Source organism: Aquarana catesbeiana, linkage group LG09 (assembly GCF_042186555.1).
Source record: "Aquarana catesbeiana isolate 2022-GZ linkage group LG09, ASM4218655v1, whole genome shotgun sequence".
NCBI lineage: Eukaryota > Metazoa > Chordata > Amphibia > Anura > Ranidae > Aquarana > Aquarana catesbeiana.
The window spans coordinates 102,623,497-102,695,585 of NC_133332.1; the positions used below are offsets into that span (position 1 = coordinate 102,623,497).

A 72,089-nucleotide genomic window follows, 5' to 3' on the forward strand; every position below is an offset into this window, starting at 1 on the left:
CATGTACATAATGTAACTGGGCACTGACATTTATAAGTAAAGTTGATCCATGAAATATCTCATTGCCTCTCGCGGGATCAGAATTTAATTTTTTTTTCCCCCTGCTGTAGCAAATTGGTTCATTCTTTGCTGTTTTTTGTTTTGCCTTCCGCTGGATCAACTGTGGGTATAGGATTGTGTATATAGGATTGTACCGTATTTATCGGCGTATAACACGCACTTTTTTCCCCTTAAAATCAGGGGAAAATCACGGGTGCGTGTTATACGCCGATCCCCCGCTGACTGTAAGCGGAGCGATCGCCGGCCGCCGATATACATAGATAGCCGAGTGTACTCGGCTAGGTTTGGCTAGCTCCGCTCACAGTCACGCCCAGTCCCGCCCTATGATGGACTGGGCGTGACTGTGAGCGGAGCCAGCCGAACCTAGCCGAGTACACGCGGCTATCTGTATATGGGCGGTGCTCGGCTCCGCTCAGTCACGCCCATCCAGGGCGGGACTACGAGAGGAGCCGAAAGTTGCCGAGAGCCGCAGAGAAGAGCCGAGGACCGGCTCTGTGTGTCTCAGCGGCGCCATTTTCAAACTGCAGTGACACTGGCAAGTCACTGCAGTTTAACTGCAGCCTGGGCAAGGCTGCAAATGGACAACAACAAAACAGGAGATGGGCACTGACAAGGCTGCAAATGGACACTGATAAGGCTGCAAGGCTGCAAATGACTGCAGGTCTGCAAATGACACCGGACAAGCATGCAGATGGATGCTGTGCAAGGCTGCAGATGGACACTGACAAGGCTGCAGATGGACACTGACAAGGCTGCAGATGGACACTGACAAGGCTGCAGATGGACACTGACAAGGCTGCAGATGGACACTGACAAGGCTGCAGATGGACACTGACAAGGCTGCAGATGGACACTGACAAGGCTGCAGATGGACACTGACAAGGCTGCAGATGGACACTGACAAGGCTGCAGATGGACACTGACAAGGCTGCATTGATGGGCATTTAAATGTAAGTTTTTTTCCTTAAAACTTTTTTCCCTTAAAATTCCCTCCTAAACTTGGGGTGCGTGTTATACGCCGATAAATACGGTAATTTTTTTTTCCCCCTTTTGTTGGTTGAACTAGATGGACTTGGGTTTTTTTTCAAACCATTTTAACTATGTAATGATATGACATCTGCAAACAAAAATAAAAATCCCTCTCTACTAAAAATGTCAGTACATTAATATGGAGTCCTCCATTTTATTAAAGAATGCTTGCTTTTCTTTTCAAACTACATATTTCATTTCCATCCCCTCTCCATCATTCAGGGCAGGACGTACCAAGCTTAGGCTGTGTGGGTCCAGTGACTATTAAATGAGCACTCAGATTTGGTATTTTCCCACTTGTGCAGTATGCTCTCTCTCTCACAGCTCAGCGAGACTGGGAGAAAAAAAAAAAAAAAATGGACTGCACATGCATGGATAGGGAAAGAATTGCTTGTGCTTGTTTGATTGTTGCCAAGGCCACGCATTCAATACTCAGTGCATCCTGTAATCTGTGGGATAAAGAGAATGCAATAGATAAAAGCAGCTTAAATAGTAAGCATTCTTTTACAAAACACTTCATATTAATGTACTGAAAAACTTGTAATGCATAGGGATTTTTTATTGGGCAAATTTCATTAAGTTTGGGTTCTCACTGTAGAGATGCAGGAACCAGTGTGATTCCAGTGCCGGTTCCCGCAGCTCTCCCACAGGCAGTTCACACTGCCTTCTGTGAACAGCTGCGGGTGTCAATAGAGTGTTAATGACACCCCCAGATCAGTTCACAGATCGCAGTGCAAACCATGGATTTGGATCGCATGGGTGAGAACACCCATGTGATCAGATGGTGGTGGGGGTCCCTGCACTTTTTTTTTTTCTGTAAATCTAAAAGGTGCAGGAACTCTCTCCCCCCCCCCCCCCCCCCCCCCGCACCAGAATCTGATCACATGGGTGTTCTCACCCATGCAATCCAAATCCATGGTTTGCACTGCATTGCACAGACATCGCATGTGATCGGCGCCTGTGGTGCGGATGCGAATCACATGCTATGTCTGAGATCACTATAGTGTGAACCTGGCTAAAGGTGAACTAACCCTTTAAAGGATATTTATAGTCAGTGTCATATTCGCTGTAGTCATTTGTAAAGTTGGACAAACGGTTAAGGCCGGAAAAAAGTTTGACCCCAACATCGCCTGCTTGGTGAACACCGAGTTTGCAGGGCATTCCTTATGGAAGCATTCTGTATGGCCAGCTTTAGGCTTCATGCACACTCACTGCTGTTCCTAAACTCACATTTAGGAGATTTTGGTGATAGCCCCCTGTATGCAACTCAATAAAAGCTTGTGTGTCCATGTACACACAGGCTTTTACTTGAGTTTAGGGGCGCCAGAGTTTAGGAAGCAGTCAAAGCTCCTCTCCCGAATGCAGAAGAATTACGTTCAGGAGAGGAGCTTTTGGGCATAAACTCAACGCGCCTAAGTGCAAGGTACGTTTAGCACTTCAGCATTTATTTATTTCAATGGCCAGAAAAATAAAAATTCCGGTCAATGAAATAAACTCCCAAAACGCTGCTAAACTGGTTTTCTCCTGTCAGGATAAACAGTGGTTTACAAAAAAACAGTGTGTATAAAGCCTTAGGTTCCATTCACATGGATTATTAGCGCATCTTAAAAATTCACACAATTTCGAGTACAAATTTGATCTGACTTGACATTAAATGGATCTAAGTCACACCAAAGTAGTGCTGGCACCTTTTGAAAGTCACTGCGACTTTAAGTAGCACCAATTTGAACAGGTTCCATTGAAAAGAATGGAGCCTATGTGCTGCACAATTCAATGTTACTCAAGAAAGTTCAGCAAGCGCCAGGACCATCTCCTATAGTTGATTCAACTGTGGGATCGGGGCACCACCAGTGTAGAGCTTCCTCAGGAATGGCAGCAAGCAGGTGTGAGTGCATCTGCATGCACAGTGAGGCAAAGACTTTTGGAGGATGGCCTGCTGTCAAGAAGGGCAGCAAAGAAGCCACTTTTCTCCAGGAAAAACATCAGGGACACACTGATATTCTTCAAAAGGTACAGAGATGGGACTGCTGAGGACTGGGATAGTCATTTTCTCTGATAAATCCCTTTTCCGATTGTTTGGGGCATCCGGAGAAAACCTTGTCCAGAAAAGGTGAGCGCTACCATCAGTCCTGTGTCATGCCAACAGTAAAGCATCTTGAGACCATTCATGTGTGGGGTTGCTTCTCAGCCAAGGGAGTGGTCTCACTCACAATTTTGCCTAAGAACACAGCCCTGAATAAAGAATGGTACAAAAACCATTCTCCAAGTGCAACTTCTCCCAACTATCCAAGAACAGTTTTGTGGGGAACAATGCCTTTCCAGCATGATGGAGCACCTTGCCATAAGGTAAAAAAGTGATAACCACGTGGCTTGGAGAACAAAACAGCAAAATTAGGGGTCCATGGCCACGAAACTCCTCACAATTTCTGACAAACTTCAAGCATTATGCAAGAATGGGCTACCATCAGTCAGGATGTGGCCCAGAAGTTGACTGACGGCATGCCAAGGCGAATTGTAGAGGTCTTGCAAAAGAGGGGTCAACACTGCAAATATTGACTGTGCATAAACTTAATGTAATTGTCAATAAAAGCCTTTGACACTTATGATACGCTTGTAATTATACTTCAATATACCATAGTAACATCGGAAAAAAAAAAAACACCAAACTGAAGCAGCAGACTTTGTGAAAAGTAACATTTGCGTCATTCTCAAAACTTTTGGACATGGCTATACTAGTGGTCCCAACTTCAGATAGCATACAATTTGTTCTATATATGATCCTCTACCTGAGGCATGAGACCCAAAATCATGTCCGTAGTTCCTTGGTTGAAAAGAAGCAGAAACTTACATCTCTCTCATGTGACCAGAACTCCTCAGAGTTCACCACTGGAAAGTGGATGCCCACAGATACATGTTTGAACGCTATTAAAAAAAAAAAAAAAAAACAGACATGGGTTAGTTGTTCAGAAAAAGTCCTTCCATTAAAGAGCTGAGGGCCACCATAACTTACATGCTCATGTGCCATGTGTGCAATCACAATAAAACTACTATGAAAGCTTAGCTGTGCACTAGGGCTAATTTATATGTAAACCAGAAATGTTCCACAAAGTATATCAATAATTTCTCCAATGATGATACCCAAAGGTGAGCGGTTAAGATTTTGATCACTCCTTATTGCTTGATTTTCAAAAAATGTATATTCGCAGGCCTTTACTTATAAAGAATAAAAGTCTATCTTCTGCATTGAAAAACCTGCCATGAGAACACAATGCCATAGATTTGCTAAAACAAAAACATTTACTTGCCCGCACGTTCCAATTTAGAGTATCATATAAATAAATCAAAATACCCAGAACGTAGTATATGACCATTTTTTTCACATTCAAAATGCCATAAACACTATAACAATGTCAAGGGAACACATACATCTACAATACTTTTCGTTGAATATTTACATACACAAAAAAAAAAATTAAAACATCTTTTTGTGAACAAACCACACTTGAAGCTTTTTACAGTATACAGGGTATTTTCTAATTAAATTAAAACTCTATATTTATACACATTTATACCATCTATAATACTGACCATGAAGCTCAAAAGCTGTCTTTATAAATTAAAGTTCCAGTCACTAGAGACTTTTGTTGAATGTTATACTAGAGCACAGATTTCTAGTCCTTAAAGTTAGATTCTGGAATGAGCTCTCCTCCATTGTTAATGTTCATCTGTTCAGTTAGTTCCTCTTGCATTGCTGGAAAAGCGATCTTTGCCGAAGAATCTATCTTAAACAGGGTATCCATTTTTATGAGAGGGTTGATGTTAAATGATTTTTGAAAGGATTTGGAAGTGAAGTAGTAGACGAAGGGGTCAAAACAACAGTTTGTGGTTGCAATGCAAAGGGTTATAGGGTACATTGTCCTGGCAAATCTCTCAACTGAACAGTTTGCTATTGCCTGTGAACGAACCAAAGCATAAAGAAAAAGGATGGAATTATATGGGACAAAACACACAACAAAAATGGCAATATGGACAACAATCATCTTCAGAACTTTTTCTTTGTTGGTTCCAATCTGGCACAAAGTCGCAGGCTTTCTTAACGTCCTCAGAACTAGCGAGGAGCAAGTCAGGTTCAGCAGTAAGGGAATAAGAAACCCAACCACCTCTATAAAAATGGTAATCTTCGACAAATAGGTCTTCCATATGTTTTTGGAGAAGCCTTCAAAACATGTGGTGCTTGTTGTAGACTTATGGGTGGTGGAGAAAAGTGAAGCAGAAATGCCTCCACTGAGGACTAGGATCCAAACTCCTGCACATACTATAGCAGAATTCCTTCGTGTTCTAATGGTTCGAGACCGGAATGGGTAGACAATGGCTAAGAACCGATCTACGCTGATAAAAGTCAGGAAAAGCATGCTTCCGTAAATGTTGGTCAAAAATGCTGTGCCTGATATCTTGCATAAGGTGTCCCCAAAGGGCCAGTGGCGGTTAAAGTTATAAAATATTTTAAAAGGAAGGGTGAATACGAACAGTAGGTCAGACACAGCAAGATTGGTCATGTAAATAGCGGTTTCATTTTGCATCTTCATTTTGAAGCAGAAGACGCAAAGGGAAGCGCAGTTTGTAATTAACCCCAAGATAAATACCACACTGTAAACAGATCCATAGAGGTTATATTTAAAGGAGTCATCAATGGAGCAGTTACTATTGTAATCGCTGTAATTTTCCATCCCAGGTCTGGAAGGTTCCACTAAATCCTGTATGGGTTTTAACAGCATCCATAGAAAACTTTAGGAGCAATAATGCCATTTCATTTTTTTGTGCCGAAGCCTGAAGTCACTTGTTAGTATCTTCATTTCCATTGTGCTGGTCATTATCCTAAACAGAAACAAACCAAAACTGACAATTAGGTATTTTCTGACAGTCTACAATTCAATACTAATGAGAACACATTGTTACCAAACTAAAAGTATTAAGGAAATGGCTTAACCTTAATTGTGCAAAATGTGATTTTGGAAAGCAGGATGCTAAATTTAATGGCCAATAAAGACACGCAGGCAGAGATTTCAAATATATAAAAACATCTAGTACACTACTAAACAATTGTATGCTTTATGCAAGCTTTCCCGAAGGCCTAATGATATTTTCCATGGTCAGAGAGAAAAAAAAAAACACATTGGTAATCAAGTGCAGGTTGTCCTAAAATCTGGCTTCTTTGAAAAGTGGTGTGTTTATAACTGCAGACAAAGAAAGCCGTTTACCCCAGAGACGCATTAGCCTCAGAGCTGCTAATGGCAATATGAAAATGTTCACTTTTCTTATTAAATAAGGTGACACAAAGTGAAAATTCACTCTGATTAGTTTTGATGATTAGTTCAAAAATACTCAGGGAGATTTACTAAAACCGAAGCACTCAGAATCTGGTGCAGCTGTGTATGGTAGCCAATCAGCTTCTAACTTCAGCTTGTTCAATTAGCTTTGGCAATAAAATCTGGAAGTGCATTTATTTATTTATTTATTTATTTATTTTTTACACTATAGCAGGTGCAATGCCAGGATCCTGCAGGTTCTCTTCTCAGTCAGCTGTCTGCCCATATGGGCAGACAGTTACTGAACAGCAGGTAGAATCAATGAACTACGAGAATGCTCATTGACACCCTCACAGTTCATTGAGAACTACAAGACAGCTGCTGCAGCAGCTGACAGTACTTGTAGTTCATTCACTCACAGAAAACTGACTGAACGATGCAACTGTGTGGCTGGCTGCAGTATGTTGGTGTATAGAAGCATGTTTCATGTTACACCCATGTTTACTAAAAGTGAACTTATCCTTTAAAGGGCGCCATTTCATTTAAATAGGCTGCCGCCAGAACCCTCCAACAAAGCCACATACAGCATTTCTAACAAGGCAGCATAACACATTAGTGCATCAACACTCTTTGCGCAGTGTTGCTCTCACAAACACAGGTTTGGTGCATTGCAGCAATGCAATACTGTGAATGAGTTCTTAAAAAGAAGCTGGTAAAAATGGATAGTTCTATAAGACGGTAAGCATTGCAAAAACTAAAAAAAATGCATTCAATGAAAATACAATATACATTTGCTTTACATTTTTCATCATACAGCTCAGTTGCCAATGACTAGGTATACACGTGTACAACTATAACCCAGTATGACCAGATGGGCGATATAAATAAAATGACAGAAACCCACAGCAAAATATAATAACAGGGGAACTACGTTTTTGTGGTAACGTGTGATATAAGTAGGGCGTTTAACATGAAAACCTGAAGGCATTTCAGGATAGAAGAACATGAGCTTTGGCACAGCTTTAAAAGATCTTAGCAATTAAAAAGACGTAAGAGGCTCTATTCACTGGCATTACCATATGGGCTGGCTCAGTGTCCTTATATAATTGAAAGTTTTCCCATCAACATACAAGCAAACAATATAATTTATGGCCAGAAGGGTTCATTTCCAAGACATGCACTTAAGTTGAAATTTTGTGACAAGTATGGTATGGTAAGCCAACATTAACTTTTGAGCTTTTGTCTAGGGCTACTTAAATTGAACTGGTGTACTCATCTCACCTTCTAAAGTGGCCCTAAAGTTTACAGATCAGATAGCTCCCCCAGGTTCCTGCTCACATTATTAGATGATCTTAAGAACATCTCAGAAACCCCAAATTCCCAGCACTCTAATATGCAAATATAGACAATTTCCATGATTTACTTCTAGTCCATCACTCCCCTTCTCAGCATCTCAGCAGCGACCAAATGTGAATCAATAGGAAGGAGAAGTGGGTGGAAGGAATCTAGGCAAAGTGAAGTTATGAATTATGGGACCAATATTTGCATATTAGAGCACTCGAGGTGGTCTGAAGATGTTTCAAACATGTCAAAGGGTACACAGATAAATTCTCTATAAACCTGAAGACAAAATAGGGGAGACAAAAAGGTTTTTTTTTTGTCAAAAAGGACCAATACAGGGGCAAAATAAACGTAAACTGACATCAGGGTATTTTCTACTCCCATTGGCCATAGTTAGGGGTTCTGTAAAATCTGAAAGACCATAAAACTGATCCTTTGTTTAAACCTGCACTAAACAATCATTTATTTTGTCCATATCAGAGTAAACCATCATTACACTAATCTTAAAAAGGTACAGTTTATATGGAAAAAAGGAAATCAAACTTTTCTAAACCACCAATAAAATGAGGTCTTTCAGCTTGGTGCAGAAAAATACAGCTAGTATGACTGGGTGAAAATGATCTTATGCCTGTTAGTACCTTGAGAGACCATTATCAATAACCTGTCCACTTTAACGATGCTATGGTAAACTTGTTTTCTCCACAAGTGGACAGTCAGCACAAAATCAGTTTGCACCACATCCAGTCTTCTGTATGGGCAATGAAGGAGCAGCACCATTCTGATGTTATGCAATTTCAATCTAGTAACAATGCTGTAGAGCCGAATGGCTCACAATGACGCACCTACCTCCCCCAGTTTGACCCCTACTGGAGTGGATTACAGAAAGCCAATAGAAACATGGATCTGGGTACTCACATTTTCAGTATCTAAAAATAAATGTAATGTTTTTTTAAGGAATTGCTATCTGGATTAAATAGTGCCTTTGCACATTTGTCAGAGGTTCAGTGGTAATTTTGTGTTCAATATGAAGCAATTCTGTGTCTAAAAAGTAAAGGAGTCCTGACACCAGACAGTGTTTATTAACACGTTACCTTAAAATAAACCACATGCACAGTGGTAATGGTCAGTAACAACTTGGACTACTAGCCTTTGTAACCATGATTTCTAAAGCATTATCAAACTTACGTTATACTTTGTAATTCAATGTAAACTGCATATTAAATAAGCAGCGGCTCTAGAGTTATACATTTACAGATTAAAATTGCTTATAAAACTGGATTAAGCCGTTAACTACCAACATTTCCGATACTCTATCTATAAGAGGGCCTTCAGACAATCATGTAGCTGTTCACATTAGAGCCTTGGAGTCATAATGTAGATGGACATTTGCTATACTAGCAACAAATGCTAAACATAAGAAAACATAGGCTCTATCCATAAAAATTGCATCTATCTACTGTATATGATGGATTATAGGAAGCCAGCTGTTTACGGGTATCATTTTTACATTTAAACCAGAAGTTCAAACATGAAGGTTGATTAAAAATCCCATGAGACAAGATATTTCACTTAACATTCCAATAGGATTAAAATGTCACAGAGTTGCCTATAGCCTTTATTGGATTACACTCCTGCTAAAAATCAGATTGGTCAACAAGGCAGGGCAAAAGGACAAAGTTAAACAGAACATAGTATTGAGCTCCATTATCTGTTGATTGCTTATAAACTCCATGGAATTATGGAAAAAAATGCAACTCCATCAAACACAGATTTCTGCATTTTTTTATGACTGTTGGAGCTTGGCTTTTCAGATGAATTACATTTATCACTGGGCTAAATTATACATTTATAGAGACTTTTCAATAGGGAAGGCAACACACGCCAGTCACGAAAAAAAAGAAAAAAAAAGAAAAAAAAGAAAGAAAAAAGACTTGTCATATATGCCAGCTGGAAAAACTGTCTTTAGTCAGATCCACCAGCTCATATTGTTTGGCTGTCTTTCCAACGACGAAAGGATTTAGCATTTCTTAGGCAGGAAAATATGGACCACAATGGGCCTAGATAAAAGGAAAAGAGTGAGATATGGGCACCACAGTGATTAAGAGGCTAGCACTTCCGCTTAGAAGCACTAGGTTTGTCGGTTCGAATGCCAACCAGGCCACTACCTGCACGGATTTTGCATGTTCTCCCTATACCTGCGTGGGCTCCCTCCCACACTTGAAAAACATGCTGGAAGGTTAATTGGCTCCTGTCTAAACTGGCCATAGTATGTGTATGAATGTGAGTTAGGGACCTAAGATTGTAGGCTCCTTGAGGGCAGGGTTTTATGCGAATGTACATTTAATATGTAAAACGCTGCATATATTGATGGCGCTGTGAAAGTACCTCAAATAAATATAGATGCAGGTTTTGCATGCAATTAATACTTTTTTATAATGAGTATTTGGGGAGGTAGTATTACATATTTGATTTGAATCATATAATAACACTAACAATGAGCTAGTTAATACCTTGTATACCATAATACCATGTTTTGATATACCTGTTCCGCAAGTGTAAAAAATATCTGCTGATCCTGCCAGGAATCTAAAGAGCTGATGATTTCCTGTGCCCGCTGCCTGTGCTGACAGTAATCAATTAGCAATGTTTCTAGTCCTCTCTTTGGACTCTAGAACACTGCCCTCCTATGTTATGGAGAAGAGGTGAGAGGCTATTTTGAAATCTTAAAGTTGAACTCCAAGTAAAGTGAAACATTTTTCCATCTTTACCTTCCCCCACTGCAAGGGTTTTTTTTTCCTTTCACCGGAGATGGGCTATAAACACTTCCCGTCTTAGAGTGACAATTCTGCTTCTCCGAAGATACATGTACAGTAAGTGAATGTTGTCACCTTAGGACAGGAAGTACTGTATGCAACTGGCAGGATCACTAGATGAAAATAAAGGAATAAGGTCTATAAAAAAAGAACACCAACGCAGTCCGTACATCTAAAGCCGGGTATACACTACAGTTTTTTGTTTTTTTTGTGCAACCCAGTGGGTCAGAGCCGCTGTACTAAGCATGCGAGGTTAGTCCAGCGATCTCCCCCGTTGCCATTGGCTGAGAGCGTTGATCAGGTGTCAGTCGGCTGCTAGTTTTCCAGACAGACATACACACAGGCAGAATGTCGGACTTTTTTTTTTTTCCAACCAGCAAACATCGCCCCAACATTCTGCCTGTGCGTATGGGGCTTAAGGATTGGTAAACTGCAATGAATTACATGCTTGTTGTTGGATTTAGATAAACTTTAACTTATCCATTCTATATTCGAATGCACAGGGGATTTTGAAAGAACTCTTTGGTGCCATCTGTACAATACTATATAGTGCTTTGATAAAACTTTGAACGCTATTAATAATTAAGATTGGTAAGTATTTGTATAGGTTTTTTTTGTCATGTCAACTTTTGCTATGCTTGCTTTATCTTTTTTATCTTCTAAAGAAAACTGTATTTTCTTTCAACAGTATATTTGACACAAGTGCTGTATATTTTCAGATTTCCCCACCTGAGACATAGCTTCTAGATTCTATGAGTTTTTTTTCTTTGGCTCTTAACATCCTCCCTTCCCCCATCAATCCATTTACTCCCTACAGTGATGTTGGGTTGACACTAGAAAAGCATGTGATACTGTGTGTTGTGTTGTCTTAAAGACCTAATTTCAGTGACTTCAGTAGCCAAAAGAATTAAATCATAAAAACATAACATACTGAAATTGTAGAACACAGGGTTTTTTTCACTATGCACAGAAGAACAAATGTTTCATTTGTCCATGCATTTAGCTGCATTTGAAAATGTAGTTAAATGTATGGAAACTCATCCAATGTGAAGAAACCCTGAAAGCAAGAATAGGCACTCTGGAAGCCAAATTAGTGGCACAGTGCAGTTCCTTCAATGCATGCGTTTAGCGAATGTCTGGTAAAACGCCACTTTTTACCACTCATTACTGCAAAGCAATAATGTGAAAGGACACTTACTGAATATAAATGACAGTGAGTAGAGGTCGACCGATATATCGGCCGCTATTTGGTGTTTTTTTCTTAATCGGCATCGGCCGATTGTGCTGATAAAAAAGGCCGATATAACTCAGCGCGACTTGCAAATGACTTCTGAAGTCAATACAAGTTGCCTGTATTCTTCTGTGAAGTGACTTCTCCCCCTCTCTGGGCAGCCTGCCAAATCTGATAAAAAGAACCTGAATTGATACAATGTTTACACTTAGGCTGGGTTCACACTGGTCCGACAAACGCTCCGACATTGGGAGCTCATGTCGCATGACGTGTGAAATTTAATGTTTCCCTATGGGAGCCGTCCTAACTGGTCCGACACAAGTCGTTCCGACTTTAGAAATGCTCCCTGTACTACTTTGGTCCGACTTTGATCCTACTTCAGCCCATTGACTATCATTGAAGTCGGATCAAAGTCGGATTGCCGTCTTGTATGATCCGACTTTGGCACGCGACTTGTGCTCAGATGTTCTTGAGGGGGAACTCCGCGCCAAATTTTAAATAAAAAACCGGCATGGGTTCCCCCTCCAAGAGCATACCAGGCCCTTGGGTCTGGTATGGACCTTGAGGGGAACCCCCTACGCCGAAAAAAACGGCGTGGGGGGGTCGCCCCCAATCCATACCAGACCCTTATCCGAGCACGCAGCCCGGCCGGACAGGAATGGGGTGGGGATGAGCGAGCGCCCCCACCCCTCCTGAACCGTACCAGGCCGCATGCCCTCAACAGCGCTGCGGCCCCCCACCCCAAAGCACTTTGTCCCCATGTTGATGAGGACAAGGGCCTCTTCCCGACAACCCTGGCCGTTGGTTGTCGGGGTCTGCGAGCGGGGGCTTATCGGAATCCGGGAGCCCCCTTTAATAAGGGGGCCCCCAGATCCCGGCCCCCCACCCTATGTGAATGAGTATGGGGTACATCGTACCCCTACCCATTCACCTAGGGAAAAAGTGTCAATTAAAAAAAAACACTACACAGATTTTTAAAGTAATTTATTAGACAGCTCCGGGGTCTTCTTCCGACTTCGGGGGTCTCTCCGGTTCTTCTGCCGGGCTCCTCCGCTATCTTCTGCTCTTTTGCCGCTCTTTTGCTATAGCGGAGGAGCCCGGTCTTCAATCTTCTGCTTTCTGCCCTCTTCTCCTGATGTTGACACGACGCTCTCTGGGGCTGGAATGCACTCTGGGCGCTCCGCTCTGAATTATATAGGCGGTGACCCCGCCCCCTTATGCCGTCACAGTCCCTGGGCATGCTGGGACTGTGACGTTTTAGGGGGCGTGGTCATCACCCGATGACCACGCCCCCTTATGCCGTCACAGTCCCAGCATGCCCAGAGACTGTGACGGCATAAGGGGGCGGGGTCACCGCCTATATAAGTCAGAGCAGAGCGCACAGAGAGCATTCCAGCCGGGGAGAGCGTCGTGTCAACATCGGAAGAAGCGATGAAGAGAAGAAGCGGCGAGACAGCGGCGACAAGACAGCGGCAGCAGACCGGGCCCCTCGCTGGCAATAGAGCTGGAAGAAGATAGCGGCGGGGCCCGGGAGAAGAGGCAGAACACCGGGAGAAGTCGGAAGAAGATACCGGAGCTGCCCAATAAATTAATTTTGAAACCTGTGTACTGTGTTTTTTTTTATTGACACTTCCCTAGGTGAATGGGTAGGGGTACCATGTACCCCATACTCATTCACATAGGGTGGGGGGGCCGGGATCTGGGGGCCCCCTTATTAAAGGGGGCTCCTGGATTCCAATAAGCCCTCCGCCCGCAGACCCCGAAAACCAACGGCCAGGGTTGTCGGGAAGAGGCCCTTGTCCTCATCAACATGGGGACAAGGTGCTTTGGGGTGGGGGGCCGCAGCGCGCCCCCTCCCCCAAGGCACCAACCCCCCATGTTGAGGGCATGCGGCCTGGTACGGTTCAGGAGGGGGGGGCGCTCGCTCGTCCCCACCCCCATTCCTGTCCGGCCGGGCTGCGTGCTCGGATAAGGGTCTGGTATGGATTGGGGGGGACCCCCACGCTGTTTTTATCGGCGTAGGGGGTTCCCCTTAAGGTCCATACCAGACCCAAGGGCCTGGTATGCTCTTGGAGGGGGAACCCATGCCGGTTTTTTATTTAAAATTTGGCGCGGAGTTCCCCCTAAAGATTCATACCAAACACAGTGCCGGGCATTGGCGGGGATCCAAGTCGGATCCCCGTTCATTGAAAGTCGGACACATGCCGGCTTTATGTCGCAGGGCAAAGTCGGATCCAAAGTAGGACGGCTGTCGTGTCGCACCAGTGTGAACCCAGCCTTATGAATGAACTTGTGTGTAGAAGCTCTCAGTTTAACCATTTAAAGACTAAATCTTTTCTGACATTTGTTGCTTACAAGTAAAAATCCTGTATTTTCTGCTAGAAAATCACTTAGAACCCCCAAACATTATATATATATATTTTTTTTTAGCAGAGACCCTAGGGAATAAAATAGCGGTTGTTGCAATATTTTATGTCGCATGGTATTTGCGCAGCGGTCTTTCAAACGCAATTTAAAAAAAAAAAAAAATACACTAATAAATTTAAGAAAAAACTAAGCAGTAAAGTTAGCCCATTTTTTTTCGTCCAAAAGTTTTGATTACCTGTTTTTGTGTATTTATTTTTAAGATATAGGTTTTTTTTCTATTTTTTTTTTATCTAAATTCTACATACAAGTGAACTAATTGGAGGTTTGTTTTGTTTAATAAATGTTTAAATGTAAAAAATTTTCTGTATCACTTTAGGTTGCTTTCACACTGCAGCGGGCATGCGTTGACGGTAAAACGCTGCTAGTTTTAGCGGCGCTTTACCGTCATTTTAGCGGCGCTATTCGGCTGCTAGCGGGGAGCTTATAACCCAGCTAGCAGCCAAGGAAGGGGTTAAATGCGCCCCTGAAGCGCCGCTGCCGAAACGCTTTGCGGTGCGCATTCATTTCAATGGGCAGGAGTGGTGGTATACAAATCCAAAGATGCTGCTTGCAGGACTTTTTTTTAACATCCTGCCAGTGCATTGCCTCAGTGTGAAAGCACTCGGGATATCACACTGAGACTGCAGGGGAGCCGTTTTACAGGCACTTTACAGGCGCTATTTTTAGCCCAAAAGCGCCTGAAAAATGCCCCAGTGTGAAAGGGGTCTAACTGTTAAAAAAAAAAAAAAAAATCGGCCTAATATATCGGCCCAAAAAAAAACAGCATCACATATCGGCCATCGGCCACTGAGATTTCTAAATATCGGCATCGGCATGAGAAAAACCCATATCGGTCGACCTCTAACAGTGAGTGAGCACTGACCGCACAATAAAAAGGTACTGTTTAAAGCAAAAAAGATTGGCTGGATATACACATTAGTTAAATATATTTTTGGTCAGCTAGATTATTATTAGAAGGAATTGAGGAGGAAAAGAGTTGCAATTGGGCAAGGTTTTTTCAAGCCAGTATTTCTCAAACTTTTTTCAATTGTGGCACCCATCCCAAAGCACCTGAATATAAAATGTAAAAAAAAAAAAAAAAAAAAAAAAAAAAAAAAAACACAACCATAAATGTTACTCATCAAAGGGAAACCTGAGCCTGGGATGATGTACCCTACCTCCTGGATGAAATTAACTACACGTCAAAAGACCGCTTTCACATGAGAGGTCCCCCCCCCCCCCCCCCATATCAATACCAGAGCCCTACCTTTTGGTTCCAGCAGAGGACGGCAGATGAGGAGGTCTAATGGAGCCAGACTTTCATCATCTCCTGAATTCTGGGGGTTGACCTGCACACCACCTGTCCTGGATCAGCGTCATGCATTGTCATGGTGCAGGAGGCCCGTCCACCAGCACCAAACAGTGCACTGCCCAAGAGCATCATTGGCTGTTATATTGCTTGTGGCCAGCCCTCCCACACTACGGCAACTCATGATGCTGAACCAGCACAAATGGCTAATGGCTTGATTATCTAAATGTCTTTGGGTATCTTTATTCCCAGTAAAATAATCTTTATTAGATGCCCCTTCAATTAGGGAGAACAGTATAGGCACCATGTCAATTGTCTTCCAATCCTTACCTGCCCGAAAAGGTGGCTACGTGAGAACAAGGAGCGGTCCCAGCACTCTCCCAAACCATATTGTATGTAAATGGACCCAATAAATGTCCCCATTTTACATTCTGCACACATTGAGGGCCTATCCCTGCATGCATATGCACACAATCACACAGGCTAGTTCTGGGGGAAAGAGATTTAAAAGCTATTTTTTTTGGGATTGTAGGAAGGAAGAAACCAAACTGTATGAAGGAAAAACAAAAGTAGGCTGAGCATGAACACCAAGCAGGATCTCTGGTAGGTATTGAATCAGAACCCCTGATGGTACACTATTTTTATAGATAAATGTATTTTCATCACACACAAACATATGGCTCTGCTGCAAGAGGTTCTATATTTTGCTTAACAAGAAGATTTTTGGTCCTGTGTTTTAATCCCTTTATGTCTATCCTTGCTTCCCCAGGAAGACAAAAAGTGACAAGGATGAAAGGCTGATGGATTATGTGTCAACTGAAAATTAAACCAGCTGTGTCTCTAGTGTACTGGTTTGTCTATTATTCCGTTACTCTCTCGGGTGATGAGGGTCTAGATTACTTTTTATTAAGTAATGTTTGTCGCCTCCCAAACAGGACCTATATTCCAGTTTTTGTTTTAATATTTCTACTAACAAAGTTTATTACAAAAAAAAAAAAAAATTACATTTAAGTCTGGACTTATGGGAAGGATGTATAGTAGCCATGGGAAACAAGATTTTGAGGGCTTTCAAGCTGGCCCTTGTTTGATCATCCTTTTATACAGTTTTTACTTTATGGTAAGACTGCAAGTAGGAAACACGCAATCTGTATTTCTGCAGATGAAGTTACACTTTGTTAGACTTACTATGTACTTGTACTCTTTAGATCAGGGGTAGGCAACTCCCAGCACTGGTGCCGCAAGCGGCACGCAAAGCCTCTTTTGCTGGCACTTGACTCCCTCCCCATCAGCAGAACAGTGCAGGGAAGTGTCAGTGAGACACTAATGCATTCCAATTTCAGAATTCCCCACGCTGAGAGATTGGGTGCAGTTCTGCTAAGGGGGGACGCTACCCATTTACAGGAGGATGACGACTGTCATTGGCCACTGCTAAAGCCAATCACAGTCCTGCTAGCCCCGTCCACCATCTGGAGATGAGATGACTCACTTGGTTGCCACTACCAATATCGGAAAGAAGGGATTTCACTGATTGTGGTTTTCTCAATCAGGTGACAGTTTGTGGAATTACTATTGAGCTTCTGGGAACTTTGTTGAAATTATTCCTGAACTTTTGCATCACTTACTACTGAACTCCTGCACTCTGTGTCCCTTTAAGCCACAGCCAGTATTCAGCACAATGAAAATCACACCACACTTTTTCTCGGCTGCAGAGGCCCAACAATGTCAGAAAATACCCCTGACTAGGGCTGCAACTAACGATTATTTTCATAATCGGTTAATAATCTTAAAAGAAAGTGTGGTGTATAATTTAGTTAATATGTAAAGTTTAAAAAAAAGGTAATTTATTCTTGTATATCTCTATGCAGTGGTAAATATAAATAACCAACTATATGGTTAGGGAGCAAAATATTGAATCCACTCTGAGAATAACAGACAGAAGAGATATATACTGTATATACTATTAGAGGAGCTATATACTGTATATACCATTAAAATGTGAATCTGGTAAATATCATCAGACTCCAAGATCACATTTTTTTAATTTAAAAACAATGTCTTCCTTCAAATTCGATTTTCTAATCGTTAATGGGGTCAAATCGATGTTCATTTTCAACCACAGTGACAGGAAAATTTTGAAATAATAGCAAACTTCTTGGTCAACGGAATTTTCAGACAGTGTATGTGGTTTTCGTTCAGAAATGACATTCATTTTAAAAACAGAATGTTAAAAACCAAGTGAAAATTTCAAATAACATTCTTTCATTCAGCGAATGTACAAAGATTTTTCGTGTGAATATTTCGTCTGAAAATTGATTGGTGTGGCCAGCATAAGGCTCGGTACACACCTATGCAGTTTGCTTTTGATCTGTTTCTGCAGTGTTTTTTGCTGTGCGTTTTGAGTTTTGCGCATGTGATTGTGCTGCGGTTTGCGTTTTTGCATTTATTTTTGGCCAATTTATTGTTGGGAAGGTTAAAAAAACAAAAACTGCTGCAATAATTACATGCTTTTCTGTAGCTTTTCCGATGAAGTATATTGAACCAAAAAAAGCACCGTTTTGTATTAAAAAAAAGTCCCTGACCCTTTCCAAATATGCAGCGGCTGAAAAAGCATAGATGTGAACGTGTCCCATGGGAAACCATGTAAATGGACTGTAGTGCGTTTCTGCAAAAAGCACTAAACACATAGATGTGAACCAGATCTAAGACGTTTAGTAACATAATGGGGTTAAAAAAAACTAAAATTAGCCCTTTATAGTACAAAGAAAAACCGATAATCACTACTGTAAGGGGTTCATTTTTTACTGTAGAACTGTGAAAGTAACATTTACAGTAGCGATTATTTGCTCTTTTTGTACTATAAAGGGCTTTTTTTTTTTTTTTAACCCCATTATGTTATTGACCGATTAATCGATGAAAATAGTAATCGATTAATTTCATAATCGATTAGTTGTCGATTAATCGATTAGTTGTTTCAGCCCTGACCTGAGCTTATCATTGCGCATCCATTCCAGGTGCTTGTATGTGACATCACATACATGCACATGGGCTGGATGCGAGAGGTGGATTAGCAGGATGAGTGTGCAAGGACAGGTGAACCTGTCTCATCTCTGCTTCCTTTCACCACTCTGCATATCACGCATATCATAGATGAGAAGAGGGTACAGCGATGGGGAAAATTAGCAGGAGTTCAGAGGTGGGACAGAAGAGCAGGAGGGTACAGCGGTGGGGCAGACATGCAGGGAGGTACAGTGGAGGAAGAGATGAAAAAGGGCTTCAGCAGTGGGACAGAAGAGCAGGGGGTTACAGAATTGGGCCAGATGAGAAGGGGTTACAGTGGTGGGACAAATGAGGAGGTGGTTCAGTGGTGGGACAAAAAGCAGGGGGGGGGGGTAGAGCAGTGGGGCAGATGTGAAAGGAGGTGTATTGGTGGGACAGATGAGCAGGGGGAACAGAGGTGGGGCAGAAGACCAGGGGGTACAGAGGTGAAACAGATGTGCAGGAGGTACATTTGTGGGGCAGATGAGAAAGCGGGTTACAGTGGTGGGGCACTGTTAGGACAGTGTTAGGACAGATGAGAAGGCGATTCATTAGTGAGACAGAAGAGCATGGGGATACGTCGGGAGAGCAGATGTGCAGGGAGGTACAGTGGTGGGGCAGATGAGAAAAGGGGTACATTGATGGGGCAGATGAGCAGGGGGGGGTTCTAGTGGTGGGACAGAAGAGCAAGGGGGTACAGTGGTGGGGCAGATGTGCAGGGTGGTACAGTGGTGGAGCAGATGTGCAGGGTGGTACAGTGGTGGGGCAGATGTGCAGGGTGGTACAGTGGTGGGGCAGATGTGCAGGGTGGTACAGTGGTGGGGCAGATGTGCAGGGTGGTACAGTGGTGGGGCAGATGTGCAGGGTGGTACAGTGGTGGGGCAGATGTGCAGGGTGGTACAGTGGTGGGGCAGATGTGCAGGGTGGTACAGTGGTGGGGCAGATGTGCAGGGTGGTACAGTGATCTGAGGTGTGAAGGTGCATGAATTGGGGCTCATCTGAGGTGTGGAGTTGTAGGAATTAGGGCAGATCTGAGGCGCGAGTGCAGGATGTTAATTTCTCACTACTACTCAAGTAGTTTACAGCATTTACTTTATAAAAAAATCCTTTTCGTTTTTTCGTGATTGAGAGTGTGAAGTTGACATTTTTTTGTTATAAAATCTGCACTCTCAATTTCTTTGACGACACACTGTACTCAAAAGTTTGCCTACCACTGCTTTAGAGTATCATTTGCTAAAAATAAATAATATAGGGAGGAAAAAATTGAAGGAAGTTATACTTGATATAAAGGTGTATGGACCTGCACAGCTGCAAAGACTGAAGATCACCACTAAAGCACAGAACTGACTAAGGATTCTGGTTCTTTTAGAGCCGATTCACACTGGGACGACTTGTCAGGCTACTTAGCCGCCTGACAAGTCCCGTTCCGTTCTGTACAATGGAACCGTTCTAATAGGAGCGACTCAAGTCGCTCCGACTTGGAAAAAGGTTCCTGTACTACTTTGGGGGCAACTTGAGGCGACTTGCATTGACTTCTATATAGAAGTCGTTTTGCAAGTTGCCGCTGCTGTCGTGTGCAGGTTGCCTGAGGCAGTCGCGCTGCAAGTCGTACTGCCTCAGTGTGAACCGGCTCTAATACTCATTTGCTTCTTGTCATAAAAATTGTATTTGCATAGAAATCCTAAGGCTGACCTAACATCTGTGTGTTGCAGTAACTCGCAGCCACCAATCTGATTCAAACATGCCTGTGATAGAATTTATATTTTGTTACAAGGGTAGAAAAAAATAAAATTATATAATTCATGGTTTAGGAAGCACTGTCCAATAAATATGCAAACAGCGTGTACTCTGTAGCTACAGTTGGTTAAAAAAAACTAAATTTTCCATAGTTGCAGTGTTGGCTAAACAGCTTTAGAAATGAAACTGGTTTTTCACTTGCTACTGGGAATTTTTTTGGAAAGCCACCGTGGCTAAGTAATGTTTTCAAAGTGCATGCACAGTTATCACCAGTGATGTCACCAGATTCTTCCTCTACCCTCTGTATCCCCAGCACTCATTCCATGCAAATATATACAGATACTCCTCGTTTAACGCCTTACCTGTTTAACGACTGCTCTCCCCACCTTACGACCCGCTATACATCATTAAATTGTACAGTACAGAATTCATGTGTTCTGTACTTATGCAAATTAAAACAACTTTATTGAGCTGGAAATTTGTGTTTAGACCTTTTTTCACAATACAGTACAGTAGTTAAGAATGCTTAAAATATTGATTTCTTGGGACTCCTCGTTTAACAACCAATTTGTTTAACGATCTGATCTTTGGAACAGAACCTGGTTGTTAAGTGAGGAGTACCTGACCTGTACTTTGTGTGAAGCCTATTATGCCCCATTGGCACCAGTCCATCCAACTGCCTGTGACATGACCCCTAATGGGATAAGGGTGCATGGGCTCTATGAAAGCAGAAGGATCAAGTCCAACTGACTCTTTTATGGAGGTCGCTCAATTCTGCTACTCATACTTGTATATTATAATAGTAGACATTTTGCAGAACAATACATTCAGCACACACTAGGGGAGATTTACTGAAACTGGTTCACACAGAATCTGGTGCATAGTAACCAGCTTCTAACTTCAAACTTCAGCTTGTTCAATAAAGCTTTGACAATAAGCCCCCGTTCACATAGGCACGATTTCACAGGTCAAATAGCTTGTCAAATCGGAGCCTATTGCCAGCAATAGAAGCGTCCCAATCGGTGCAACGCTGACTTTGCGGTGCAGCACCGATTTCCAAAAGTAGTTCCTGCACTACTTTCAGCGTTGGATTTCAATAGACATCTTTACATGAACCCACACAGATATCTTTCAAGTCGCCCCCAAAGTCAGAATGGAATGCGACTTTGAAATCGTGAGAGTTCAAGGTGAACTTGCACGATTTCAAAGCAGTGTTTAGTGTGAACGAGCGCTAAAACCTAGAAGCTGATTGATTACTATGCACAGCTGCTCCAGATTCTGTGTGCACCAGATTTAGTAAATTTCCCCCACTGTGTGGGGGCTGCCAATTATAAAAAAATTTTACATCAGCAGCTACAAATACTGTAGTTGCCGACTTTTATTATACAAACACTTACCAGCCCAGGGATCCAACTCTGTCATTACCCCAGCCGGTTCTTAGCTGATCTTCGGGTCTCCACCATTACCATCTTACTTGTGGGAAGTCGGCTGTGAGATCATGGGATTTAACAGCAAACCTCCCATGGCTCATGTGTGACATGCACTGCACTCTCGCAATGGTCCCGCAGTCCCCTGGAATGTGTGATATCTCCCAGGAGGTTGGGGGGGGGGGGGGTAGGGGCAAACTTTTGCACTGCTCGTCTAGGTGAGTGGGATTGGGCACCTGTCAGAAATAGGTACACATTCCCAGAAAGAAAAAAAAAAAGTTTACAATGATGAGAGAGGAGGGAGAAGGATGAGTACAACTTCCCTTTTTAGCTGAAGTTCTGCTTTAAATGAGACGTGGTTAAATGGAGTCTGAACTTGCATATAGTGTACATTGCACATGCCACAGTTCTTTTAGTCCCAAAATGCTCCACAGTTAATGAGCCACAAGTGAAGTCTCACAGACACACACAAACCTCAGCACATATAGTAATTAAAAAAAAAAATGAAATTCTTCTACTACATATGCTTTTCAGCACCCACACAACTCTCACCAATCTAGCACTTTGTCTAAACTTTCTTTAACCCCTTGCCACTGGCCCTTTAAGGGGTTAACACTGGAGGGAGCTAGAAGTGGGCACTCAATCATGTGATTACTTTGATTGGTTTTCACAGGGATCACACGATCATGAGGCCATCCCTGACTGCTGCTCTGAAACAGTGACTGGGAGCCATCAATGACTGCTCAGTCACTGGGAGCACTGAGTGAGTGAGCGAGCCTGTCTTTCCTGGCTCTGACAAGTAATAAAAACACAGAACCTATGCAGACACTGTCTGGCTGAAGATTACTCCATCTTACATTGCTGACATCTTGCCATTGCTGGGTGGTGGAAATAATGTTCCAGCACCTGGCAAGAGAATATATCCTGGAGACACAGGACAGTTGGGTATAAAATCTGGGATAGCTGGTGGTATGCAGCTATAAAATACAGAGAACCAGAGGTGCCTGCAGCAACCCTTCTTCCAGAGGTGAATCTCCCAGGTTCTGACACACAAACGCTCAACATGTCTGGGTTGTGTCACAGCTTTTCACCAAATCCTGCCCCCACATTCCCACTGGCCCATCACATTGATTGACTATCTTCACTCGTCAGGAGGAATTGGTGGGCAAGCTCCGACTCCTTCAGGATGTGGCAAAGTTTTGCCTGTCGGAATGTTTGGCTGTGACCGGAGAATTTGGGAGGCTGTTGCTGGCACCTCTTGGTGCCAGTACTTTGTAGCTGAAACAACCATTTTTTGCTTTATTTGTATGATAGGATACAGCCTAAAAGCAAATCTGTTACCAATCTTAAATCAGTTTAAAATACACCCTTTTATTATTGGACTTTAAATTATGCCATAAAAGATAAGGTGTAGGCTAGAACATCATTTATGTAGATGTCTTACAGCAAACAGGCTGTGAAAACATGGTACATTGCTGTACAAGAAAAAGCAATATAATCAAACACTCTCTGTGATGTTTCCAAGTGTATGACTTCACAAATGCTGATTCAATGGTCTTTTGCCATTGATATCCTGGAGGACTTTAAGGCATTTCCTGGCCTAGTGTACACTGCCGTGAAGGATCTGTTTTGGATTCAGTTAATTATCTTCACAGTGATGTCTTGACCAGATCTTTGGCCTGGGGGAAGGGGGCACATGTTCCCTTCAGTACAGATAATGTCAGCCAGCCCACCATCATGCATGCAAAACAGCCAAGACAATCGGACAGCCATATGTTCTGCACACTCGCCTGACATAGCACATGGATATCTGTTTTGTTGTACTTTAGTCAGTACATTGGAATTTTACTGTAAAACCAGAGTATTAAACACTGTGTTCCCACTTTCACAATGTACAATGGAATGTCTAATCCTTCCTATACTCTAGGTGGTATACACAACCAGTGCAAGCAACTGCAGCATTTTGCTGACTGCACAGCCATCATGAAGTTGCTTCAGGTAGATTCAATGGCTTGCTGCATTGTATTGTTCCCCCTTTCATAGGTTTGGGGTGTCATGCATTCAGTGTCCCAATATCTGAAGACAGCCTCAGGCTTAAAAGATTTTTACTTTGAAATTGTTATCCTGGGAAATATCCTAGGTCAAGGCAGCAGTTGCACTATAAAAAACAAAACAAAAAAAAAAAAAAAACTAATGATGCCATTGGAGAGATGTTCCCTCAATTCCTGACCCTGGACCACAAATGGGGTGTGGTGGTCCTTGAAAAAGTCACGTGACCGTGACGCAACGCGTGGGAGGAGCCTAGGACGCATTGGGCAGACTGTCAGTATCTAGCTGTGTACTGCAAACCACTCTGCTCTCGTCCGTGGCAGCTGACTGCTTTAATATAGCTGCATATGCCTTCATACTATTGGGCGCACGTGAGTGGATCTCATTACATGTTTGCTGGTGTACCTTGTATAAGGAGCATTGCGCAATGATATTTCCTTTCCTTTTTTATTTGCCTTACATATGATGTCTGATGGCGATTACTACATCTGATGCGGTTGGAGCTAAAGGTTATTGTCGTTCAAGAGTGACAAATTAAACACCAATTAAGCAATTGTAGAACTATTTCAGAACTTTGGATACTGGGACTAGTTTTATTCCCTGTATGAACTTGGCTGTCTGATTTTATTCTCTACGTTTATTATCATTAGAGTGGCATATGTCTTTATTAGATTTTTTGTATCAGATTTTGGTTTCATTTTTATTTGTGCACATAACGTCACGTTTTTATTGCACTTTTTGCACACTATTTTTATTTATTCAATGAATTGTCTATGTGGGATTTATCATTTAAATATTTAATCATTTATTTATTCATCTTACCACACAGTGAAGCGCTTCAAACACATGTCCTTACTATTTAATTTTTTGTGATTCTGAACACTTCTTTTTTGATAGCAGCCTCACTATATTGATCCATTTATATATTTAATTATTTTGATTTTTGGAGCTTTTATCTTTATCACAGCGCTTTGAGTTTTCTATATATTAAGGTTTAAGCTTTGACACTAATGCCCTGTACACACGATAGGATTTTCCGATGGAAAAAGTGTGATAGGACCTTGTTGTCAAAAATTCCGACCGTGTGTAGGCTCCATCACACATTTTCCATAGGAATTTCCGACACACAAAGTTTGAGAGCTTGCTATAAAATTTTCCGACAACAAACTCTGTTGTCAGAAATTCCGATTGTGTGTACACAAATCTGACACACAAAGTGCCACGCATGCTCAGAATAAATTAAGAGATGAAAGCTATTGGCTACTGCCCCGTTTATAGTCCCGACGTATGTGTTTTACGTCACTGCGTTCAGAACGATCGGATTTTCTGACAACTTTGTGTGACCGTATGTATGCAAGACAAGTTTGAGCCAACATTCGTTGGAAAAAAATCCATGGATTTTGTTGTCGGAATGTCCGATCAATGTCCGACCGTGTGTACAGGGCATAACACTGCAACATACCCAGGGTGGACTGCTGCAGCAGAAAAGAGGTGAAGCATGCATCACTGAGTATACTTTGCTTGAAGAGGGTGTGATGTTATTTTGCATTGGAATGGGAAAAATGACAGTATCGCTTTAGAAATCTGGAATACCTAGATTGATTTCTTTGGCTTAAAGTGACATGAAACCCTCAGTTTTTTTTAAACAGTTTCAGCAGCTGATTTAATCTCTTATGGAGTATGCAGCTTCTTTCTCTTTTAATCCTTGCCTGATGCCATGACTGCTGCCCCAGGATTCTTGTTTCAGGATGGCTCCTTTCTTTTGCAGAATCCTATGGAGCAACTCCTGCATGAAGGGATTAGGGTTGTGCACCAATATAAACAGCGTTGTAGCCTAGGATGGCAAGACATGCATCTGCTCCTTCCTCCCTCCCCATTCTAACCTTCTAATGAGACTGCGCTGACCACTGTTAATTTTTTCGTGTGAAGACCAGAAGTCTAGGCAAGTAGCACTGAGAGAACAGGATCCAGTAGCATTGAGGCCTCATGCACACTGGACGTTAAAATAACGTTATAAAAAAGCCAGTAGCTTTGCAGGGATTTTTTTTATTTTTTCAATGGATCAAAAACGTTAAACGCTGATGAGCCGCATTTTTTGAGCGTTATTCAGCGTTTGACGTTGGAGCATTTTTACAGATGAAAAACTCCTCTCAAAACACAATAGATTTGGGTATTATTGACAGCCAAACAATGCCCCAGCCAAAAACAGTTGATAACTCCATCAAAATCAACAATGCAACTATCAGTCCCTCCCCTCACACCAGGGTACTAGGTGTAATCCTAGACTCTGACTTGTCATTTCAGCCTCAAATCCAATCGTTGTCAAAAGTTTGTAGAATTCACCTCCATAACATCTCTAAAATTCACCCCTTTTTAACAAATGAGACCACCAAGCTCCTCATTCACTCCCTTGTTATCTCTCCCCTTGACTATTGCAAATCCCTTCTCATTGGACTGCCTCTCCATTGGCTATCCCCTCTTCAGTCTATCATGAATGCTGCTGCCAGACTTATCCACCTTACCAACCCTCTCCTCTAATCCCTACACTGGCTCCCAATCACCCAGAGAATTAAATTCAAAATACTAACCACAACATACAAAGCCATTCAAAACTCTGCCCCGAGATACATCACCAATCTTGTCTCCAATTATCAACCAAATCGTTCTCTCCGCTCTTCTCAAGATCTCCTACTCTCAAGCTCTCTCGTATCCTCCTATGCTCATCTCCAGGATTTCTCCAGAGCCTCTCCCATCCTCTGGAACTCGCTACCTCAACCTGTCCGGCTATCCCCTACTCTTGCTACCATCAGGTGATCCTTGAAAAATCACCTCATCAGGAAAGCCTATCACGTCTCCAACTAATCTATTACCACTTCCATCAGCTCATTCCCCACAGTTACAACCTTTTGCACCACCTGCCCCACCCTATTAGATTGTAAGCTCTTCTGAGCAGGGCCCTCTTAATCCTCTTGTATTTTATTGTATTATAACTGTATTGTCTCCCTTTTTATATTGTAAAGTGCTGCGTAAACTGCTGGTGCCATATAAATCCTGTATAATAATAATAATAATGATAATAGCCTATGTGTGCATGGACACATAGGATAACATGATGGGGAGTTTGACTGTAGAAAAAACAAAAAAACAAAAAACGTCTCAAGCCAAAAAAACAGCAGCTGTAAAAACGTCCAGTGTGCATGAGGCAAGTAAACAGCAAGTGCTGGAGTAAAAATATTAACAGTTTACTAGGGTTGTTTGTTTGTACTCAGTGTGTTAGGCTTCATGTACACGGGACGTTTGACCGATAGTAACCGAAACGTGGCTAAAAATGCGAGTTACAGTGTTTACAAGCTGTTACAGGCGTTTGGCATTTCAAATTCCTCTAAACATCCGTCCTGAACGCATTTTTTTGCGTTCCAAAAAAATGCTTCTAAGCTCAACTGCCTAGAAACGACCCTGTGTACATGTACTGATAAGAAAACAGGAGAGTTCAGGGGCAGCTGAAAAAAAAAATATGTTCAACAGCTCCTAAACGTCCGTTTACCAGCAGCAGTGTGCATAAGGCCTAAAGCTAAAAAAATTGGTTTAATACTTCCTCTCATCTAATATATCTTCTTTTTTATTACATGTTTTTCTTGGTATTACACAGCGTTATCATATTAATTGTTTTGCTTCTTTATATTAAAATGTACAGTATATACACACATACAGTATACGGCCTGGTTCACACTGGTACGACATACGCTTTGACTTTGGGAGCACATGTAGCATGACTTGTATAAATCAATGGTTGCCTATGAAAGCCGTCTTAACTGGTCCGACACAAGTAGGTCCGACTTTGAAAAAAGGTTCCTGCACTGCTTTGGTCTATTTTCAGCCCATTGACTATCATTGAAGTCAGATCCTTGTCCTAACCATCTGACTTGTGACATCCGACATGGTGATTACAGCAGCAGGAAAAGGAATTTGTCACACTGGCATTGTTTTGATTGGTTAAAGGACAAGTCGGACTATCTCACAGTCGGAGCAAAATCATATCCTGTTCATTCAAGTCAGATGGAAGTAGGACCGATGTAGCAGGGCAAAGTCGGATTGACAGTCATACAACAGTCATGCCATACCAGTGTGAACCCGACTTAAGACAGGTTAGTAAAGTAGTATTAACACAATACAGTAGTAGACTGACTACAATGTAAGTGCCATGGTGCTTTAATGAGCAAATGAACTGGCCTGATCCCACCCAAAACTCCCAATAGGACATTCAGTCCACATAATCAAATTTTTCCAACCGTTGCAATAGGGAGTGTGCCATCCATCCTCACTTTTTCTAACAAATTGAAGATTATCATACAGTATATGTGTATATGCTGTCTAGACGTACAGAAAGTATTTTTTTCCTTTTCTCCGCAATTCTTTTTTTTTTTTGCATCTACGGAGAATACTGCAAGAAAAAAAAAAATCTAGCTTTTCCACTTTGTACCTTTAGGCTTTATAACTATTTTATTATTCAGCGCAATAAATTCATCATTGCAACATTATGGTATTATGAAAGCTAAACAGATTAGAGAGAAACATGAACAAAAGAACCTTGACATTTCTGGCACAAGTCTACATGTCAGCAGAGTGTTAATAGCAGAGAGAATACAGATGCTGAGCAGAAAGACCTCAGCTCCACAGAGAGTAATTAAACAGCCTGAATAACGAAGAACAATCTGTCCAAAGCTACAGACCCCCATATATCAAGAACATGCTAGAGCTTAGGATTTCCAATAGGGCTACAACCACTATCAGTTTTGATTTGTGAGAGAAGGATTATAGGGGAAAAAAAAATAAAGCAGAGCAATGCTTACTTTCCTAAAATAAAGCTGATCATACATGTTAGCCTGCTGATCAGGATGGACATCCAAGTGGGACATAAAATTAAGAGGGACTGTCACCGCCCAGGAAGTAAATACCTCTGTGTCGCATGCATCCTCAAATGCTTGCCTTTAGCTCTGTTGTAGAAATCAGTTTCAATAAATATCCTACTGAAAGTGGAGTTGTAACCCCCCAAAAAGATTAAAAATGTTTTTGATTTAATAAAATGCTCTTAGAGTAAAAATCTATCTAAAAATACATTAATTTAGTTTATTCAGCATTTAATGGAGCTTAGTTATGTAGCATGAGGCTGTATATTCTGCAATGAAGTTCAGGAATGTTCCTTTAGCCCATTGGTTTTGCAAATCTTTGTACACTACAAACTGTATAATTGAATGGGTTCTGATATCACTGTTTTACTAACCTGACAGCTTATTATGCCAAATAGGAAACCTTTGCTTTGTTTGCAAGTATTAAAGATTCTAACTACCAGTAAGAACGAGTCCTTACATTTAAAAGAGTACCTGTCATTTCAGATCTATTATGGCAGCTTCTGTTAGTGGGCATCCACTCACCTGCTTCCGCCACATCCCTCACCTTGTTGTGTCACTGCCGCATCACCAGCCATCCCATTAAAGTTATGGGGACTGTCGGCGAGTCAACAGTGAATCAAAGGAGGAGCCGCTGAGGGATAGAGATGACAGTTACTCTTTGATGATTTAAAATCGGATTGATTTAAAATCAAGCCTTTTTACTAGTGATTTAAATAGACTTGATTTAAATCAAATCCACCCTGCTTTAAAGCATGATCAGTAGCATAGTACTGTTGCAGCGTAATTTGTCTCTTTCTTTGGTCTAAAATACCTGGTTGATCCTGCCTGTTCCTGTGTTCCCCTGTGTGTCCTGACAGCAGTAATCATGGTTGCTGATCCATGATACTGTGGTCAGTTTATGTGCCTCTGTGAACCCGCTGTGTGTACACAATCTCTCCTCTCTCCCCCTCCTTTGCTGCCTATCATTTCCTAGTCTGAGTGTGAGAGCCAATCTCCTCCCGACCCCTGCCCTCTCCTCCTGCCTCTATTCTGATGTAATACATAACACAATTACTTATATTGTCTCTGCTTTAACTAAGATATTCCGTACAGTATGTCCGTTTTTTTTTATTTTTTTTTTATTATAATCCTAAATACCTTTTTGCACAGATCCTCGGTGTGGTCATATGATCTCTCTGCTGGCTGACATCACTGGGGAATCTCATCCCCTCCCACTGCTCTTCTTGAGGAAGGAGAGCAGAGGGAGATCACTGCACAGAGGAGCTATTTAGGATTATAATTTAAAAGAAAAAAAAAACAAAAACAAAAAAAACAAACAAACACACACACACCCACACACACACACCCCCACACACCCCCACACACACCCCCACACACACCCACCCACACACACACCCACACACACCCACACACACCCACACACACCCACACACACCCACACACACCCACACACACCCACACACACCCACACACACCCACACACACCCACACACACCCACACACACCCACACACACCCACACACACCGCGCTTTACATTTTGCTAAAACAGAAAGAACACAAATTGTGACTTTACAACCTCAAACTGCTAAAGTGGTTTACGTTGCAATAAACCTTTCATTGGTCGTTCACATTATTGCGTTGTTTAGAGGGCCAACATAAAGTTAAAGTAATGGTGAAAGGCATAAGCCAGGGGTGAATTATAACAAGTACAGAACAGGTGGATGACTGGGGGACCCCAGACTCTAGGAGTGTCCATGGGGATGTCGAGAAAGTTCTGCTCTACAGTTCTACGGTGCTCTTTAGGCCTCGTTTACACGGGCGTACTTAAGCTTACACCTCTGAGAGGGCTGCCTGCATGGGATGCACAAACCGTGTGTGTTCGAGGTCGTGCACCTGCACAGATGTCATATTGGGAGCAGCAGCTGTGTCTGTGCAACTGCTGTATCCCAATAGACATGATTGGGACTGTTTGCTCATACAAGTGTACGCTTAAGTACGCCCATGTTTTTTAGCTTTTAAATCTTTAGACTTTGTCTTCAGAAGTGATCAGCATTGGCATCCTTAATATGCCTTGCAGTAAAACTTCCCTTTAGGATTATCAAATGATCACACACAAAATATACTGTACATGCTTGTAGTACCTGGAAGGTATCGACCATCCTACGTGTAAGGCCGGCCATAGATGGAGCGAAATTCTTTACTGCAACCAGAGTTGCAGGAAAGAAATTTGCTTGATTCCCTTAACGCAGTGTTAAAAGGAGAATAAATTTTGCATTTGAGGTTGGAGATTTCACCATATACACCACCTCCTTAAGATACAGAAATTGGAGTTTATAGGTGCAATCAATGAAGATTGATTTTACAAAAATATATAATTTTATTTAACAAATAAATATAAAAAAAAAAAAAAAGAGCACAATAGAGCTCAGTGGTCACCATACAAAAGAATGGCTGCCTCTACATGTTTCACCACAATCGTGGCTTCTTCTGGAGCTTTTTTTTTTTTTTTTTTTTTTTGTTTACAAACTTTTTTATTAGGTATAAAACAGGGAGAAATACGGTACAGTACAAAATGTTGATTATCAAAGGTTTAACATCGATAAATAATCATCAGTACAGAAGAAATAGAATAGCAATTTTGCAAACAATGGTTGTGCGATTTGGTTATACCACAATAAGATTTTATTTGAGAAAGGTAGAGGTAGATAAAAAGTTATTCCACATTTGTAAGACTATTTGAATGAGTGAACCAAGGATTCCATTTTTTTCGAATATGTGTTGTGAGTTATTTAGAGTATGGAATATTTTTTCCATAAGGAGGATATTGTTGATCCTTGTTTTAAGTTGAGATAAGGGTAGTGAAGGAGATTTCCAATGATAAGCAATGAGCCAGTGTATGGCAACACATATAGTGTGTATCAATCTTATATGAAAATTATTTAGACCTATGATCGGTGTGAATAGAAGGCAATTTGAAAGGATGAGGTTGATCTTATTCTTTGATATAATGGAAGCGAAACCTTCAAGAAGTATGGCACATACGGAACCCCAATATCCCCTGGGTTAAATTCGAAATTGAATCAATTCTCCCTTACTCCTTAGCAGGATTACTTTGGGGTCATAAAATACCAATACCCAAATTAGCCAACCTTAATCTGGTGGTTGCCAATTCTTACCAACTCTGGAAATTACATAATCAGAAATTCAATATGGCATCAACCACACCCCCATTAGCTTCCTTTATTGGCGATCCCAAATTCCTATCACTACATCAAGACACGGATCAATACACATGGTGGATTGACAATAATTTAATCACACTCAAAACACTGTTTGAAGACGCCTCCTTCATATCCTTTGCAACATTAAAAGTAAAATATAAGACTCCCAATAGTGAACTTAGAAGATTCCTTCTGGAGCTTTTGTGGGACCTTATTACATTACCACCCTTTAAGAAGATCACGGTTCCAAGGAATCCTCAGAGCCCGTCAAGAGCTCTAATGAGGTGTCTGTGTACCGAAGATAACTCTGTATTTACACCTTGTTATATTGGGAAGTTTGGCAAATTAACGGACCGACAAAAATATCCTCCCCAAGACGCACACTTCATATGCTAGCAGCAAACTTCAGAAAAATGCCACCTGAACAATTCCTTTTCTGAGAGTGCCAATATTCCTTTATTTGGTATCAGTATGATACCTGTGGTCCAGGGAGGATCAAAACAGCTGTTCTGCCCCAAAGGGATTAACCCTTTTGACTTGGTTTCACGAACATACAGGTATCAGGGTAGTCGGCCACAGCGAGGATATTTGTGTCAGTCCATTAATTTGCCAAACTTCCCAATATAACTGGGTGTGAATACAGGGTTATTTTCGGTACACAGACACCTCATTAGAGCTCTTGACGGGCTCTGAGGATTCCTTAGAACTGTGATCTTTTTAAAGGGTGGTAATGTAATAAATGTCCTACAAAAGCTTCAGAAGAAGCCACGATTGTGGTGAAACATGTAGAGGCAACCATTCTTTTGTATAGGGTGCGGGTCTGCGGAACGGGAGCAAGGCAAGTCGGGAGCAGGACTGTCAGTTCTGTTTGGAGGGGATTTGTCGTTGAACTGTGATACTGCACATTGCAGTCAGTGTCCCTGAGTTAATTTCATGTGTGTGTGCCGCCCATTCTAATATCTTGCCGTCCTGTTCCTGAGCTACTTACTCACTATAATCGAAAATAAAAGAAATATATTTGGTGCCTTAATATCTACCTTTAAATCACATTGCCAATTGCATATTGTACTTGTTCATAGCCTAAATACTGGAATTTCACTTAAAACTAATTTTGTAACTTTTGGAAATGCCAGTAAAAAAACTTGGCTGTGCCAGTAAATTTTGGGTGTCGTGTCAGTGAATTTCAATCTGGTAGGAGGTGAACACCCAGATATTTGAAAGTTTATTCATAAGTCAGGACAATTTTGTATTCATCAGAATATGCACCTGCAAATTGGGATCATTGGATGAGGACTGCCTGAATTTCTGAAATGCACGATTCTGCACAAATCAACAGACCTGCAAGCAGATATTCATTAGAATGAAAAGCTAGGATCATCAGGACTGTATATAGGACATAAATGCCATACAGCAGCATGGGATGCCAAGATGTTTTATTTACCTAGCAATGCCCAGTCCAAACAACCATAAAAAATGGTCTAGTGTTTCCAAAAATTAAGGCGGGTTGTACTAGTTTTTTTTTTTGTTTTGTTTTTTTAAATAATGCGGCATGTGGAAATAATGCTCAGGTTTCTTGTGTAGGACCAGTTTGTGCAAGGATATGCTTACACTAGCAAAAGTTATCTGAGAGGAAGCACATTGATGTAACCTGCAAACCACAAGTGTTAGTGCTTCTGTGACTCCATTAACCATTTCAGAGAGGACAGTGTCCCAACTTAATTTATGGACAGGGCTCAGAACATACGGGAGCTGGAAGCAGGCACACATCCATGCTTCTCTATCTATAATCAGGTACCTGCCAATCTGATGACAACCTGTAACCCTTTTACTCAAGACATCCATTTTTCTAGAATATATTTAATTCTTATTCCGCGTACACACGGTCGGACTTTTCGGCTACAAAAGTCCGACGGACGCCGACGGACCAAGTCCAGCGGACAATCCGATCGTGTGTGGGCTTCCCTGGACTTTCAGCGGACTTTTCCAGCCGCAAATCTGATGGACTTTAGATTTGGAACATGCTTCAAATCTTTACGTCGTAACTCCGCCGGACCCAGAAATCCGCTCGTCTGTATGCTAGTCCAACGGACAAAAACCCACGCTAGGGCAGCTATTGGCTACTGGCTATCAACTTCCTCATTTTAGTCCAGTGTACGTCATCACTTACGAATCCGTCGGACTTTTGTGTGATCGTGTGTAGGCAAGTCCGGTCGTTAGAAAGTCTGTTGAAAGTCCGCCAAAAGTCCGTCGAAAGTCCGTCAGACGGGCTGTCGGACTTTTGTAGCTGAAAAGTCCGACCGTGTGTACGCGGCATTAGACTATATGCTCAATTTACAAAGATAAGGGTCTTTATTATATGCCATTTTCCTGTAATTTTTACATATCCTTGATATAAATATAATATATGATATAATTTTTAAAATAAGGATCATTATTCCGGTGTGTTAACTTTATGAACTGAGACCATAATCTGATGGAGAACACAACTGAGCTCTGTGCTAGTGCACCCAATTCTCCATTTCTTCACAGGAAACTTGTCACATAGCAGTCACAGAAATTCTCAGCTATAATATCAGCGACAGTCCATGGCTTTTCTACACTTGAGATGACAGGCTCCCAACTACAATCATCTGTGACAGTTCTACTTCCCTTTCTATGGAAGCCATAGTGCAGTATTAGCGTATACAGTCTTGTGCATCACTGCCCATCTCTCCAGTGTGTTCTGCTGTGCCTTAGCTTTGCTCGGTAAACAAACATTCACCTTTTTTGTCGCTCCATACCTGCTGCTGAGCTTTGCCAAGTGAGAAGACAAGATTTTTCACAAGCTTTAGTGGACTCACCCTCTCGGCTAGGCCAAAGGGTAAGCAGGAGAGGTTGCTGCCTTAGATGCTTAAGCAGAAAAAGAGTGCAAAGGCAGAGCCTACAACCTATGGATTAGTTCCAAGTGCATGACACGTACTTTGCTTCTTCTTCGAGCTGCGCTTTGTGAATGGTCCTGCAGCCTTCTGGGACCTGTGACATGTCCCAGAAGTTTGTAGGCGGGGAGGGGGTATTCCAGGTATGAGAGGAGAACTTCTGCTCAGATTGCCTAGGCTATCCAAGTGGAATGGGAGCAGGTACCTTATCAAAACTAGGTATTCACCCCCCCTCCCCCCCCCAAAAAAGTTCCAAATGTGGTAGGGGAGGAGGAGGAAGTTGCGTGAAGTTCCGCTTTAACCTCTTGTCGCCCACGTAACACATCAGTGCGACAGCAAAGAGGGTGGGCTTTAACGTTCACATGTTGCACATATACGTCTATGGGTGGCATAGATTTCTGGGCTGAGTGCTGCAGTTCCAGCTCAGAGACCAAGCTAGCAGGACTGTCTCCTGATAATGTGACCACTATGAAGGCCAATCACAGCGGTCACAAGCTTAAGCAGACCTTCCCACCCCCAGAGTGTAATAGCTCAGATAAAAGGATGCTTGTGTGGGAAGAGGTAAAACAGGACGCATTCTCCAACCCCAAGCATCTAAATGCAGGGAAGCTTAGAAAAAAGTACTGGTAGGAAGGGCGATTCAAGCGAACATGTTGCTTTGTCCTGCATTGGTGATGAATGGTTTCACTTTAAAAAAGGGAGAAACCTAATATATCCTTAAATTAAAACTCCTGCCAATATGTATGAAGTTCTGCAAGGGACAAGCATCACAAGCAAATTGAAGCTGCAAATCAATGCCGACATTTATGGAAATGTGTATTCAAATAAATGTATCCTATATCGAGTTATAAGATACAAGTTATTTTCATGCATAAAGCACTGTAAAGCCAGAACATGCACCAAGTACTCCCTTATGGTACTTCTAAGTATGAGGTGTAAGTATATCAGCCATAAATAAATACACATTGGGGTTGATTTACTAAAACTGGAGCGTGCAAAATCTGGTGCAGCTCTTCATAGAAGCCAAACAGTTTTTTTTTTGTTCAAATCTTAATTATTATTATTATTATTATACAGGATTTATATAGCACCAACAGTTTACGTAGCGCTTTACAACTTGAGGGTAGACAGTACAAATACTTTAATACACTTTAATACAGTAGGAATCAGAATTGAACACGTTGATGCTAGAAGCTGATTGGCTACCATGCAGAGCTCCACCAGATTTTGCACTCTCCAGTGTTAGTAAAATCAATCCCATTGTCATGTTTCTTGGTTTCAAAAAATTGTGCAAATATTATTAGGGCTGAAACAACTAATCGATTAATCAACAACTAATCGATTATGAAATTAATCGATTACTATTTTCATAATCGATTAATCGGCCAGTAACATAATGGGGTTAAAAATAATAAAATTAGCTCTTTATAGTACAAAAAGAGCAAATAATCTCTACTGTAAATATTGCTTCCACAGTTCTACAGTAAAAAAATGAACCCCTTACAGTAGAGATTATTTGCTTTTTTTGTACTATAAAGGGCTCATTTTAGTTTTTTTTTTAACCCCCTTATGTTACTAAATGTCTTAGACCTGGTTCACATCTTTGTGTTTTTTGGTGCTTTTTGCAGAAACGCACTACAGTTCATTTAACATGGTTTTCTATGGGACACGTTCACATCTTTGCTTTTTTTCAGCCGCTGCGTATTTGGAAAGGGTCAAGGACTTCTTTTTTTTTTAACGCAAAACGGTGCTTTTTTGGTTCAATATACTTCAATGGAGAAGCTGCAGAAAAGCATATAATGCATTTTTGCAGCAATTTGTATTTTTTAATCTACCTAACAACAAATTGGCCAAAAAACTGTATTTCTCTTCTAATAGTGTATATACAGTATATCTCTTCTGTCTGTTATTCTCAGAGTGGATTCAATATTTTGCTCCCTAAGCATATAGTTTGTTGTTTATATTTACCACTGCATAGAGATATTTAAGAATAAATTGCTTTTTTTTTTTTAAACTTTACATATTAACTAAATTATACACCACACTTTTTTTTAATGTTATTAACCGATTAATCGAAACAATAATCGACCAACTAATCGATTATGAAAATAATCGTTAGTTGCAGCCCTAAATATTATAAATAGGAGGATTGTAAATGTCTGTTTTCAAAGACGTAGGACTTTTTGAACTTGTGTATGTAATCCTAAGGAGAACAAGGAAGTGAATAAGCGCTTTGAAAATATATACTGTAAATAGTATTCATAGAAAAACCACACAAAAAGCTTATGTAAAAGATGCATACAGATGGAAATGTATGTACTTGCCATTCAACTGAAAACCCCAGTAAATATGTGGGTCCTTCTCAGATTTACATTGCAACATTATTTGCAATATTGACAAAACCTGCAATCACATGTCATGTCAAAGAATTAGATTTCATGATTTGCTTTAAAAGTGTATCTAAAGCCAACCCCCCCCCCCCTTTTAGATACAGTAGGCAAGGGTTAAAATCATTGTCGGGCCTTTTCGCTGTCTGTGATTTATTAAAAGTGGTTTTAAAGCCTAAACATTTTTTACTTTAATGCATTCCTTACATTAAGGTAAAAAAATGCTTAGGTGTCAGCATCCCACCTCACCTCTTACTTACCTGAGCCCTAATTTGATCCAGCTTTGTGCACATCGGCAGCTCTTCTCTCCCCTCACTTCTGGGTTTCACTGGCTTTGCTGGGGCACCGGGAGCCATTGGACACAGCAGCGGGGCTTGGGTGCGAGCACGCACGAGTGCCCTCATAGGAAGATAAGGAGATATCCCTCAACTTCCTATCCTGTAGACCAGTTGTCATCAACTCTATCCTCAGGGCCCACTAACAGGCCAAGTTTTATGTATTACCTTGGGGAGATGCAGACTAGAATACTGCAATCACTGAGCAGCAAACAATATCACCTGTGATGTATTTCAGTTATCTTGCAAACCTGGCCTGTTAGTGGGCGCTGAGGACAGGGCTGATGACCACTGCTGTAGACTCAAAAGTAAGATGATAGCTTTCCAATGTAATGTATCCACCTCTTAGACAGGTGTCACAGGAACAAGAGTCCCCATTAGAAGATTTCCCCTTTATTCCTGTTCATGAAAATTACTTTTTTTTTGGATTCAACCTCACTTTTATTTCTGACAATTAGAGAGAGAGAGGGCGATTCCCTCTCTCTAACAGGGGTCACAGACAGCAATACAAACCACTCAGGGGTTCTAACCTCTCAAAACGCTAAGTTAAAATAAAAGAGAAAGTTTTGCCTTTAATTATACTTTAGATATATCTCATATATATATATATATATATATATATATATATATATATATATATATATATATATATATATATATATATATATAATATCTATATGCATAAAACATGCCTAGAATAGAAGACCTTGTTTCCTCTTGGCTGGGAAGCTGCAGGCTGGGTGACCGTTACGTGAAAAATATGTTGTATGCGTCTTTATGGGTAAATTCTGATGCAATGAAGCAATGGCATTCAGACAAGAACAGGAGCGCACAGCCATTCATTTCCGTGACAGGTTATACTTCCCAGTGGCGCTTTTTGGCCGATAGCGGGAGCCCTTTTAACCCCCGCTAGCGAACCAAAAAAGGGGGTAAAAACGCCCATGTTGCGGTGCTTCCGGATCGATTTTCAGGTGCTTTGGAAGCACTGCCCATTCATTGCAATGGGCAGGGGCTTTTTGGGAGCGTTATATACAGCGCAACCAAACCACGCCAAATATGCTGCTTGCAGGACTTTCTAATGTCCCACAAGTGCACCGCCCCAGTGTGAAAGCACTCAGGCTTTCACATTCGGGCGGCATGGGAGGCAGTTTTCAGGCGCTAATTTTAGTGTTAAAACGCCTGAAAACTGCCTCAGTTTGAAAAGGGCTCTTAGTGTGATCCTCAGTGTTCTGGTGACGATTTACATTTATATAAACCTAACAAATTAATTTCTCCCTTTTTGGCCAGTCATACAGTGCCTTGAAAAAATATTCACACCCCTTGAAGTTTTCCACATTTTGTCATGTTACAACCAAAAACGTACCATAAATGTATTTTATGTTATAGAACACCACAAAGTGGCACACAACTGTGAAGTGGAAGGAAAATGATAAATTGTTTTCAACATTTTCTACAAATAAATATGTGAAAAGTGTGGCATGCATTTGTATTCAGCTCCCCTGAGTCAATACTTTGTAGAACCACCTTTTGCTTCAATTACAGCTGCAAGTCTTTTTGGGGATGTCTCTACCAGCTTTGCACATCTAGAGTGACATTTTTGCCCATTCTTCTTTGCAAAATCGCTCAAGCTCTGTCAGATTGGATGGAGAGCGTCTGTGAACAGCAATTTTCAAGTCTTGCCACAGATTCTCAATTGGATTTAGGTCTGGACTTTGACTGGGCCATTCTATAACATGAATATGCTTTGATCTAAACCATTCAATTGTAGCTCTGGCTGTATGTTTAGGGTCGTTGTTCTGCTGGAAGGTGAACTTCTTTTGCAGATTCTAACAGGTTTTTCTTCTAAGATTGCCCTGTATTTGGCTCTATCCATCTTCCCATCATCTCTGACCAGCTTCCCTGTCCCTGCTGAAAAAAAACACCCCCACAACACGATACTGCCACTACCATGTTTCATGGCGTGTTCAGGGTGAGGTGTAGTGTTAGTTTTCTGCCACACATAGCATTTTGATTTTAGGCCAAAAAGTTAAATTTTGGTCTCATCTGACCAGAGCACCTTCTTCTACACATTTGCTGTCTCCCCCACATGGCTTTTTGCAAATTGCAAATGGGACTTCTTATGGCTTTCTTTCTACAACTCTGCCCCCAGATACATCACTAGCCTAGTCTCAAAATACCAACCTAATTGCCCTCTTCGTTCCTCCCAAGGCCTCCTGCCCTTTAGCGCCCTCATCACCTCCTCCCATCTCCACCTCCAGGACTTCGCCCGAGCCTCGCCCATCCTTTGGAATTCCCTACCCCAATCTGTCAGACGGTCTCCAAATTTTTCCACTTTTATGCGATCCCTGAAAACCTTCCTCTTCAGAGAAGCCTATCCTGCCTCCATCTAACAACTGCACTATTTTCTCCATTAGCTCATCCCCAACAGCTATTACCCTTTTGTATAACTTGACCCTCCCTCCTAGATTGTAAGATCTAACGAGTAGGGCCCTCTGATTCCCCCGTGTTGAATTGTAATTGTACTGTCTGCCCTAATGCTGTAAAGCGCTAACAACAACAGCTTTCTTCTTGCCACTCTTCCATAAAGGCCAGATTTGTGGAGTGCACGACCAATAGTTGTCCTGTGGACAGATTCTTCCACCAGAGCTGTGGATCTCTGCAGCTCCTCCAGAGTTACCATGGGGCTCTTGGCTGCTTCTCTGATTAATTCTCTCCTTGCCGTGTCTTGGTAGGTTTGCAGTTGTGCCATACTCTCTCCATTTTCAGATGGATTGAACAGTGCTCTGTGAGATGTTCAAAGCTTGGGATATTTTTTTTTTATAACCTAACCCTGCTTTAAGTTTCTCCACAACTTTATCCCTGACCTGTCTGGTGTGTTCCATGGCCTTCATGATGCGGTTTGTCCACTAAGACAGTGGTCATCAACCCTGTCCTCAGGGCCCACCAACAGGCCAGGTTTGCAAGATAACTGTAATACATCACAGGTGATATAATTTGCTGCTAAGTGATTGCAGTATTCTAGTCTGCATCCCCCCAAGGTAATACATAAAACCTGGCCTGTTAGTGGGCCCTGAAGACAGGGTTGATAACCACTGCACTAAGGTTCTCTAACAAACCTCCGAGGGCTTCACAGAACAGCTGCATTTATACTGAGATTAAATTACACACAGGTGGACTCTATTTGCTAATTAGGTGACTTCTGAAGGCAGTTGGTTCCTCTAAATTTTAGCTAGGGATATCAGGGTAAAGAGGGCTGAAGACATACACGCCACACTTTGCAGATATTTATTTGTAAAAAGTTTTGAAAACCATTTATCAGTTTCTTTCCACTTCACAATTATGTGCCACTTTGTGTTGGTCCATCACATAAAATTCCAATAAAATACATTTACCTTTTTGGTTGGGACATAAAAAAAAAAAACGTGTAAAATTTCAAGGGGTGTGAATACTTTTTCAAGGCACTGTATGCTCGATAAGTGCAACAAATACATACCAAACCTGATAGAAATTCAAGGAGCTTGTAATATACTGTAATAAGCCAACAACACTGTGGGGGTTATTTACTATAGGAAAATCCACTTTGCACTGCAAGTGTACTGGAAATAAAGTCGCTGTAGATCCGAGGGGGACATGCAAGGAAAATAAACAGCATTTTAGCTTGCACATGATTGGATGATAAAATCAGCAGAGCTTCCACTCATTTCAGATCTACCCCTTAGATTTAGAGCGACTGCACTTCCAAGTGGATTTGTCTTTCGTAAATAACCCCCAATGTCTTTGCTGCACTGAAATCTTAAGCAGTGCTATCAGCCCTGCTCTGTTCTCTTTTGTGGGCTACAGAACACCTTTATGTAATAGATACAAGAAGAGGGGAAAAGGAGGAGGAGGTGTTCTTTAAAGTGATACTAAAGTCTCGTTTTTTTTAGTTAAAAATAAATAACATGTTCTACTTACTTTACCTGGTCTGTGTAATGGTTTTGCACAGAGCAGCCCAGATCCACCTCTTCTCAGGTCCCTCTTCAGCACTCCTGGCCCCTCCCTTCTGCTGAGTGCCCCCACAGCAAGCAGCTTGCTATAGGGGCAACTGAGCCGCGCCACAGCTCCCTGTGTCTATTCAGTCATGAGGCCACGGCCTGCCCCCGCCCCTTCTCTCCTCATTGGCTGGCTGACTGTATTACAGCAGCAGGAGCCAATGGTGCTGCGCTGCTGTCTCAGCCAATGAGGGGAGTACCAGGCAGCCGAGACACTCCTGCAATATCGCTGTATCTAGATGGACATCAGGCAAGCACTAGGGGGGCTGGGGCATCTGCTGTACACAGAAGGCTTTTTATCTTAATGCATAGAATGCATTAAGATAAACATTCTGCCTTTACAATCACTTTAATCCTAACACTTTCTGCTTCTCCATGATTACAGAATAGCAAGGGAGTATTGTCACCTTCAGACAAGAAGTGTGTTATGTGCAGGATCACCAGGTGGAAATTTAGGAAACAAAAGCCTGAAAAAAAAATGCAGATACTACATCCAAGAACCTTAACTGCAAAGTATTAACATTTTGTTATTGGGTTTAGATATACTTTAATTTCACTCAGTTTGGTCTACTGTTTTACATGCTTTTAACATGCCTGGGTTAGACCCTCAACCAGGTTTTCATTCAGGACAAACCAATAGGTTTGGTTTAATCATTTCCTCAGGGTGGATATCATATGATGTCATTCACTTTGAGTGGAGATATCTAAATGATGCCTGCAGCTACAGGCATCATCCAGTTATTTTTTTAGCCGGTGATTCCCTACAGTGTAAAAGCCATCTTAGCGGCTGTTCAGCTGCTTGATTGCTTTTACAGACGGCAGGATGTTCTTCGACCATCTTTATGACCCCAGAAGTGACGTTACGACGACACTTCCAGCTCTGGCAGATGTAGACACTGCCATTTTTTTTTTTGCTGGAAAGCCTGAGATTGATTTCTTTTTTTTTTAATCTCAGGCTTTTGAGCATAGAGAAGAGATGTGGGGACTTATATACCTCAGATCTCACTGTAATGAGGACCCATCATGCCCTATTTCTATTTGTAAGGGATGTTTACATTCCTTGTATTGGAATAAAAGTGATAAAAAATGAAAAAATGTAAAAATAAAAAAAAAAAAAAAAAAAAAGGGAAAAAATAAACTAAAATAAACAAAAAGGAAGTGAACACATACATAGGTCACGCCTTCATATGTACAGGCGTTCAAACCACACATGTGAGGTCTTGCTGGAATCAGAGTGAGAGCAATATTTCTAGTGCTAGACCTCCTCTAACTCTAAACTGGTAACCTATAAAACATTTTAAAGCATTGCCTATGGAGATTTTTTAAGTACTGTAGTTTGGCACCATTCCGCGAGTGTGCATAATTTTAAAAGCGTGACATGTTTGGTATTTATTTACTCAACATAACATCTTTTATAAGTTACCAAATAATTGAGTTGTCTATTGTGTTTTCTTGCATTAAAATTCATTAAAGTGTATTTTTTCCCCCAAAAAAATTGCATTTGAAAAATTTCTGCGAAAATACCGTGTGACAAAAAACAACCGCCATTTTATTCCCTATGGTCTCTGATGATAGATAGATAATTTTTTTTCCCCTTGAAAATTCCAATTATACAGAAGCATGCAACTCACCCTACATACCCTTATATCTTAGGCACCATGTTATGTGAATGAGCATTTTTTTGGTGGGTTTTTGCGCAACATGCATAGCGCAGTCCATTCATTTGAATATGATGCACTTTGTGCAAGAAATGCGCCAGTGAAGCCCCTGCACCTTTCATGTTGTCAGGCTGCATTCGGGGTGCCATTAACAATCAATGCCACTTCAAGCACATTGTGTGTTTTTTGCATGTTCACGAAATTCGCAGTTGTAAATGCTGCCTAAAAAGGCATCACAGAAGGTTAAGGATTGCAGAAGACAGTCCCAGAATGCTATCAGACTGTACCAGACACATGACCATCTGTGGGGAAAGGACAATAGATCTCATTGCATCCTACAGAGGTTAAACTGCATACACTTGTCTATTGATGTATAAAATCATCATCCACTCTGGGCAATGACCTCAATGAAGTCTATGGGCATCGACTGAGCAGGGGCACCCAGCAGATCTTGTGATAAATGGTAGACTATTTTGAACGTCCCTCAATATTTTATTAAACAAAACTAAGATTTTGTCTCCAACTTTACTTGGCCTTCTGTTCCTGTAGGCAAGCACAAATATGCTCCATCGTTATGGGCTTTTATGGGATTGTGTTAAAAGAAAAAACATTTGAACACTCAGATCCTGCGAGTTGGGCTCTCCTCTAAAGTCTACAGCCATATTTGCACTCATTAACAATGTGTCAACTCCCAGCTTCCTCCCTCGGTGCTCCGTCCCCCTCCCCCAGCATTTCTCCTGATCGAAAGCCCTCCACTCCATCCTCCCAGCATCTGCAACAAAGTTCACAGTTCAGTAAAAGCTCAAGGTCACACCCAGCGCAACACAGCTGCAAAATGGAGAGGATGTATGTTGGCATCATGTAAAGGACCAGGAGGATCCCACTGAAATAATACACACAGGCCAAAAACAGCCAGGTGCAGCGCATCAAAGCAAATGTGGCCATGTGGTGGCCAAATACTCCAATTTTATTAAATTGATCAATCTGTTATCGGTTCAAATCAATCAAATCTGCAAACAACTAAATACTGTAGCTATAACTTCAATTTCTCTGCTATTGGTTGAGAGCACTGATCGGCTGCTGGTTTTCCAGCATGCATTAACAGCCGGTGTCTTTCCATGTGTATGGCCACCATTACATTTGGAGAAAGGAGCCACCAAAATCCTCTTCTTTAACTCATCCAATATATTGAATATTAGTTCCTACATTTATTACCCCATCATATTCTGGATCATCATCGAGCAGGGCATACAGCAAACATACATACAATGTCAGCAATCTAACTATAACAGGGAGCAAAGTGTGTAAGCAGGATCCAAGTAGAGCTAAAAATCGAATATGACATACTAATAATGATAGAATAAAACACCAATTTATAGAACCACAAATTAGAAACTCCCAACAAAGCCCATACAAAACAGCACAGCGGGAGACTAGAATGCACAGTCCATGAAGTGGTAGAACACAATAAAGAATGGGGCAGTTGATGATGGGAGAGAAAGCTCGTCAGTGAAAATGGGTAGCCAGTCATTAATATCTCAATTCAGATTAAAATTGATGAAAGCTTACAGTAGAACTACAGGCAAAACTTTTTTTTCCCCCCATTTTGGATAGTTAAGCCTCCTACGCACGATCGGATTTTCGTCAGGGAATTGTGTGACGACAATTTGCCTAAAATCCGACCGTTAGTACGCTCCTTCAGACAAATGTTGTCCAACTTTCCGCCAACAAATGTTGGGTGGCAGGCCAGTAAATTTTCGGTGGACAACGGTCTGTTGTCAGATTTTCGTATCGTGTGTACACAAGTCCGTCACACAGAACGTGTTCCATAGGAAACCATGTTAAATGGACTGTAGTGCAGATCTGCAAAATGCAAAAAGCACTAAAAATGCATAGGTGTGAATCAGGCCTAAGGGAGTGTTATAATCTCTGTCAGATTTTTTTTTTTCCCACCAGCTGCATCTCACTACGGAGATTTCTCTTCACTTCCTGTCTAAACAGGAAGTGACATGAAATCCCTTGGGGCCCCACAGATCACCAGAGCTAGTGTCCCCATTGGAAGATTTCCCTTCTATTACTTTAAGGGCAACCCAAAATTTGGGATTTTTTTATCTTTCACTTTCAAAAAATAAAAAAGTTTTGCCTAGAATTATAGTTTAAGCTGGCCATTCATAGACCGGAATTTGGTCAGCTCAGAAGGAACCAGCTGAATTTCAATCCATGTATGGGCACAACCAGTCTATTGTTTTTTTTTCCTGAATGATTAGTGCCACCAGCTATGGCCAGAAACACTAATCGTGTTCTGCCGGCAGGTAAGGCTCCCCACTAGGGATGAGCTCAGGCGTGTTGGCAACCGCACGTGTAGAACCCGCCAGGAAGTTGGCACTGCACGGCGCTAATCACAGGAGGTAAAACAGTTCCCGATTTCTGCAGCTGCAGATCGGGAAATGTCTGTTTGCGGTTAGCGATGTGCAGTGTGAGCTTCCTGGCGGGCTCGGGCATGTGGAGCTGAGAACACGCCCATGCTCATCCTTACTCCCCACTAGCAGAACACGATAGTGCTCCGGGAGGGATCCCCCCCATCAACACCGAATATGTTGATTTGGAAATCAAGCAATTTTCTTTCCTTCCACTTGTGATGGAAGGAAAGAAAATTGTATAATCTGTGGCCTGCCTTACATACACTATATTACCAAAAGTATTGGGACGCCTGCCTTTACACACACATGAACTTTAAAAAGGAGAAGTCCAGTCTGAGCTCATTCAGCTGGGCTTCTCCTATGGGTCACAGGAGTGCAATTCATTTTGCACTCCTGTGACCCGTTTTCAGCAGAGAGCGCTCTGAATTCCATCCTCTGCTGAGGTCACCAAGAACAGTCAAGGCACCGCATCATCCAGACTTCGGAAGTCTGGATCCGCCAGGTGCCTGGACTAATGGCAGTCTCAGCGAGCCGCCCCTCCACAGCTCATCGCTCCAAAGAACGTGGAGGAGCAGAGCAGGAGAGCTTCTGACTGACAGGCAGCAGCTCTCCGCTCGGGGAGCTGAGAGAACCGAGCCATCAGCGCTGTTCGGTGGCTTGGTTCTCAGTGAAGAGGCGGTGGGGGACAGATGCAGCATCGGTCCGAAGCTGCATCCACATAGGCAACTATGAATATGGAATAAAAAGAAAAAAAAAAATCACATACTTCTCTTTTAATGGCACCCCAGTCTTAGTCCGTAGGGTTCAATATTGAGTTGGCCCACCCTTTGCAGCTATAACAGCTTCAACTCTTTTGGGAAGGCTGTCCACAAGGTTTAGGAACAAAGTTCCTCCATTAAAAACAGCAGTTGCCAGTTGTCCTTGGCCTCAATACTTTCACAGCCTGTGACTCGGAACAAGCTTCCAGATAGCAAACTCAGACTGACTTCAGAACTCCTGATCTGTATATGGGATTCCAGTCACTAGCAAAGTATTGAAACTTTTGTATTAACAGTTCACTCAGGAAACTGGCATTTTTAAAATGGGAGTTCATCAATGGCAGCATACATAGTTTGTTAGCAGCCGTGCCTTTTAAGTTGTGATGTCAAGTGATCATGGGAGGGTCTTATTTTTAATTGCAGAAACATACAGTTTGCACTTAAACACAAAAGCATTTGCCATTATCATGCAGATGTGTGTGTTTTAAATGTGAATCAACGTGCGTCTTGTGTTCATGCTGTATGTAAACAAGAATATTCAAGAGATTCCCCAGGGTGCAAATGCACTAAAACTGTACTAGAATAGACTGTATTTGTGTGCCTCCTCCAGGCGCTATCATTATTAGACATGTGCAATTCGTTTCGTGCCGAATTTGTTTAACAAATTTCGATAATTCGGATATATTTCTGAATTAACGAATTTATCGAAAACCTGTTTAACCGAATATTCGTAAATTAAAATTTTCGTAAATTTGAAAATTCGAAAATCTGAAATAACAAAACTATTACTAACTATTGAATTATAGGTATTGGAATTTCCTTTCAAATTTGGCCATTAGCGAACGTAACAAATACGAATTTATCCGAAGTTACGAATTATCCAAAATAATGAATGCCGTATCTAAACAAATGGAATGTAACTAATTAATAAAAAGTGTTTATTATTTAACAATAATAAAAACGTATTATTTTTATTGTTAATTCCATACGTTTCATTCGTTTAGATGCAGCATTCGTCATTTTGGATAATTCGTAACTTTGGATAAATTCGTATTCGTTACGTTCACTAACAGCCAAATTTGAAAGGAAATTCCAATACCTATAATAGTTAGTTATTCTTTTGAATTTTCTTTCTTATTTTCGGATTTACAAATTGCTTTCATTACGAATGACCTGAAAAAAAAATGTAAACAACAAATGAAACGAAAGCGAACACATTTTTTGGCAGCGCACATGTCTACTCATGGTACATGGCAGAGGTACTCATTAGCCTGGTACTAACTAGCAGCAAGGGACTAGGCCGAAGCCGCGGCTTCCCCTAAAAACTCCTACCCGCATCTCCTCGGGATCGGCGCGGTGGAAAAAAAAAAAAAATAGATTTGCTTAAAATTTTGAATCGATTTGACCTCTCAACTCGATTCAAGATTTAAATCGATTTTTTCCCCGGCCCTACTAGCAGCTGAGTTAAAAAAAAAAAAAAACCCAGAGGGAGCTACTGTACTAACTATCCAATGTTAATACTGCAATCTCCCCCATTGAGCTATTGTGTTCTGACTGGGGGACAACCCCTTTGCCAGAACACACCAGTCAGTGCTCACAGCCATTGGCTGCGAGCACTGACTGGATGCCGATCGGCACACCTTTTTCGGTCATACGCCTTCGACAGAAGCCAGACATTTGGCTGGCTTCTGTCATAGCAGCTGCCGTGTACACGGGCCAAATGTCGGCCAGTTTCTATTGAACCGCCCGATGCTCGGCCCATGTGTAAGAGGCTTTTGAGTCCTTGCAGCATATCTGTGTGTGCGCAGTTGATTTGCTATGCATGCACTAACACAGGGAAGGTTTTGCTGATGACCGGGGAAATCTGTGCATACGCACAGGCAGTGTGTAGAAATTTTCATCTAGGCGAAAATTGTGGAAACGCTGCTTTGCAACACAAATAAATAGATCACAAAAAATCTGCTAAACACGCTCATCCCCCTGGATGGACAATGCTGCCGTCCAAATGGGCCCCCTGTGCTCATTCATCCAGAGTGGTGTCTCACTAATACAAGAGGTGTGTGTCACGAGGTGAAAACAGAGGAAAAGGGCCAAAAAAAAAAAAAAAGGGGGGGGGGGGAGGAAGAAAAAAAAACTGATACAGCCACCACGTTTAATGATTTGTAAGTTGCAATATATTACATTTTTGGTTTGGGACTTAACACCACTAACACCTAAAAATAGTTGGTCAAACACATAAGCACTTTTTCAACACTAGCTTACCTTTACACTGGCTTTTTAAAGCAGTAATAAACCCAAAACCAAAAATGTATTATATTGCAGCTTACCAATTCTTTGAAAAATAAAACTAATGCAGCCACCACGTCAAACACACTTTAACAGCTGTTCAGCAAAAGCATCTGTTAGGGGTTTTAGACAAACCATTTAACACCGACAGGGGTGCGTACATTGGTCAGGTTTTATTAATTTATTAATTTATGCTGTAACTGCTTAAAAAGTGTTCATCTTCATCTTGTTAGTCATCCATCTAAATTTGCTAGTGTATCTAAACACTACCCTCTCCCCAAATTGACAATGCTGCTGTCCAAGGGTGGCTCCAATGCTCCCCGATCCAGAGTGGAGACACCCTAGATGGGATGTGTGACAAGGACATTCAGCCACTCAAGGCTGTACAGATGCTGTGGCCAAGATGCTTTGTTTCCTGTCCATGGCAAAATGCAAATCCTCTGTCGCATTTGGCAAGCAGTACCCCTGCAAAACATGACCCATTCAAGTGAATAGGGCCGCATTCCACACGGTTTCACCTTTTTTTAGAGTCAAAACAGAAAATGAGGAGGAGGAGGAGGAGTTTGCTTTGCAGCTGCTTGTCAACCGCCCTTTGCAGGCTCGTTCACATGAGTGGTACTCCCTGAAGAGCAACCTGCATTCAGATCGCTCTACAGAGGGTATTTGACAGGTGGTAAGGAGGCCTCCTCATTTTGCTGAACTATGGCGTTTTACTGCCTCCGACTTCACATATGAGCGAGTTGTGAAATGCAATTTACCATCTCAAAAGTGGAACTTCCGCTTATCCGTCTCCTCCCCCCTTGGGTGCCACATTTGACACCTTTTGGGAGGGGTTTAGGTACCCGTTTTTTGACAGGTACCGTTCCCCACCTACCAAGTTTCCCGGAAGTTCGGCCCCCCCTCCTCCTTCCTTTGCCTCCGGACCAATTAGAAAGCGTAGCGCGCTTCGCGCAAGCGCAGTGGGGAACCGGCTGTTAAGCCGAAAGGCTTCACTACCGGGTTCCCTTACCAGGAATGGCGGCGGCTGCACCTGACAGCTGATCCGAAGATTGGCTTAGGGTGCCGACATCGCGGGCTTCCTGGACAGCAAGTGTTCATATATTAAAAGTCAGCAGTTGCAGTATTTGTGGCTTCTGACTTTTAATATTTTGGGGGGGGGGGGGGGGTCCTGGACCTCCTCTTTAAAGTGATTCTAAAACCTAAACATTCTTTACCTTAATCCATTGCTTGCATTTGGATGACAAATGTTTAGGCATCAATTCCGGTCCCTCACCCCCCTTTATACTAACCTGATCCCCCATTCAATCCAGCGCTGTGCACTCTTCTTTCCCCTCATTTTGGTGTCCCTCTGGCTGTGCTAGGGCACCGGCAGCCATTGGCTCCCAGTACTGCCAATCAAAACCATGACAGGGGGAGGCAGAGTCCCACTGTCAGCGTCAATAGTCACAGCAGCGGGACTCGGAAGAGAGCACAAAAGAGTGACCCCACGGGAAGCGGCTTCTCATGGTGGCACTAGACAGAAATGTGGCGCCAAAAGCGCCTGAGAGAGGGGCCCCAAGAAGAGGAGGTTGCACAGAGCAGGCAGATATAGAAACATTTGTTAAAAAATTCTATGCAATCACTTTACAGATTTGTAAACTACATTATACATTTTTGCTTTTACTCTGCTTTAAAATAAAAACAAAATAATTTTGGTAATTCTACTTTATTTTTACAGAAGTTATTTCTTTAGAACAAAAAGACGTACACTGCGGAGAAAAGTGGGGCAGAGGGATTTGGTTCCAAAAGAGGGACAATTGGGAGCCATGTCTTATACATGGTTTATTGCATGGACACATGTTGGGGCTCATTGGCAATGAACACCCACAAGACATGTGAGCAACGCATGCCTTCAATGCACATCAACATGTGCACATAGGCATAAATCCAGCACTAAAAAGCACTGCGCCAATGTAAAGGTATTCCATTTAAATAGTTATACACACAAGTAGCATTTTACTGCAAAAAGATTCAGTGTTAGCGCCCCTTGGAGAAGGACCACCACAATAAATAAAATGTGCATTTCTGCATCTATTGGCGTTTTTGCTGAGGATTATTTTCCTCTTGCTTGCCTTCGTTATCGGCACCGTCGGTGAACCCAGACCTCCAATCCAGTTTACCAATTTGAAGAACAAGTATTGGGTTTGTCATATAATACATTGCATCCCTGACATAATAGTGTTAGAGACTCTGGTTCTCCCCCAACTCATCCTTCTGTACACAATGCATTGACATCTACTTTACACCTCTCCATTGTAACCTGAACCCTCAGTAAACATTACCCCAGACACAGCACTGGGAGCGCATTTAAATGAAATGCATACAGCACATCCAGACTGAGATAATCAGGTTTGCAGCCTTCTAGAAATACATGCAGCATGGCTTGTGCAAACCTTTGTCTGGATCCCAAGGGAACTGGCAGCTTATCAACACACTATCAATCTTGATAGGCTTATAACTTGAAGGTTATTTATCTACAACTGCAACAAACACAGGATGTAATCCAAATATGCATAACAAAAAGTAAGCAGGAGAGGCAAATGGCTACAATGCAAAAAAATAAATAAAAGAAATGTATACAAACTGCAAATTAACTCCTTACTGCCTTAGCTAGTACTAGCAAGCCAATGTCAAAGAAAAATACATTGTGCCTAGCCACCGTACACAATGGCAAGAACTAAAGCTGACCATACATGGTTAGGTTTTCGCTCAAACGTTAGTAGAAAAATCACTGTTTTGCCATTGAGTCAACTCATTTCATTCAAAAGCTCTAAAAAAATAAATAAAAATTGTGAAGACCTGCTTTTTCAGTTGAATCACTGATGCTTTAAACTGGTTTCATTACAATATGTACAATTTTGCTCAAACGAAAGCTACATTCATAGTTACCTAAAATTTTACATCCTGCTCCTCTGAATTTTCTCATCACCACAATCAAAAACGAATCAATTTGACCCCACTAACCATTAGAAAAATCAAACAAGAATTTTGACAACAGACATGGAAGGTTGCCTATCATTTGTAACTAGCTATAATTCAGTGGCTTAAGCTAGATACACACTACAGAACTTTCTTTAGATTTTTTCCATTAGATTTACCAAAACCACATAATGAGGTCAAACCTAAACACTTTAAATTTGTATGCAATCAGGCAGGCCCTTGCACTACATGGTTGAAGGTAAATCTAAAGGAAATCTAACAACAAAAGTTGTATAGAGTGTATCCAGCTTTAGTGACAGTGTCCCTGGAAATTTTAAATTATTAACATTGCAGGAGACAATTCACTTGTAATTAGCTAAAAATCAATGGTTAATATCAAAGTTTTATTTTAAATTGTTAACATAGCATGCAAATCGCTTGCAATTAGCCAAAATGCAAAGATTCAACAGCAAAGTGGAAAATATTTCAAATTAACTTTGCACAAAACAGTATCACTTACGATTAGCTGAAATATAGTGGCTCAGCAGTAAAGTCTCCATGGAAATGATTTTAAAGCATTAACATTGCATAAAACAGAATCGCTTGCTATTCTGGATTCGATTGGCTCAGCAGCCCCTGGAAATTATTTTAAATTGATGCATAAGAAAGCCATGTAACATAAAATGCTGTGAGCAATGTATTATTCTTTGTATACTGCTGTACAGTTTGTGATTTAGGGGCTTTACAATAAATGCAGTTGCAAAACTTGAGTAGGAACTGTATTGCTACTCACCCCGGTACGAAACCAGATCCAGTGTTTCCTGTAGCTGAGTCACATATGACAATGATTAAACCCCCATATGCACATCCATCCTTGCAGGGAATAATATTTAGGACCCATAGAGGACAGTTGTCCACTTTCTTATAGTCCACAATTCAGCTAATCCTCCCAATCTGAATGCAGCAGCTGTTATTCCCACTCTTTTGTTAGGCAAAACCCAAGCTGAGCATTACATGCCTTGCAGAGAGGGAGGAAAAAAAAAAAAAAAAAGCTATGAGAGAAGAATAGGCCTTATGTCTGGGTTGGACATGAGAGCAAGGGGACCCTTGGGGGTCTCAATAGGAAATGCATTTCATTGGATGAGGGGTATTATTAGACTGTGAAAACACTCCCAGTCCCCTGTGTTTTGCCATTCTTTGAAAACCAATCACAAGCTTTCTAGAGTGTATAAAGAGAACTGCCAGGGAACACAGCTCCCCCACAAAAGAATTAACATTTTAAGCTCTGCTTTTAATGAAGAATACTCATTTCCTGCTCAATTAGTTTGCAGGAGGGGTGCGAAGGCTAAAAAGGGTCTCTCAACCCAAATATAATGGTGCTGTTTCATAGCATACATATGATTTTTGTATAGCTCCAAACTTAAAAAAAATAAAAACCCCATTGGTGGCTAGATAGTGTTTTTTTCCCCCATTAACCCAATGAAGAAATACTGCAAAGGCTTAACCCTTTCATGCCTAAGCCTATTTCTGACATTTGTTTTTTGCTAGAAAATTACTTAGAACCCCCAAATTATATATATATATATATATATATATATATATATATATATATATATATATATATATATATATAATCTCCACCCTAGAGAATAAAATTGTGATCGTTGCAACATTTTATGTCACGCGGTATTTGCGCAGCTGTCTTTCAAAACACTTTTTTTGGGAAAAAGGACACCTTCATGAATTGAAAAAAAAAAAAAAACTGTAAAGTACACCAAGTAAATAGATACATGTCATGCTTTGAAATTAAGCACACTCGTGGAACGGCGACAAACTAAGTTACCTAAAAATCTCCATAGGCAATGCTTTAAAAAATGTAACGGTTACCAGGTTAGTGTTACAGAGGAGGTCTTTTGCTGAAATTATTGCTCTCGCTCTAACAATCGTGGTGATACCTCACATGTGTGATTTGAACACTGTTTACATATGCGGGCACAACTTCACTTTCATTGCTGCGTGAGCTCGCGTGGACGATTTAAATTTTTTTTTTTTTTCTACAATGTCAAAAAAAATTAAAAATTCTGATCACTTTTATCCAAATCCCTCCATGGCACTTCAAAACATGACGGCGCTTACGTGTTTTTACATAGGAGACTGGAACGAAGCAGTTTCCGGCTTTGTTCCTAGCCTCTGCCTAGCTGGCGGCTGAGCCGGATCGTGGCTCGGGTCTCCCGGTGGGACAGGAGGCTCAGGAAGAGCAGTGGGGGGGGGTTGTGTGTTGGGCGACTTCCCCTCCCGATCCTTTTTTTATCCCTAAAGAGCCAGTATCATCCCGGTATGACCCCTTAAAGCCGAGGCCGCATATGTGTGTATGGTCGGCGCTAAGTGGTTAAGGTGGTCTTACTTCACCTTCAGACACTTGGAAATGCCAGTAACTTAGTACAGCACAAATGTACTGTAATCTGCAAATGCATCTACTAATTTTTATAATATATTTAATACATCTCATCATTATTTTAAAGAAAATTACAGGATTGTTTATTGCAAATTTCTCAAATCGGCAATGCGTGATTTGGAGTTAGGACTTTTAAAGAATTTTTGTTTTACTGGTAATAATCAGTTGCATTCAAATGGAATGTTTCTGTTTCACACAGAAGTTCCATCAGTTCATTTTAGTACTCATGGATCAAAAACATCTCTTCCTATAAGTAACCAAATGTAATCTTATGTGTGTCTGCCTGCCTATATTGTGCGCACATCCAGGTCTGTTCTGGTTCATCGGAAAGAACATATAACGTTTGGTTCCAGGTACCCTTTTAGCCCCCGTTCACACTGAATCAGAGACTTTCAAATCGTGCAACTAGTGCGACTTCGGGTGCGACTTGGCTGAAATCTGTGAGACTTCATGCACAGAGGTCTATGCAAGTTGTCACTGAAATCGCAAAAAATAGTGCAGGAACTTCTTTTTCAAATAGGTGCCACACTGCACCAATTTGAACAGTTCCATTGCGGACAATAGGGTGCAACTAGTCATGAAATTTGGACCAGTCAAATCACATGACAAGTCGCATCTGTGTGAACGGGGGCTTAATGAGTTGGGCGGATATGGGCAAACGCATGTCTGCTTACATCCAGGCACCTATAGAGATTACATGGGTCTGTTTTTTCCTATAGTACAAGATGTAGGAAAAATCAGAATGGACACGGATGTTACATATGGGACATCAGTTATGATCTGGCTTATCAGTCTAGGATCCCCTGCGGAGATGCAACAGAGTGTGAAAGCGGCTTAAAAAGTCTCAACAAAACAAGGTTAGTTAAATTAAACCAACTGCTATATCAAGAGTCTCCCCAGAAAATTACTAGGCATGTAATGGCTTAGAAGAGATGCAGGTTAAAAAAAAAAAAAAAAAAAAAAAAAAGGGAAGTGTGAATACTTTCCTAAACCGTACTAATAAGAGGAGCAAGCTTTCAAAATCTTGCCAACTTTGATTTCCAAGCGGCATTTTTTGGCATTCTGAATAAAAATTCCAATTTAAGCAATCCGGTTTGCTCCAGTTCCCTATAGATGTAACAAATTGAGGACCATTTAAAGCTGATGTTTAGGCATGGCAATTTTTACATAGTAATATTGGTCCAGCTTGGAGCAATGCAAGTAGTGTATGTATGTGCCATACCTCTGGGATCCCAATAGAACCTGGAAATCACTGTAGTAGACACAGCTAATCCAGTGATCACTAGATTTTGGGTTCTGCACAGGAGGTTGCTTGCTTGGCACAGGCACCATTCAGGGAACACTGTGTTTTCTCAATGAAGTCAAAGCATTCTGTGATTGGATGAGGTAAAGATGCGGGACGGTGACATCACAATATTCACCTCACCAAATCAGAGAACATGTTGCACTCATTGAAAAACAATGGAAAGAATAGTGCTCATGTCAGTAAGCAGCAAGGCAGCTGCATAGGATCCGGGAACTAGTGGCAACTGTAGTAGCAATACCTACTAGAGTGATTTCCAGCTTCCATAGGGATCCCACAGGTATGGTATGTACATACTTACATTGCTCCAAGCTGGACCAATGGGTTACTTACTAAAGCTGGAGAGTGCAAAATCAGGCCTGCTTCTGCATAGAAACCAGCTTCCAGGTTTTCCAGTGCATCCATTTTAGTAAATCGACCTCACCATAACTATGAAAAAATTGGCATACCTACACTTCAGGCTTTAGGATAATTGTACATTTTTCTGAATTAGCAAGAAAGGACAACAATATGATGAAAGCTGACATTTCTTCCAGCATGCAGGACATTTTTGTGCAGCTAGTTATGCTTGGTAGAATGAAGAAGTAAATTAATTCAAGACAGAAGCGGAATTCACAACCCTGGCATATTTTCCGAGATGGGCAAATAATGAAGTCAATGTGTAATATTGTATGTGGTGTACTCTTTTGATCTGGCTAAAGAATGTCAGAGCACTTAATCCAGCCATAAATGGCTCAAATCTCAGCTGGTTCAGTAGGGACTAGCCAAGATTTGAACCATGTATAGGCAGGCTCATTACACCAAGGTTGATCCATCGATCGACTTGGGTACAACCAGCATGCCAGATTTTTAGGATGCGATTATTGCCAGCGGATATAGCCACTGTGTTCTCCCAGCAGGGATGGCTCCCTAGGGCAGTAGAACATAATAGCTCCACAATTATCTTTGGTTGCAGGAAAATCACATCATCTATGGCTGGCTTTAGGCACAGGCTTATGTTGAGAGAAAGCTGTACAGCAGCCAGTCTCAACCAGGGTTGCGTGGAACCCTAGGGCTCCCTCCAGCGGTTGCTAGGGGTTCCGTGCACAGTGGCAGATTACCTCTTTTCTGAAATAGTCTCAGGGTGAATGCCACTTGGCTGGTAGCATTACACCAATTCTCTTTAGTGCCGTAAGTGTAACACAACATGATATGGAACATTTTTCCCCACAGATCCCCAATGAAAATATGCATTTTTCCCCAACTACTACAAATGTAAGGGGGGGGGGGGGGGGGGTAGAATTCTCCCCAGATGTAAAGAGACACGCCTTTCACTGACCATAATGTAAGGCGTTACTTTTCCAATGGCTACCTCCAACTAACCACCAAATAAAGGGGACAACCTATTCAACTGACTGCAATATAAGGAGACCCTTTACTAAACACTAAGGCAGCATTACCCTATCAGCACTGCCTGACAAGGAAATGTAGGCACCAACTGCTGGTGGTGTAAATAATATGCCCTCCACTTGCAGCTAGATTGGTCTTCATTCTTCTAGACTTTTCACAAGATTTTGGAGTGCATCTATGGGAATTTGTGCCCATTCAGCCAAAAGATTATTGCTCAGGTCAGTACAATCAGCGTAGCAATTCATCACATAAGTGTTCCATATGGTTGATGCCAGGGCTCTGTGCAGTCTACTTAAGTGCCTCCACATCATACTCAAACCATGTCTTTATAGAGCTAGCTTTAAGCACAGCCACGCTGAAACAGAAAAGTACCTTCCCCAAACTAATGCTAACGCCCCCAAATGTGTAAAAAGTATTTGTATTCTGTAGTATTAACTCTATTGTTCACTGGAAACTCAATCATTTGGATGGTGTCCACATACTTTTGGCTTTATTGTATATGGGATGGTCAGGAGTCCACAAACATTTGTCCCTAAAGTGTATATCTAAATCAAAAAAAAAAAAAATGAAGTTTAGGAGTAGGAATTGGTAAAACCCGTCAAATTTTTATTCTATTGGGAACATTTTCCTGCATTGCTATCTTGGAGGCATAGTAAGGAACTGGAAGAAATCTCTCCAACGTAAAGGATATCTTCTCTAAAACCTAGTACACTGCAGAATGAAAAAAAAAACAAACAAAAAAACAAAAACGTACAGCTCAGGTCGGAGTCGCTGTACTAACAATCCGATGTTAGTACAGCAATCTCCCCTGCTGTTCTATTGTGTTCTGACAGGGGGCCCACCCCCCTCAACACTCTGGTCAGCACTCTCAGCTATTGGCTGTGAACGCTGATCAGGAGCTGGTCGGCAGACCTTTTTCGGTTATGCCCCTTCTATAGAAGTCGGCCGAATGTACACATGAGCCGAATGTTGGCCGGTTTCTATTGAACTGGCCGCTGCCACCTGACATTTAACCTGTGTGTATGGGGCTTTAGACAGCTGTCATTGGAACAAGAATTACCCTTTAGGATATCTATAGACATGAGACAGCAGTCAGAACATTAGACGATTATGGTACAAACGTTTATTAGCAGAATGTGCTTTCTTATTCCACCTCATCCCTTTAAAACCAAACACATATGAATTACACAGGTTCTGTGGCTGATTAAGGTGGTAATTAAACCCACTTGGTGACTTATCGGCATTAAATTTGCCTCAGAACCTGTGTAATTCATATGTGTTCAAGTTTTATAGGAATCACGTGGCCACCCTAGCAGGCACCCCAACACTGCTTATGTTTGCGCAAACAGTTTGCCTCATCTTCACAGCGTCACTCATCTTCCGCTCAGTTTCATGCAGCTACACTATAAATTTTACTCAATATATTCTTTGAAGCTTTTAATGGTAAAAGGAATCAAAACAGCAATGCTGCAGGAATACATAGCTCCATTCTTTTGCGACCAAATCCTTCTGTCCATCATGCAGCCTCAGTTGTACCTCTTTTTGATCTGAGGTGTACATCTCTATATAAAAATTTTCTATTTTACTACCAAAAGTATTACGCTGAACTAAAATTTTCATCCAACCTTTATATTACTGTTTAAAGAAAAACAGAGGTCAAAAAACACTTGTGGGGTTTAGCCAATCTCTTTCTACATATTTTTGTGGTCTGTGCCGTGGCAGAGACATGTCCTTTTACTTCATACTGTGTGCTAAAAGGTGTTCCTCTATCACTTTAGAACGTCCGGAGGCATGGGAATACAATCCAAAATTGTGATCATTATCTTCTAGGTAGTGTCATAAATTTCCGTTTTCATATCATAGTCTCCTGTTTCAGAAGTACCAATAAGTTCATGTATACATTTTATATACCTTAGTAACTGGTAGAATCAGCAATCTGTAAAGGTTCTCAATTATTATCCAGGTAGGGTTGCCACCTCATCCCTTTAAACCCAAACACATAAATTACACAGGTGCTGATGCTAATTTAATACAGATAAGGCACCAAGTTTAATTACCCCCTTAATCGGCCACAGAACCTGTCTAATTAATATGTGTTTAGGTTTAAAGGAATGAGGTGGCAACCCTATATCCAGGTCATAAAAGTAGTTAGTTATTAGGATGAAATGTCTTCAACATTTACAATGTTTTGTTCTAGCTAGCATGATGGGATATGTAGCTCCACGATCATCATTGACAGTCATGCTAAGGTGGTCATCAAAGCAGTACAAAGAACAGTTACAGTAAGGTCAGACTTACTAGTTAGTAATAATTTCAGATTGGTTAGAGTAAATCCTCTTCATCGAGTACTTTATTGCCTGCCTGAACACCAGACTTGAGAAGAGGGCGATTGTCCGGAGTAACCAAGATCTGAGATTTTAGTTTGAGAGGATAAAACATAATCTGACCGGTTGCTATGTACAACAGCAGCTCTGCCTGTCCTCTTTATCACTCTTCATAAATGAAACCCCCCGTTTCTGTTCATGTGACTTGAAATTCCCATCAAATTCAATGGCAGCAGCTTTAGCTGAGATGCATTGTTGAAAAGCTCATCCCTTGAAAAAGCAAGCCTGGTTAATTGTCTAACTTACCTTGCTCTTGACTAGAATATCAATGCATCTGGGCTTTGGCCAGCTGCTCTTTCAGTGCTAGCCCAAACCACTGAAAGGCTGAATGTAGGGCAGAAAATCCTTCAGGAGTGGAAGCAGAGGAACAATGTGATTTTTCTTTCTGCTTATTTTCTCTTCTCAGAGGAAGAATACACAGCCATAGAAAAGACATAGGATAGTTTCCTAACTCATGGTCATAGACTGTGGGACGAAGGAAAACACAGACCCGCCTCTTCGTCCACATCATGTGTGGGGAACTTCAAGACTTTTCATTAACCTCACTTGTGCCAGGGAGACACAAGAGTCTCTGCAGCTATAGATCATGAATGAAGATAGAGATTCAGGAAAGCAAGTCAAATAGCCACCAATTAGCACAATTCGCTAAGCTATAATGCATATGTTTTTGACATAGCAAGCATGCTAATATTGAGGAATATAACATAACATTGGTAACGGCAAAACAAATTATCTTTATTTAAAGTGGTTCTAAAGGTTGAAGGTTTTTTTACCTTGAGACTGGGTTCACACCTATGCGAATTGGATACAAATTTCCTGCATCCAATTCGCATAGCAGGAGATTGTGACCGGCTCTCTAGGGAGCCAGTCACACAGGGCGTGGCTTTGGAGCAAGCAAGCATGAGTGCCCCCATAGCAAGTGGCTTGCTGTGGAGGCACTCAGAGAAGAGGGGGAGCCAGGACCACTGGTGGGGGACCCAAGAAGATGAGGATTGCACAGTGCAGGTAAGTATAAGATGTTTGTTATTAAAAAAAAAATAGCCTTTAATATTACCTTAATGTTAATTTGTTTTTCTTATTAAAATACAAAAATATATATCTTACCTGCTCTGTGCAACAATATTGCACAGAGCAGTCCCTTGCCTCCTCTTTGGCAGTCCCCCACCAGTGTTTTCCACTCCCCTTTTCTCTGGGTGCCTCTTTAACAAGCCATGTGCTATGGAGGTACCTGTGAAGACGTATTCTCAAGCCAGGATGTGTGTATTCATAGACACATACAGGGTGAGTAAGCAATGCCCCTTCTCCCTCCTGTTAGAAGTTTGACTGACAGCAGTGGGAGCCTATGGCTAGCACTATTCTCATTGTCTCATGTTGGACCAGGAATTGAAAGGGGTGGTGCCTCAGTCGAAACGGCGCTGGAGCGGTGACAGGAGTCAGGTAAGTGTTTAGGGATGGGAGTGGGTAGGATAGGTAGTGGGGAGTTTTTTTTTTTTTTTTTTACCTAAATGCAGAGAAGACTTTAGAACCACTTGTAAATTAGATTTATAGGCTGGTCATAAATGACCTAATCCTGCCCTCATTGGCAGCCCAATCCTGGCAACCCAGTATGATGTTTGGGCATGTAGCGCTCATTTAGGGCTCATTTACACAACAAATTGCAAGTGCTGGGTAGGATACCGCTGAACACGACCCATTCCAATGAATTAGACTGCAACACAACTGCCCTGCACCACGTGCAATGCATGGTGGTGCAGACTTTACAGGGTTAAAACAGGTGGAGAGTAGGTGGTGTATTGTCTCCCAGCCACCGATCAAATGCCCTCTGAAAAGCATTCCACTGCAGATCAATTTTCAGAGGGCAACCCAAGTATAAATATACACTGCAATCATGACCTTTGAGCAAGAAGCAGTAATTTACAGCTCATTTACACATTTGTGCTTGTAATGCGCAATAGTAGTGTAGTGCACAAACTGCAAGTGCTGTGTAGGATGCCGCTGAATACAACCCATCCAAGTGAATGGGGCCATGCCGTAACTGCCCTGCTTCCACAAGCAATGCATTTGATTGCAGCATGGTGGTAAGTAGTTGGTGCAACACCTCAAAGCCATCTGTCAAACACCATCTGAAAATAGATCCACTATAGATCACTTTTCAGAGGGCAACACAACTGTAAACAAGCCCCAAGGTTCACCATATACATTACAATCTGACGGTACAATCTGTGTACAATCAACGTTCGATTTACCAAAACTATGTTATATAAAGACCTAGTTATGCAATAAATATGTATCCAATCAGGCAGACCCTTGTTCTACATACTTGTTGGTGGCTCTAAAGTAGGTTGTACAGTCAGACTGTAATGTGTGGGGAGCTGACAGTGGTTCTAAAGGCAGAAGGGTTTTTTAATCTTATCTTATCTTTTATCTTATCTAATCTTTTAAGATAAAAAAAGCCTTGTGTGCAGCAGCCCCCCTCACCCCCCTAATATATACCTGAGCCCATCTCTATCCAGCGATATGTAAGAGAGAATCGGTTGTCTGGGACTCTCCCTCCTGATTGGCTGAGGAACAAATAGGGTGCCATTGGCTCCCGCTGCTGTCAATCAAAGTCGGTGAGCCAATGAGGAAAGAGAGCGGGGGCGAGTCTGAACCGCGGCTTCATTTCTGAATGGACACACAGAGCAGCGGCTCGGCTCGGGTGCCCCCATAGCAAGCTGCTTGCTGTGGGGGCACTTGGCAGGAGGGAGGGGCCAGGAGTGCTGGTGAGAAACCTGGGAAGAGGAGGATCTGGGCTGCTCTGTGCAAAACCACTACACAGAGGAGGTAAGTATGACATGTTTGTTATTTTAAACAAAAAAAAGAACAAGACTTTGGTATCACTTTAAAGTGTCACTAAACCCACTTCATAAAAAAACTATCAATAAATGCTGTATTACATGCTGTTAATACTCACTCAGTCACTATGAAAAGGGATGAGCTTCGAGTTCGAGTCGAACCCATGTTCGTCTCGAACATCGCATGTTCATCCGTTTGTCGAATTGCTGACGATATGGGCCGTTCCCGCCAAATTCGAGTGGTGCGTCAAGGCCCATAATTCACTGCGGCATCGCAGTGCATTGCTGGCTGATGATTGGCCAAACATGCATTATGACCCGCATGCTTGGCCAATCACAGCGCTGTCTGTACAGAGAGGCGTAATTGGCCAAAGCCAGGGTTAGTGTAACGCGTCCTCTGCGCAGTGTGCACCTAAAGCTACCTGAAGACAATTGCTATTGTTTTGTTCCTATTAATACCACTGGCAGGCAGCTGCAGAATTTACAAGTTAGTGTAGTGCATCCTCTGCACAGTGTGCACCTAAAGCTACCTGAAGAAAAATGGTGGTGTTCTTCTGATCCTATTAGTACCGCAGGCAGCTGTAATATTTACAAGTTAGTGTAGTGCGTCCTCTGCACGGTGTGCACCTAAATCTACCTGAAGAAAATTGGTGGTGTTCTTCTGATCCTATTAGTACTGCAGGCAGCTGCAGTATTTACAAGTTAGTGTAGTGCGTCCTCTGCACAGTGTGCACCTAAAGCTACCTGAAGATAATTGGTGGTGTTCTTCTGATCCTATTAGTACTGCAGGCAGCTGCAGTATTTACAAGTTAGTGTAGTGCATCCTCTGCACAGTGTGCACCTAAAGCTACCTGAAGAAAATTGGTGGTGTTCTTCTGATCCTATTAGTACCGCAGGCAGCTGCAGTATTTACAAGTTAGTGTAGTGCATCCTCTGCACAGTGTGCACCTAAAGTTACCTGAAGAAAATTGGTGGTGTTCTTTTGATCCTATTAGTACCGCAGGCAGCTGCAGTGTTTACAAGTTAGTGTAGTGCGTCCTCTGCACAGTGTGCACCTAAAGCTACCTGAAGAAAATTGGTGGTGTTCTGATCCTATTAGTACCGCAGGCAGCTGTAATAATTACAAGTTAGTGTAGTGCGTCCTCTGCACAGTGTGCACCTAAAGCTACCTAAAGACAATTGCTGTTGTTCTGCTCCTATTAATACCACAGGCAGCTGCAGTATTTACAGTTAGTGTACTGTGTCCTCTGCACAGTGTACACCTAAAGCTACCTGAAGAAAATTGGTGGTGTTCTTCTGATCCTATTAGTACCACAGGCAGGCAGCTGCGGTATTTACAGTTAGTGTACTGTGTCCTTTGCACAGTGTGCACCTAATGCTACCTGAAGAAAATTGGTGGTGTTCTTCTAAACCTATTAGTACCACAGGCAGGCAGCTGCAGTATTTACAGGTAGTGTACTGCGTCCTCTGCCCAGTATGCACCTAAAGCTGCCTGAAGAAAATTGGTGGTGTTCATCTAAACCTAAAGGCCAACAAGGAGAGGCAGACAGTCACAAGCCAATAAAAGAGGGCAAGCAGGCTCTGTGTTTAGAGGCAACAGTGCTGGTCGTGGAAACGGTGCATCCTCATCAGCACGTGGCCATGGGACATGCTTGTCCTTTTTTTTTCGGGAGCTGGCCGTGTTGAGCCAAAACATGTGGAAGACTTGGTAGAGTGGATGACCAAGCCATCCTCATCCTCTCTCACCCAGGCTCAGGGTACTTTGCCTGGCAAAGCAGCTGCCAATGCGGCCTCTTCCCTGGGCTCAATGGCAACAGTCACTCCTTCCCTAGCCCCACCATGTCCTCTTGAGGAGTCCCCCGAACTGTTTGACCACAGTGTTGGGTACATGCTCCAGGAGGATGCCCAGCGTTTTGAAGGCTCCGATGATGGTACCCAGCTAGAGGAAGGCAGTAACGTGAGCCCAGAGAGAGGGGGTGCCCAAGAAGGACAGCAATCTGGCAGTCATGTTCTCCCAGCTGCAGCATACTGCCAGCTTTGCTCCAGTGATGAGGAGGGAAGGGATGATGAGGTCACTGACTCCACGTGGGTGCCTGATAGGAGAGAGGAGGAGGAGGAGGCACATCTCCAAGGAGGCAGGATGCCTTCCAGGGGCCAGCTTAAGGGCAGCACACCGACTGCATCACACCGCAGAGCTCCGCATGTGCAGGGCGCTGCTGTCTCTGCGCGTTATTCCAAAAGTTCTTTGGTGTGGGCCTTTTTTGAGACGAGTGCATCAGATCCCACCGCTGCTATTTGCAAAATATGTCTCAAGCGTATCTCGCGTGGCCAAAACATCACCTGCTTGGGCACTACATGCTTGACCAGACATATGTCGACCTGCTATGCAGTTCGTTGGCAAGCGTACCTAGAAGACCCACACCAAAGAACAAAGCGGATCCCTCCTTGCTCCTCATCAGCTGGGATCGCCAACCCCACTATACCTTCAGTCCTCTTTGAAACCTGCACTGAGAGGAATGAAGGTATAGAATTAGGTGTGTCACAGCCAAGTACTTGCAGGCAATCTGTTATCGGTACACCGACGTCAGATTGTACCAGGCAAATTTCTCTGCCCCAGCTGCTGCACCACCGATAGAAGTTCGCTCCCTGCCATCCACATGCCCTGCGGTTGAATGCTTGCTTGGCTAAATTGCTAGCACTTCAACTGCTGCCTTTTCAGTTGATAGACTCTGCCTCCTTCCGTGAGTTTGTGGAATGTGCGGTTCCTCAGTGGCAGGTTCCCAAACGCCACTTTTTCTCACGGAAGGCGATTCCGGCTCTCTACCGGCATGTTGTAGGCAATGTCTTGGCCTCGCTGGACAGGGCAGTCAGTGGTAAGATGCATATTACCGCTGATTCATGGTCCAGCAGGCATGGACAGGGACGTTACCTATCTTTCACCGTGCACTGGGTGACTCTTCTGGCAGCTGGGAAGGATGCAGGACAGGGTGCAGTAGTGTTGGAGGTTGTTCTGCCACCACGCCTCAAAAATTATACTAGTGGTGGTTCTGCCACACCTCTCTCCTCCACCCATCCTCTTCTTCTTCCTCCCTGGCCTCTTCCTGTGCTGATTTGTCCTCGGAACCAGCGGTGCTCTGTAGGCGTTCAAGGGGCTACGCAAGCACGCAGGCAAAAAGATGCCATGAGGTGCTTGAGCTGGTGTGCTTGGGGGACAGGAGCCACATTGGGGCAGAGATTCTTTCAGCTCTGCAGGGGCAGGTTCAGAGGTGGTTGACGCCACACCAGCTTAAGGCAGGTATGGTGGTTTGCGACTATGGCACCAACCTCCTCTCTGCCCTCCGACAGGGACAACTGACCCATGTGCCCTGTTTGGCTCACGTCCTTAACTTGGTGGTGCAGTGATTCTTGGGCAGGTACCCGGGCTTACAGGATGTCCTGAGGCAGGCCAGGAAAGTCTGTGTGCATTTCCGCAGGTCATATAATGCCAGTGCTCGGCTGGCTGATCTCCAAAAGGAATTTAACCTGCCCAAGAACCGCCTAATCTGTGACATGCCCACCAGGTGGAACTCAACGTTGGCCATGGTGCAGTGGCTACACACGCAGCAGATGGCCATCAATGAGTACCTATGCGACTATGGCACCAGAACAGGGTCAGGGGACCTTGTTTTTTTTTTCCCACGCCAGTGGGCTATGATTAGGGATGCATGCACTGTCCTGTCACCATTTGAGAAGACCATGAGAACGGTGAGCAGTGACAGTGCATGCATCAGTGACACTGTCCCTCTTGTCCACCTGTTGGAACACACGCTGCATGGAATAATGAACAGGGCACTTGAGGCAGAACAGAGGGAGGAAGAGAAGGACTTCCTTACCTCTCAAGGCCCCCTTTATCCAGACATTGTTCCTGCATGCCTGCTGATCACACAGGAAGAGGAGGAGGACGAGGAGGATTATGTCAGCATGGAGGTGGAGCCTGGCACTCAGCATCAGCAGCAGTCTTCAAGGGATCATTTACAGTCCGAAGAAACTCATGGACTTGTACGTGGCTGGGAGGAGGTGGCTGCAGATCATGTCATCCTTAGTGACCCAGAGGAGTCTGGACCAAATGCCTCAGCAAACCTACGCTGCATGGCCTCCCTGATCCTGCAAAGCCTGGGGAAGGATCCTAGTATTCGTGGTATTAAGGGGAGGGATGATTACTGGCTGGCAACCCTCCTTGATCCACGTTACAAGGGTAAGGTTGCAGACCTTATCTTGCTGTCGCAGAGGGAGCAGAGGATGAAACATCTTTGGAAGGCCTTGCAGAAAGGTTTGTGCAATGCGTTTCCAGAGCCTGGGAGGTTACAATCTCCTGGTCCTCCTGGACAACGTGTTGCTGAGGCTTCGGTCAGTCACAGAAGGAGCGGTGGAGAAGGTGGCCATCTGACCGATGAGTTCAGACAATATTTTAGTCCGCAGTCCCAAGGTTTGATCGGTTCCAACAACCATCACCAGCCTCTGATTCACATGGTGCAGGATTACCTAGGGGCAAGATCAGACTTGGACACCTTTCCCACCGAAAATCCTCTGGGTTACTGGGTCTTGAGGATGGATCACTGGCCATAGCTTGCACAGTATGCAATTGAGCTACTTTCCTGTCCTGCATCCAGCGTTCTTTCGGAACGCACATTCAGTGCTGCTGGAGGCTTTGTAACCGATCACAGGGTGTGCCTGTCCACTGAATCTGTCGATCGGCTGACCTTCAAAAAATGATTCAGTCTTGGATCACCAGCTACCAAGCACCTGATGCTGATGTAACCGATTGATTTTTTTTTTTAATGTGCAATCCATTTCAAGACTGCCTATGCTGATGCTGAGTGACTATCATGTTATGCTGAGTCAGAATCCTCTTCCTCCTCAGTTTTCATGCTGATAGCTTGTAAGAACATTTTTGGTTCTGGGCACCGCCCATTCCTGTGCCCACCAAGAGTAACTGTGAGGGCTTACAGTGTTGAGGCAACACCACCACCACCACCAAAGGCCCAATTTTTCTGCCCCTGTTCAACAGGTGCATGTAATTACAATTCTTGATATAATATTTCACAGCAGGGCCCGTTCCAGCGCCCACCAAGAGTAACTGTGAGGACTTACAGTGTTGTGGCACCAGCACCACCACCACCACCAAAGGCCCAATTTTTCTACCACTGTTCAACAATGGCATGTAATTACAATTCTTGATCTAATATTTCACAGCAGGGCCCGTTCCTGCGCCCACCAAGAGTAACTGTGAGGGCTTACAGTGTTGTGGCAACACCAACACCTAAGGCCCCAATTTCTGCAGAGTATATAGGGCAGGCCCCTACTTTCAAACATCCTACTTACAAACGACTCCTACTTGCAAACGGAAGGAGACAGCAGGAAGTGAGATGAAATCTACCCCTAGGAAGGGAAATTCTCTCCTGTAATTAATATAATTAATAGAGTTAATATGGGAAAAACGTGTCTTCTCCTCACTGATGCTCTATCACCAATCCTTGTTTCACTAAAAACCCCAAATTTTCAAAAAACATTTATCATTGGGACAGAAAGTGAGGTGAAATCTTCTGAAGAGGTGCACAGAAAGCAAAACAAATGTTACAGGGGTGATAACCCTTCCCTATGTTTTCCAAAAAGCTTAAAAATATATTTTTTGGCTGGATCTACACTTTAAAAATGTACCAGTTCAAAATTACAAACAGATTCTACTTAACAACAAACCTACAGTCCCTGTCTTGCTGTTCAGCGTATATAGGGCCTGGGGGCCCCACGCCTTTCCTTTTTTTAATTTGGGTGCGGGTTTCCCTTTTAATATCCATACAAGACCCAAAGGGCCTGGTAATGGACTGGGGGGGTGGAGGGTACCCATGCCGTTTGTCTCACTGATTTTCATCCATATTGCTGGGACTCAAAAAAAAAAAAAAGTTTTTAAAACAGCTGTTTTTTTCAGGAGCAGTGATTTTAATAATGCTTAAAGTGAAACAATAAAAATTAGATATTCCTTTAAATATCATGCCTAGGGGGTCTCCTTAGCATGCCTGTAAAGTAGCACATCTTTCCCGTGTTTAGAAGAACACCACAGCAAAATGACATTCCTAAAGGAAAAAATCTCATTTAAAACTGCTCACTGCTGTAATGAATTGTCGGATCCTGGCAATATAGTTAAAAATCATTGAAAAAAACGGCATGGGGACCTGGGTCCGCCCCAGGGGACATGTATCAATGCAAAAAAAAGTTTTAAGAACGGCTGTTTTTTCAGGAGCACTGATTTTAATAATGCTTAAAGTGAAACAATAAAAATGAATGTTTAGAACAATACCACAGCAAAATGACATTTCTAAAGGAAAAAAAGTAATTCAAAACTGCTCGCGGCTGTAATGAACTATCAGATCCCGAAAATATAGATGAAACTCATTAAAAAAAACGGCATGGGTCCCCCCCCCAGTCCATTAACAGGACCTTTGGGTCTGGTATGAATTTTAAGGGGAACCCTGCTCCAAAATAAAAAAAAATGTGTGAGGGTTCCCCCAAAATCCATACCAGCCCCTTCAGGTCTGGTATGGATTTTAAGGGGAACCCTGCGCCAAAATATAAAAAAATGGCGTTCACACCCTTATCCGAGCACACAACCTGGCAAGCCGCAGGAAAACGGGGGGGGGGGGACCCCCTCCTGAATCGTACCAGGCCACATGCCCTCAACATGGGGAGGATGCTTTGGGGTCCCCCCAAAGCATCTTCTCCCCATGTCGATGGGGACAAGGGCCTCATCCCCACAACCCTTGCCCGGTGGTTGTGGGGTCTGCAGCCAGGGGGCTTACCGGACTATGGAAGCCCCCTTTAACGAGGGGACCCCCGGATCCCGGCCCCCACTATGTGAATGGGTATCGGGCACATTGTACCCCTACACATTCACCAAAAAAGTTTAAAAATGGTCAAAATTACAGTATACAATTTGGGACAAGTCCTTTTTTTAAAAAAAAAACCTGTCCTGCGATGTCCATTCATCTTTGATCACAGCGCCCGACGACCCGAGAAAAAAAAATGCAACAACTCTGCCTCCATGGGAGGCTCCCTCTGACTGAAGCCTCTTCATGATGACAGCTGTTATATAGCTGAGGGCGGGGCCACACGGTGACAAAAAACGGATGACCCCGCCTTCCTCTGACATCACATGGCGAAATGTCATTTTGCTGTGGTATTGTTCTAAATACGGGAAAGATGCGCTAATTTACAGGCATACTAAGGACACCCCCCAGGCACGGTATTTAAAGGAATTTTTCATTTTTATTGTTTCACTTTAAGCATTATTAAAATCATTGCTCCTGAAAAAACAGCAGTTTTAAAAACTTTTTTTTGCATTGATACATGTCCCCTGGGGCAGGACCCAGGATCCATACACTTTTTATGGCAATAACTTGCATATAAGCCTTTAAAATGAGCACTTGTGATTTTTCATGTTCGTGTTCCATAAACTTTAACGGTGTCCGCTTGTTCATACGAATTTGCCTGTTCGCATGTTCTAGTGTGAACCGAACCGGGGGGCATTTGGCTCATCCCTAACCCACACCATGTTATTGCAAAGAAATAATAAAGATTTGATTTAAAGTATATAGCTGTATGCAAATATAAAACAGTTTATTAATATTAATTATCAGTGGTCTGCGCAGGCTATTGCATTAGGGTGTGCACCCCAGAGCAGAAACACACATGCATGTATATCAGCAGAGCAGTGGACGGTGTCAGCAGAGCAGAGATTGGTGTCAGTAGTGCAGTGGATGGTGTCAGTAGTTTTTATTTTATAATGTTTTTACAATTTTTTTTAGGAGCCCTGTTGGGGGGTCTTTTGTGAAATATCAAGGGTCTAAACAAAGAGAAAGCTTCCCCAGTCCCTTTCTCTGCAGCCTCAGCTACACTGCACAGTGAATGAATGGGAAGTGCTATGTGCTGAGTGCCTTCCTGTTCAAGTCCAAACTGAAGCATAGTAAATAGTTTACTATGCATCAATTAAGAACGAACACAGGAGTGATCTGTACCGATCACTCACTGTGTTCATTCATAAATCCATCCTGAAACATCCCCCGCAGTAGCAGGTGGGAGATGAGGGAAGCTGGCAGCACTGCAGGGGGCAGAGGGGGGAGCCAGGAAACAGGGGGAATCAGCACCACACAGGGTGATTAGGGTGTGCCCAGGCACACCTGACACCCCGTGCACACACCTATGTTAATTATCGATTTTTACTCTATTCAAAAAGCTGCTTTTTTATTTTGAACATGTGACCACCAGCAGAGGACTAGAAGCTCCCCCTGCTTATAGCCCCGTACACACGATAGGATTTTCCAAGGGAAAATGTTCTATGGGAGCTTGTTGTCGGAAATCCCGACCGTGTGTACAGGCTTCATCGGACATTTTCTGACAACAAAATCCGTTGTCGTAAATTCCGACCGTGTGTACACAGTTCTGACACACAAAGTTCCACGCATGCTCGGAATCAAGCAGAAGAGCCGCACTGTCTATTGAACTTCATTTTTCTTGGCTCGTCGTACGTGTTGTACATCACCGCGTTCTTGACGTTCGCAATTTCCGACAAGATTTGTGTGATTGTGTGTATAGACTATAAAGAAAAGTAGCGCTAACATAATATATACTCTGTGAAAAGTGCAAAAAAAGAAAAGGAAAACAATTATGGGGAATTGACCCAAATTAGGACAATCAGTCCCAAAGTAGAAAGTCCAAAATATATGCATAAAGGGTGAAGTTCAAGAAAACACGTGAAAATGGCAGGTGAGTGTTCTATCATGCAGAACGACTAAATGCGACTTCACCAGTGATGGATCCAAGGAATGAAAATGATGAGGTACTCTTACCGGATGAGGTGGACCTAGATGTCAGCGACACTAGGTCAGTCAGGCTTAGATGATCGAATCAATGGCTCCCTCCAATGGAGATGGAAATCTGAGTCTCCGCCAACGTCACCAAACCGCCTCATGAAGCTCTGCAGGACTGGAAGTAAAGCGTATCCAGGGAAACACACCACAGCAACTCTCCCAGAAATAGGTGTATATAAAAGAAGAGAGGGGGGGCTCTAATAGTATAGATCAATAATGTAGGTTTATTAAAACCAATAAAACATAAAAAAGTGATCACAATGGTAAAAGCAATGTGGGGAGCAGATAGCATTATCTGACGCGTTTCGTCCAATAGGGACATCAACAGGGGCATATGCCCCTGTTGATGAATGGAACAGAGCTTTCTCTGTACACATGGGTTCACTGCACCACTTTAGTAAATCAGGCCCATTGTTGTTGAGCTGATGATAATCACACACCTCTAGCCTCTACATTCACTACATCATTTCCAGAACATTTTATTTTTAAAAATGGTTTTCCCCACGAAAACACATATTTTCAATAAATATTTACATGAAGAGAAAGTAAAGTAAGCACATATTTTATATGCAGTGTTTATCTTAGGCTGCATTCACACTTTCATGTAGCAGAAAAAAGAGTTCCTGCTCGTGATTTTGGTTGAGCAATTTGCACGCAAGTTCACTGTCGCACAAAGGGCAGCCCATTTACCTCACACCACAGTACCCCCTCCACATCACAGCCCCCCCTTCACATCACAGCCCCCTTCACATAACAGTCCCCTTCACATCAGAGCCACCTCTGCACATCACAGCCCCCCTTCACATCACAGCCCCCTTCACATCACAGTCCCCTGCCCTTCACATCAGAGCCCCCCCTTCACATGACAGTCCCCTCTGCACATCAGAGCCCCCTATTCACATCACAGTCCTCCCTGCACATCAGAGCCTCCCCTTCACCTCACAGTCCCCTGCTCTTTACATTACAGCCCTCCTTTACATCAGAGACTCCCCTTCACATCACAGTTCCATGCCCTTCACATCAGAGCCCCCTTCACATCACAGTCCCCCCTGCACATCAGAGCCTCCCCTTCACATCACAGTCCCCTTCCATTCACATCAGAGCCCCCTCTTCACAGCACAGTCCTCCCTGCACATCAGAAACTCCCTTTCACATCACATATCCATGCCCTTCACATCACAGCCTCCCCCTTCATATCAC

The 72,089-nt window shown here is 42.4% G+C and overlaps 1 protein-coding gene across 3 annotated transcripts; it reads right to left on the minus strand.

The window, feature by feature from the left end:
- Positions 1-4,446: 4,446 nt before the first annotated feature.
- On the minus strand, positions 4,447-59,619 carry LPAR4 (lysophosphatidic acid receptor 4). 3 transcript variants are annotated; one of them, XM_073599109.1, is made up of 2 exons: positions 59,402-59,619; positions 4,447-5,964 (listed from the first exon to the last, which is right to left on the minus strand). In XM_073599109.1, exon 2 carries the CDS (start codon positions 5,862-5,864, stop codon positions 4,761-4,763), a length of 1,104 nt encoding a protein of 367 aa, XP_073455210.1. In that variant the 5' UTR covers positions 5,865-5,964; positions 59,402-59,619; the 3' UTR covers positions 4,447-4,760. The 3 variants fall into 3 exon arrangements, with proteins under 3 accessions (XP_073455210.1, XP_073455209.1, XP_073455211.1); XM_073599108.1 differs by lacking the exon at positions 59,402-59,619 and adding an exon at positions 52,418-52,691; XM_073599110.1 differs by lacking the exon at positions 59,402-59,619 and adding an exon at positions 52,145-52,277.
- Positions 59,620-72,089: the final 12,470 nt, after the last annotated feature.

Coding starts and splice junctions, on each gene's coding strand:
- LPAR4 (XM_073599109.1), bottom strand. CDS start 5,864: ATGCTGTTAAAACCCATACAGGATTTAGTGGAACCTTCCAGACCTGGG.